Source organism: Jaculus jaculus, chromosome 5, assembly GCF_020740685.1.
Source record: "Jaculus jaculus isolate mJacJac1 chromosome 5, mJacJac1.mat.Y.cur, whole genome shotgun sequence".
NCBI classification, from domain to species: domain Eukaryota; kingdom Metazoa; phylum Chordata; class Mammalia; order Rodentia; family Dipodidae; genus Jaculus; species Jaculus jaculus.
This window is the reverse complement of record NC_059106.1, coordinates 167,011,210-167,081,482: the sequence shown is the minus strand read 5'-3', so window position 1 is coordinate 167,081,482 and position 70,273 is coordinate 167,011,210. Positions and strand designations below refer to the sequence as shown.

At 50.5% G+C, this 70,273-nt stretch overlaps 3 protein-coding genes and 1 pseudogene across 3 annotated transcripts in view; 2 read left to right on the top strand and 2 right to left on the bottom strand.

Annotated features, from left to right (window-relative positions):
- LOC123460760 (cystatin-B-like) overlaps positions 1 to 352 on the top strand; it is a 2,977-nt gene extending 2,625 nt beyond the window's left edge. The window contains exon 3 of the mRNA XM_045149817.1: positions 1 to 352. This exon is cut by the window's left edge and continues 171 nt beyond it. The gene's annotated coding sequence lies outside the window, so the exon portion shown is untranslated.
- A 6,257-nt stretch (positions 353 to 6,609) lies between these two features.
- On the top strand, positions 6,610 to 7,863 carry LOC101617596 (cystatin-B). The gene is made up of 3 exons (XM_045149212.1): positions 6,610 to 6,690; positions 7,273 to 7,374; positions 7,717 to 7,863. The coding sequence occupies exons 1-3, from the start codon at positions 6,610 to 6,612 to the stop codon at positions 7,843 to 7,845; spliced, it is 312 nt and encodes a 103-aa protein (XP_045005147.1). The 3' UTR covers positions 7,846 to 7,863.
- An 8,577-nt stretch (positions 7,864 to 16,440) lies between these two features.
- Pdxk (pyridoxal kinase) lies at positions 16,441 to 58,369 on the bottom strand. The gene is made up of 11 exons (XM_004654511.2): positions 58,218 to 58,369; positions 40,805 to 40,859; positions 37,151 to 37,255; positions 35,996 to 36,079; positions 34,148 to 34,194; positions 32,600 to 32,685; positions 31,751 to 31,796; positions 30,129 to 30,240; positions 29,751 to 29,887; positions 26,373 to 26,439; positions 16,441 to 21,789 (listed from the first exon to the last, which is right to left on the bottom strand). The coding sequence occupies exons 1-11, from the start codon at positions 58,302 to 58,304 to the stop codon at positions 21,677 to 21,679; spliced, it is 939 nt and encodes a 312-aa protein (XP_004654568.1). The 5' UTR covers positions 58,305 to 58,369; the 3' UTR covers positions 16,441 to 21,676.
- A 10,665-nt stretch (positions 58,370 to 69,034) lies between these two features.
- Positions 69,035 to 69,133, bottom strand: LOC123461218 (annotated as a pseudogene).
- Between the last annotated feature and the right edge of the window lie 1,140 nt (positions 69,134 to 70,273).

The window sequence follows — 70,273 nt, the reverse complement described above, 5'->3', positions numbered from 1 at the left end:
CTCTGTGTTGGGGACCAAGAAATAAATGCCACCCCTCCTCTGTGGCTCTGGCATGGAGAAGACTGGGGTTAAGTTTTATCTTGGGATTCTCAAACTCTCTTTTGTTTTGTTCCTTCTGATGATTATCGAACTTAATTTTACTTTCTTTTTCTTTTTTGAGGTAGGGTCTCACTCTGGTTCAGGCTGACCTGGAATTCGCTATGTAATCTCAGGGTGGCCTCGAACTCTCAGCAATCCTCCAACCTCTGCCTTCTGAGTGCTGGGATTAAAGGCGGGTGCCTCCACGCCCAACTCATAATTTTACTTTCAAACGGTGCTATACTTAACTCTCCAAATATAAATTTTGAAGTCATGAAATGTCTCCTTGTTTTGAATTTTTATTGTAGTATGTGTCCAAATGAGTGTGCCCTCCTGTGTGTGTAGAGGCCAGAGGAAAATATGATGCCTGGTTTCCCTTCTCTGTAGCTGATCTGCATGTTACCTACAGAGAGTCTCCCTCAACACTCAATCTGAAGTTGTCACTTTTGTTCAGCAAGTCCCAGACATTCTCTAGTCTCCATGTCCTACAAGGCTGGGGTGACACATGTGTGGCCATGCTCAGTTTTGTACATGGGTGCCGGGACTTGAACTAGGGCTGACTCAGGCCCTCATTGTCATAGCCACGTACTCCTAACCGCTGAGCCATCAGTCTGGCATCTTGTCTTCACTGGAAATCATACAATATAGATGTGCCAAGAAGGGGGCAAGGAGTGCATTCATAGAGTTCTTTGAAGAGCTGGGACGTGACCTGGCGGTGGAAAGCCTGCCCAGCTGGTGCCAGGCCCTGATTCACTCAGGGCCAGTGTAACAGTCCACAGTGGATGTCCTTTCAAAACCAACATGAGCAAGCTGGTAAATCCCCTAATTTGATAAGGTGGCAGCCTGAGCTAGCAAGACAGGGTTGTTGCAGAGCACTGAGGTCACTGGGTCACCTAACATCACAGCCAGGGTTCATGGCCAGCTGACCTATCTGAATTCCTATTCCTGGCATGTCAGAGACCATCCCATGAGCTTTACGCTCTCAAAGGTGTTGGGTAAGATCAGTTGTGGAGAGTCAGCACCAGATCAGCTCACAGACGTCCACACCCTGCCAGAGACGTGGGGGTGGGGTGGGGAATCCCTCCTGAAGGAAGGCTTCTTGGGAAGAGCTGGTCTGGTCTGCAGAGACCACGTCCCATTGGGGAGGCCACTGCTTGGGCCCTTGTAGTTGCGGGTCACCTGTGATGAGGTTGAGGACAGGTGATGTTTTCCAGAATCAGTGTCAGGCCATGGACATTCCTCAGCCGCAGTGGCCTCCTTGGAGTGCAGTGGTGTTTGGGGAGTCCACTGCCAGATGAGGTGTCTGGAATCTGAGGTGATGAAGCCCAGTGAGGGATTAGATGTGTCCATGGAGCTGGGGACAAGGTCACTGAAGACTCTTAAAATGACTGGACATCCCGTTGTTACAGTACGTCAGTAGCAAACTGTAGCTCTGAAGTGGAGTACGTGCCCAGCTCTCTGGGTTTGAGCCTTGGCCCCTCCAAAAACAATAACATACTGAAGGGTAGAACAGGTAGGAGGATTGCAATGAGTTTGAGGCCAACCTGTGAAGAGGTCAGCCTGAGCAAGTGTCTCCTTACAAATATCAGAGAAAGAAAATAGAAACAAAAACCCAAAAATTTTCTTCACAATAATGCAAAGCAGAATACAATTTTTTGTGTGGAAGACTTACTAGGTCCCTCTTGGCTTGTCCAGTAGAGGGCAAGAGACTAAATACCATTCAATGTCTGAGATCTGGTAAGTTCCCTCCTGGCATGCCCTGAAGAAGGCACGTGGGGCAGATGCCATTCAGGGTCTAAGAAGAGGAAACTTAGTTTCCATGCACAGGATGAAGGGAAGGAGCCTTTTACAAATGCTCCTCAGCCCAGCAAGGCACCTGTTTCCACTGGTCCTGGAAGATGGGATGCACTGAGGAGGTGACACCCTAAGAGCCCCAGGACCTCACTCAGACTCTAAGGACATCACAGACCTCAACCCTGTGCCAGACACTGTCCCTGGCTCTCAGACAAGTTCCTCAGGGAGCCTCAATTGTCCGAGAGCTTGAGACCTTTGTGCTGCCCTCTCCTCTGGCTGAGCATGGGGGCCATGACTGGGTTAAAGGCTGGCTCCAAGTAGAGTTATTTTTTCTATTTTTATTTCTATTATATTCTTTCTCATTTTTTATTAACATCCTCCATGATTATGAAAAATACCCCATGGTAACCCTCCATCCCCCACAATTTCCCCCTTGAAATTCCATTCTCCATCATATCCCCTTCCCATCTCAATCAGTCTCTCTTTTTTTTTAATATATATATATATATATATATATATATATATATATATATATATATATATATATATATTATTTATTTGAGAGCAACAGACACAGAGAGAAAGACAGATAGAGGGAGAGAGAGAATGGGTGCGCCAGGGCTTCCAGCCTCTGCAAACGAACTCCAGACGCACGCGCCCCCTTGTGCATCTGGCTAACGTGGGACCTGGGGAACCGAGCCTCGAACCAGGGTCCTTAGGCTTCACAGGCAAGCACTTAACCACTAAGCCATCTCTCCAGCCCTCAATCAGTCTCTTTTATTTTGATACTATGATCTTTTCCTCCTCTTATGATGGTCTTGTGTAGGTAGTGTCAGGCATGGTGACATCATGGATATCCAGACTATTTTGTGTCTGGAGTGAGCACGTTGTAAGGAGTCCTACCCTTCCTTTAGCCTCCTCCATGTAGACCAGAGGAGGCTCTTACATTCTTTCTGTCACTTCTTCCACATTAGACCCTGAACCTTAGAAGGTGTGATCGAGATGTTACGCCATACAACAGTCATTACTTTCCAGCACCATGACACCTTCTGCATTGTCCCAAGGTCACTGCCATCTGAAAAGAGAAGATCCTCTACCAAGTGTGAGAGTAGCATTAATGTAAGAGTATGAATACTAGGAGAAGTGTTTACTGGGCAGTTTTATAAGCGTAGTATATACATTTATCCAGACATCAGCAGATGTTAAACCACTAGGGCTCATGACTAGCCCTGGATTTTTGTTTTGTTATGTTTTTTAAATTTCTTTATTTTTTAATGTTTATTAACAATTTCCATGATTATAAAATATATCCCATGGTAATTCCCTCCCTCCCCACCCCCACACTTTCCCATTTGAAATTCCATTCTCCATTATATTACCTCCCCATTACAATCATTGTAATTACATATATACAATATCAACCTATTAAGTATCCTCCCCCCCTTCCTTTCTCTTCCCTTTATGTCTCCTTTTTAACTTACTGGCCTCTGCTACTAAGTATTTTCATTCTTACGCAGAAGCCCAGTCATCTGTAGCTAGGATCCACATGTGAGAGAGAACATGTGGCGCTTGGCTTTCTGTAGCCCTGTTTTAGGTTGTCAGTATCAAGGATGTGTTCCATCCCATGGAGTGGGCCTCCAGTCCAATTAGAGGGCAGTTGGTTTCCATAAGACAGACGTGCCATTATTGCACACATTGACTCATTTGGCCTGGCTGGCCATATATAAGGCTTGCAGTGTCCACTGTTGAGTATCATATCTTTTTCTCCCATAGAACTGCATGCAGAATGGCTTCTTCCAGCTTTCTGTCGGCTGGTTTATCAGCTCAGTTCCAGCAGGATTTCTCAGCAGCATTGCAGCCCAAGTATGTGGACTCTTCAGCAATAGGGTCTTACCATCTATTACTGGTGGAAAACCAAGGGTCTCCGCAATGGCCGATAATGCTTTGGGGACATCAGGGACCTCCCTGGCCAACAAATCACTGGAAGGTATCCCATCCCTGGCGTTTAAAATTTTCTAGCAACAATCTATGGCTCCTGAGTGTTGGCTCTTACATTCTTTCAGCCACCTCTTCTGCGATGGACCCTGAGCCTTGGAGGGTGTGCTAGAGATGTTTCAGTGCTGGACACTCCTCCATCCCTTCTTCTCAGCACTTTGGGTCATCCCAGAGGTCATCGCCATCTGAAAGAGAAGCTTCTCTAACTAGAAGTGGAGTAACATTAATATATGAGTGTGAACATTAAGTGTTGGGCTTTCAAGCAATTTGGTGAGAGTAATATACGCATTTATGCAGACAAGAGCAGGCTTTATACACCTAAAGCTCATGACCTATCCTCCATAGGCTTTTTTTTTATGTTTTTATTAGCATTTTCCATGATTATTAAAAAAATCCCATAGTAATTCCCTCCCTCCCTACCCCCCACGCTTTCCGCTTTGAAATTCCATTCTCCATCATATTACCTCCCCATCACAATCATTGTACTTACATATATACAATATCAACCTATTAAGTACCCTCCTCCCTTCCTTTCTCTTCCCTTTATGTCTCCTTTTTAACTTACTGGCCTCTGCTACTAAGTATTTTCATTCTCACGCAGAAGCCCAGTCATCTGTAGCTAGGATCCACATATGAGAGAGAACATGTGGCGCTCTCCATAGGCTTTTGATTAGGTTTTCAGTACTAGGCACATATTCCCTCCCATAGAGTGGGCCTTCAGTCCAATGAGAAAGCAGTTGTTTCCCCCCTCCTTCTCTTTCTCTTTGACCTAGAATGGAATTCACTGTGTAGTCTCAGGCTGCTCCAAACGCATGGTGATCTTCCTACCTCTGCTTCCCAAGTGCTGAGGTCAAGCGTGTGCCAGCACTGAATGTGCCCGGGTGACATTAACTCTCTCTGCTGAGGGATGTGCAGCGTTGGCACAGCCAGCTCCTACCATGCCTGCTCGGACAAAGGACAGAACACCCAGAGTCTGCTCCCCTTTCCTTGGCCGAATGTCATGCTTTGAGCAGCCATACTGAAGACGGGCTTTCTATGGGTTTTCATCCCAGGGGACCATGACTGGGCCACAGACACTCTTACAGGGCTTTCATGCCAGGGACCACAGCCGCACCCTCCCCTAACCAGACCCATGATGTGTATCTCCCATACATGAGAAACTGCATGATTGGACTCACATTGTTTTATATTTTATTTATTTACTTGAGAGCGACAGACAGAGAAAGAAAGCAGCAGATAGGGAGAGACAGAATGGGTGTTCCCAGGCCTCTAGCAACTGCAAATGAACTCCAGATACATGCCCCACGTTGTGCATCTGGCTTACATGGGTCCTGGAGAATCGAGCTTTTACTTGGGGTCCTTAGGATTCACAGGCTAGCACTTAAATCTAAACCATCTCTCCAGCCCTGGACTCAGATTTTAGAAGATACATCCTGGCTCCCTGATAGCACGGAAGGTCAGACCAAGGAGTCCTACAAGTGGTGGCAGGAATGCCAGGACGGGGTGAGGCGGTGTGGCAGGGTGGCAATCACAAAGGTTGAAGCGAGCCTCACAGAGAAGGTTGCCGTGATCCCCAGGCTGCCTTGCAAGGACTGGCAGCAGACACTGAGGGCCAGCTGGGAGGTGACAGGCAAGACCCCTGCTGTCTACCCTAGGGGCTGGATGGGGCGCAGCAGTTATGTCAGCCTGTGAGAAGAAGGGAACCAGATGCCCCCATCCTTCCTGCCCCACCCTTCCCCCTGGGGTGCTCACCTAGCTCCTTGGAGATTAAGCAACAAATAAATTCCTGAGGCTGCTGGGCCCCTGGCCTGCACAGAACCTGGGGTGTTTTCAGAGACCTGAGAACTGAGGCAAGAAAGACTACAGCACAAGAAGTGCCACGCCTTGCCAGGAAATGTGCCAACCTCTGGGCATGCATAACAGGAATTGAGCTGTCTGCATGGGGGGCAGCTGAGTACTTGCAGAATGGCTTCTGATAAATTGGCCAGGTGCCCCACTCCTTGCCCGTGGCTTGGGATGCCTCTGAGTAGCAGGAGGACCTCTCCCAAAGCTGGGTGTCCACAGGGCCATGGGAGCTCAGGGCCTCGTGGCCTGCCCCCTGCTTTGCCAGCGTTCTCAGTCTGGGGTGGGTTGTGTCCTGTCCTGCATGTCAGCCATGCGTAGAGCTCTAAGCCTGGTTCTGTCAGCCTTGGGCTCAGCCTGTCCTGTATGAGATCTCGCAAAAAAAAAAAAAAAGATAATATTTGTACCTGGGTGGAGAAATTGCTCGGTGGCTAAAAGTCCTGACTTGCAAAGCCTTATGGCCTGAATTTGACTCCCTAGTACCCATGTAAAGCCAAATGTACAAAGTGGCGCATAAATTTGGAATTACTTTGTAGTGTCAAGTGACCCTGGCCAACCCATTCTCTCCCTCTCTCTCTCTGTCCATTCAAATAAATAAATATAAACACTTGTTTAAAAAAAAAAAGAGAGAGAGCCGGGCGTGGTGGCGCACGCCTTTAATCCCAGCACTCGGGAGGCAGAGGTAGGAGGATCGCCGTGAGTTCGAGGCCACCCTGAGACTACATAGTGAATTCCAGGTCAGCCTGAGCCAGAGTGAGACCCTGCCTTGAAAAACCAAAAAAAAAAAAAAAAGAAAAAAGAAAACCAGGGCTGAAGAGATGGCTCAGCAGTTAAGGCATTTGGCTGTGAATCCTAACAACCCAGGTTCAATTCCCAGTACTACACAGAGCCAACAACACAATGGCATGCATCTCGAGTTCCCAGTGCCTGGAGATCTTCATGGTGGCGCCCGCCTTTAATCCCAGCTCTCTTGAGGCAAGGGTAAGGTGGATGGATTGTCATGAGTTCGAGGCCCCCCTGAAGCTACATAGTGAATTCCAGGTCAGCCTGGACTACAGAGAGATCCTACCTCAAAAACCAAGCAACAGCAACAAATATGTTTTAGGGCATAGATGTAGTGCAGTGGTAGAAAGTATACGTGGGGGAATAAGTAAATTAAAAAACAGAAAGAGTACTTAGCTTGTGCAAGGCCCTGTGAATTAATACCCAACTCCATCAGGTAATCAATAATTTAGTTAAAATAAGTTAAAAATAAAACACAGCCTTTAAAATGAACTGTCTGCATGATAAGTGGAAAAAAGAAGCCAGGATACAAAGTGGTAAGAAAATGGCAAAGATATCAAAGTGTCTCCTGCCCAAGCGAGTGTGAGTGAATGTCACTGAGTTTGAGCAGAAGGAAGAAGGACACTTTCCATGTCCCCTGGAGGCCCACAGCCTGCTGCGTCCACAGCTGGGCAGAGCCCTGGGGAGAAGGGTTGGTGGGCACAAGCTGGGGGACGGGCACCTGGCAGATTGGACGCCACCTGCTGCTGAGACTCAGTCCTGCAGTTCTGCCCCTTCTAGGTGAAGTCCCAGCTTGAGGAGAAGGAAAATCGGAAGTTCTCCGTCTTTAAAGCTGTGTCTTACAGGAGCCAGGTCGTGGCCGGCAGCATCTACTACATCAAGGTGGGTGCTGGGTGCTGGGGAGGAAGTGTCTCAGGTAGGCCTGGGGTCATGGCCTCAGCCACCGGGCAGAGTGCTCCAAGGATCCCCTCTGAGGTCACCCCCTTAGAGGAGCAGCGATGCAGCGGGGAGCGTGTCTGTGTGTGTGTATGTGTCTCTGTGTGTATGTGTCTCAGGAGGAGGAGCGAATATGGGTGTCAGGGACTTGTGTTGGAAGAGGATAGGAATTGTCACTGGCTCAGTAGCTGTGACCTGTGCTCGCTTACCTGCTCCGAGGCTCACTCCAGCCCAGAGCCTGGGGCCCAAACGTCACCTCCCTCACTGGTCCCCCTTCTCTCTCTGCAGGTTGACGTTGGTGATGGTGAGTTCATTCACATGACGGTGTTGGAAAGACTCCCTCATGAGAACAAGCCGCTGTCCTTGCAGGACTACCAGACCAGGAAGACCCAGGATGATGCACTGGAAGACTGCTAAGTCCTCAGTCCCTGTGCGCATGCCAAATCATTTTAAGGTGTCCTCTGTGTTGGGGACCAAGAAATAAATGCCACCCCTCCTCTGTGGCTCTGGCATGGAGAAGACTGGGGTTAAGTTTTATCTTGGGATTCTCAAACTCTCTTTTGTTTTGTTCCTTCTGATGATTATCGAACTTAATTTTACTTTCTTTTTCTTTTTTGAAGTAGGGTATCACTCCAGTTCAGGCTGACCTGGAATTCACTACGTAATCTCAGGGTGGCCTTGAACTCTCAGCAATCCTCCAACCTCTGCCTTCCGAGTGCTGGGATTAAAGGCAGGTGCCACCAAATCATAATTTTACTTTCAAATGGTGCTATACTTAACTCTCCAAATATATATTTTTGACGTCATGAAATGTCTCCTTGTTTTGAATTTTGTTTTTAGTGTGTGTGTGTGTAGATGTGTGTGCTCTCCTGTGTGTATAGAAGCCAGAGGAAAATATGGTATCTGGTTTCCCTTCTCTTCACTTGATCTGCATGTTGCCTACAGAGAGTCTCCCTCAACACTCAATCTGAAGTGGTCACTTTTGGTCAGCAAGTCCCAGACATTCTCTAGTCTCCATGTCCTATAAGGCTGGGTGACACATGTGTGGCCATGCTCAGTTTTGTACATGGGGGCCGGGACTTGAACTAGGGCTGACTCAGGCCCTCATTGTCATAGCCATGTACTCCTAACCGCTGAGCCATCACTCTGGCATCTTTGTCTTCACTGGAAATCATACAATACAGATGTGCCAAGAAGGGGGCAAGGAGTGCATTCATAAAGTTCTTCAAAGAGCTGGGGTGTGACCTGGCGGTGGAAAGCCTGCCCAGCTGGTGCCAGGCCCTGATTCACTCCGGGCCACTGTGACAGCCCACAGAGGAAGTCCTTTCACAACCAACCTGAGCAAGCTGGTAAAACCCCTCATGATAAGGTGGCAGCCTGAGCTAGCAAAATGGGCCTGTTGCAGGGCACTGAGGCCACTGGGTCACCTAACATCACCACCAGGGTTCATGGCCAGCCATCCAATCTGAACTCCTATTCCTGGCATGCAGAGATGGTCCCCGAGCTCCACGCTCTCAAAGGTGTTGGGTAAGAGCAGCTGTGGAGTGTCAGCACCAGGTCAGCTCACAGACGTCCACACCCTGCCAGAGACGTGGGGGTGGGGTGGAATCCCTCCTGAAGGGAGGCTTCTTGGGAAGAGCTGGTCTGTTCTGCAGAGACCACGTCCCATTGGATAGACCACTGCTTGGGCTCTTGTAGTTCTGGGTCACCTGTGATGAGGTTGAAGACAGGTGATGTTTTCTGGAATCCGGCTCATGCCATGAACATTCCTCAGCCGCAGTGGCCTCCTTGGAGTGCAGTGGGGTTTGGGGAGTCCACTGCCAGATGAGGTGTCTGCATTCTGTGGTGATGAAGCCCAGTGAGGGATTAGATGTGTCCATGGAGCTGGGGATGAGGTCACTAGAGACTCTGAAAATGACTGGACATCCCGTTCTTACAGTACGTCAGGAGCAATCTGTATCTCTGATGTGGTGTGTGTGCCCAGCACATGGGGCATTCTGGGTTTGAACCTCGGCCCCCGCAAAACAACACACATTAATATTATGCAAAGGGGACTGAAGAGATGGCTAGCATGTAAGGCGCTTGCCTGTGAAGCATAAGGACCCAGGTTTTTCTCTCCATAAGCCACATAAACCAGAAGCGCAATGTGGCACATGCATCTGGAGTTCATTTTCAGTGGTTGGAAGCCCTGGCAGGCCTATTCTCTGTCTCTCTGTCTCTTTCCCTCCCTCAAATAAATAAATAAATAAAATATCATGCAAAGGAAAATACACTTTGCAGTGAGAGACCTTCTACTTTCCCCCTTGCATGCCCAGTAGAAGGCAATTGGAGCAGATGCCGCTCAGGCTCTAAGAAGAGGAAACTCAGTTTCCTTACACGGAAGTGAAGGAAAGGAGCTCTTTACAAATGGGCCTCCAACCAGCCAGCATGGCAACTGTTTCGACTGGACCTGGAAGTTGGGATGCACTGAGGGGCTTAGGGGACATGACATGCTAGGAGCCCCAGGATCTCACTCAGACTCTAATGACAGCACAGACCTCAACCCAGTGGCAGACACTGTCCCTGGCTGTCAGGCAAGTTCCTCAGGGAGCCTCACTTGTCCCAGTGCTTGAGACCTTGGTACTGCCTTCTGGGTGAGCAGGGTGGCCTTGACTGGGTCAGTTGAGGTCTGTACCACAGTCCTGATGGAGTTCCCAAGAAAGCTAACAATGTCTTCATGAGCTGCAAGAGGAGCCAGAGCAGCTCCCACTCCATCTGCCTCGTGGGAAAGAGGGGCTGTTGCAGAGCGGCTGACTGGGCGAGAGGAGATGCTCACTACGTGGGAGATCGCACTGCACAGATCTGCATTCACATCAGCAGAGACAAACTGAGGACCTGGGGGATCCAGTCGTTGTGCTCCAAGGACAACTAGAAAGCTTGACCGGCCGGGAGCAGTGTGAACTCCCTCTCTCTCCTCTTCCATCTCTTCCTCCGGCCCTCCCCCTTCTCCTCCTCCTCCTTGACCGAGAGTGGAATTCACTGTGTAGTCTCAGGCTGCCCCGAACGCACAGTGATCTTCCTACCTCTGCCTCCCAAGTGCTGAGGTCAAGGGTGTGCCAGCACTGACTGTGCCTGGCTGACATTAACTCTCTCTCTCTGCTGAGGGATGTGCAGCGTTGGCACAACCAGCTCCTACCGTGCCCGCTCAGACAAGGGACAGGTCACCCTCAGTCTGCTCCCCTTTCCTTGGCTGAATGTCATGTTGTGAGCTAGCTGGACTGGACTGAAGATGGGCTTTCTAAGGGACTTTCTTTTTTCTTCTTTTTTTGGTATTTTGAGGTAGCGTTTCACTCTAGCTCAGGCTGTCCTGGAATTCACTATACGCTCAGGGTGGCCCTGAACTCACGGTGATCCTCCTACGTCTGCCTCCCAAGTGCTGAGGTTAAAGGCATGTGCCACAACACCCTGTGGGTTTTCCTTTTCAAAAAAAAATTTTTATTTTTTAAATTTATTTTATTTGAGAGAGAGAGGGAGAGAGAAAGAGGCAGATAGAGCATGGGCACATCTGGACCTCCAGCCACTGGCAACGAACTTCCAGATGCACGGAGGCATGCGCCACGTTGTGCATCTCTCTTACATGAGTCCTGGGGAATTGAACCTGAGTCCTTAGGCTTTGCAGGCAAGTGCCTTACCTGCTAAGCCATTTCTCCAGCACTTTCTAAGGAGTTTTCATCCCAGGGGACCATGACTGGGCCACAGAAAATATGGGGGTGCTTTTGTGCTAGGGACCACAGCCTCACCCTTCCCTAATCAGACCTATGCTCTGTATCTACCATACATTAGAAAATAAGATTTTTAAAAGATATGTCCTGGCTTCCCTGATAGCATGGAAAGTCAGACCAAGGAGTACTACAAGTGGTGGCAGGAATGCCAGGACGGGGTGAGGCGGTGTGGCAGGGTGGCAATCACAAAGGTTGAAGCGAGCCTCACAGAGAAGGTTGCAGTGATCGCCAGGCTGCCTTGCAAGGACTGTTAGGAGATCCTGAGGGCCTGCTGGGAGGTGACAGGCAAGACCCTTGCTGTCTACTCTGGGGTCATTGTGGTGGTTTGATTCAGGTGTCTCCCATAAACTTAGGTGCTCCGAATGCTAAGTTCCCAGCTGATGGATATTTGGGGATTATTGTCTCCTGGAGAGAGTGTAGTGTTGGGGGCATGCTTATGGGTGTTATAGCTAGTTTCCCCATGCCAGTGTGTAGTACAGTCTCCTGTTGCTATTGTCCACCTTATGTTGGCCAGAGGGTGATGTCCACCCTCTGCTCAGGCCATCCTTTTCCTGCCATCGTGGAGTTTCCCCTCGAAGTGAGCCAAAATCAATCCTCTTTTTCCCAAGAGCTGCTCTTGGTTGGGTGATTTCTACCAGCAATGCAAACCTGAATGCCACAGGGCCGGATGGGGCACAGCAGTTATGTCAGCCTGTGAGAAGGGAACCAGGTGCCCCATCCTCCCCTCTCCACCCTTCCCCCTGGGGTGCTCTCCTAGGTCCCAGAGATTAAGCAATCAAAGAAAATGCTGAGGCTGCTGAGCCCCTGGCCTGCCCAGAACCTGGGGTGTTTGCAGAGACCCAAGAACTGAGGCAAGAAGGATTACAGCACAAGAAGTGCCACGCCTTGCCAGGAAATGTGCCATCCTCTGAGCATGCATGCCAGGACCTGGGCTGTCTGCATGGGCGGCAGCTGAGTACCTGAGGATGGCTTTTCTGAGAAACTGGCCCGGCGCCCCCTTCTTTTGATGCCTCTGAGTAACATAACAGGAGGACTTCTCTACAAAGCTTGGCATCTGTTGCAGTCAGGCTTGAGTTACTGGCAGAAAATACCCAAGCAAGAGCAGCTTGTGGGGAAAAGCGGGTTTATTCTGGTTTACACACTCAAGGGAAGCTCTATGATGGCAGGGGAAAATGATGACATGAGCAGAGGGTGGACATCACCTCCTGGCCAACATCATATGGACAACAGCAGCAGGGGAGTGTGCCAAACACTGGCAAGGAGAAGCTGGCTGTAACACCCACAAGCCCGCCCCCAACAATACACTGCCTCCAGGAGTGTTAATTCTCAAATTGCCATCATCTGGGGACCTAGAATTCAGAATGCCTGAGTTTATGGGAACACCTGAATCAAACCACCAGCGTCCATAGGGCCCATGTTAGCTCAGGCCTATGTGGTCTGCCATCTCCCTTTGCCAGCATGGGTTAGATGTCAGCCTTAGACTATATAGGAAATTCCAGGTCAGCCTGAGGTAGACCCTACCTTAAAAAAATAAAATAGGACTGGAGAGATGGCTTAGCGGTAAAGTGCTTGCCTGTGAAGCCTAAGGACGCTGGTTCGAGGCTGGATTCTCCAGGACCCACGTTAGCCAGATGCACAAGGGGGCGCACATGTCTGGAGTTCGTTTGCAGTGGCTGGAGGCCCTGGTGCTCCCATTCTCTCTCTCTCTATCTGCCTTCTTTCTGTCACTTTCAAATAAATAAATAAATAAAATTAAAAAAAAAAAAAAAGAAAAGAAACAGAGAATCTGCAGGGTTGACTGGTGATTCCTGCAGCTAGAAACCCTGTGGTTGGCTGAAGTCAGGAATGACCTTACGTTAGCTGGACAAGTCCAGTGCTAAACTTTCAATTAGACAATCAGTTTAGGAAACCTCAAATTGCAGGTAGAAACAGCCCCAACACACTTAACTCATCACAACCCCGAATTCAGCTTTCAGATGAGTGTCTCTCTTTCAGGGGTGCCCACCCATGTTAACGGAGGCTTACCTGCTTGTAATTAAGCCCGCTTGCTTGTTTCTGCCTTTGTTTTTCAGGGTCCTGGTAGAGAGATCCCTCATACCAACTTAGTGGATCGTGTTGTGGCTCAGGGATGGTAATTCTTTGCTGCTCCCTGGACCACAATCTGTCCAGCTGAGCTCACCCAGAGCAGAGCTGCTCTCCACCATTCCCCCTGCCCACAATTTGCGATGGGGGAGGGGGTCTAGTTCAATCCAAACCACCAGGTCACCATCACGGTGCATGTTCAGATCCAGGGCATGTCTTTTTCTACCTGATGGAACACATTCATCCTGTGTTTTGTGGGGTGTACAGGGCCTCCTCTCCGGCTCACGCCTCATGGAAGCCTGAGCCCTGGTGGTTCTGTTGCTCCAGGAGCTTCTGGAAGATTTGGAGGGAGCATGCATAGTTCTGCCTCATACAGCAGAGATTGGGTGAGGCTACTGGCCCCCATCAAGGATCATGGGAGCCGGGCGTGGTGGCGCACACCTTTAATCCCAGCATTCGGGAGGCAGAGGTAGGAGGATTGCCGTGAGTTCAAGGCTACCCTGAGACTCCATAGTGAATTCCAGGTCAGCCTGGGCTAGAGTGAGACCCTACCTCGAAAAAAAAAAAAAAAAAAGAAAGAAAAAAAGGATCATGGGGAGGGCACTCAGGAGGCTGGGAGGCAGAACCTTCAGGCCAGAACCTCCAAGTGTCCCCACAGACCTTTGCCTGGAATGGACTGGTTGCCCTTGCGCCCCAGGGGTGAGGAGGGGTGCTCTGTGGCTCTGGGCTACAGTACCACTATAACCACAGGCCACCTATTGGGCCAGCAGACATCCCAATCCAGCAAGGCCTCATCTTGACATTCCATTGAGGTCCAGGGACATCACTGGAGTTGAAGGGACAACTGTTCAGGCTTTTTAAAAATATATATATATATATATTTATTTATTTGAGAGAGAAAGAAAGAGAGAGACAATGGGCACACCAGGGCCTCCAGTCACTGCAAATGACTCCAGATATGCATCTGGTTTACAAGGGTCCTGGAGAATCGAGCCAGGATCCTTTGGCTTTGCAGGCAAACGCCTTAACCACTAAGCCATCTCTCCAGCCCCCTATTCAGGCTTTATTTTGCTGCTTCACCACAGTCCCACCAGTGCTGCCTGATGCTGACTCGACACACTTCAAACGGATGAACCAGTGTGACATATGAGCTATATTGCAAAAACTGAGACAAAGGTAGGGCCAGTCACCCCTCTGTCATTTCTCTGCCTGCCTGGGTGGAGTATGGATGTGATGGGAATCGTCCCACCCCACGTGGGCATGAGGGTCACGTCATAGGGAAGGCAGGGCGGCCTGAAAGGCTTGGTCTGCCTAGGGAAGGGAGTGCTGTCACTGGTGGCTGAGCATCATGATCCTGGACCCTCAGGGCAGCTTAGGTGGAATTACGGGCAGGGTGAGGCCCTAGAGACTTGATACTGGAAAGTCAGGCTTAACAAATGCTGCCCCAGCCCTGAAGCTCCCTGCCCTCACACACAGAGCTGAATGAGGGTCCTAAGGGAGTGGGCACATAAGAATCAGTATTGGTAAGCTGGGCATGGTGGCGGATGCCTCTAATCCTAGCCCTTGGGAGGCAGACAGAGGTAGAAGGATCACCATGAGTTTGAGGCCACCTTGAGACTATATTGTGAATTCCAGAATTTCAGGTCAGCCTGAGCTAGAGTGAGACTCTACTGCAGGAAAAATGAATCAGGACTGGGCTCAGAAAGTACTGGTGCAGGTGCTCATGGGTGCCAAAGGGCACAGAAGGGCTTGACACCCGGGGCCAGACCCTGTGGTGACATCACCATAGATGGTCCTCTGAGGTCCGACAGCCCACCACACTCAGGGAGGAAAGGGAGCTGGAATCCCTTCCTTCCCTTTCCAACCTTGCTCTGGCAGTGTGGGATGGACCCTGGCTTCCCCGGCCACTGGCTGGACACTTTGGTTTTCGGTCCCAGGTACCAGGACTCAGCAATCCTGGGTCATGTGGGCTCAAGGCCAGCCCTCCCTTCCCCACCAGGGAAGTCCTCCAGATGGTTGAAGCTTGAGTGTGGTCTTCCTTCCTTCCTTTCCTTTTGGTTTCGAGGTATATATAGCTATAGCTCAGGCTGACCAGGAATTCACTATGGAATTCACTCAAGGTGGCCTCGAACTCACAGTGATTCTCCTACCTTGGCCACCCGAGTGCTGGGATTAAAGGCGTGCACCACCACACCGGCTCACTGTATCCTTCCCTCAGTATATGTCTTACTGAGTAACAGCCCAAAGATGTCCACATCCTCAACCCAGAACCCGTGAAGATGGCATCTTACATGGCACAGGGGCTTTGCTGATGGGACTGAATGAAAGGTCTTGAGATGAGGGGATCCCGGGTCACTTGGGAGGCACAGTATCACAAGGGCAGGAAGGCTGGGTCAAGTGAGATGGCAAATGTCCTTAAAGATGAAGAAGTGGGGGCTGGAGAGATGGCTTAGCGGTTAAGGAGCTTGCCTGCAAAGCCAAAGGACCTCGGTTCGATTCCCCAGAACCCACGTAAGCCAGATGCACAAGGGGGCGCATGCACCTGGAGTTCGTTTACAGGGCTGGAGGCCCTGCCGTGCCCATTCTCTCTCTCTACCTGCCTATTTTTGTATCTCTCTCTCTCAAATAAATATATTTTTTTAAAAAGATGAAGAGCCATGAGCCAAGGATGCCATGGTCTGGAGATGTGGAAAAAGCAGGAATTGATTCCTGGTGATGGGTAGCCAGAGGAGCACAGGAGGGGTCTCCTCTCCCAGCCCCTGGCCTTTTAGGCCCGTTGAAAGAGCTGCTTTGGCATTCACACATGGAGGCACGGGTGGGCGAGTCAGGGGATCTCGACACTGCCAAGCCGCTGGCACTTAATGTCACAATCAGGTATGGATGCACCAGCTGGCAGCAGAACTCACTAGCAGCAGTGGGCCAGTGGCTGGTCCTTGGGATTTGGCAGGGAGGGACTTCAAACCTCCACCCTAGTGAATCTAGCAAGAACCCCCCCCTCCCCCAGGCACTAGGCAGTCCCCTAAGGACAAACAGCACAGGAGGAGGGGGCCAGGCTACTGGAGGTGGGAGGACACACACCCTTTCCTTGGAGGGCCGCTCTGAAGGACTCGGCCGTCATCATGCTGGCGAACGAAGAGCTTCGGTGGGGAAGAAGTCACTTCAACACAACTGCCATGAAAATATTTATTTGTGGATAATCATAGAAGTCGACAGGACCGGCACAAAATAGACACGGCTGACACAGTGCTCACATCTACAAATGGCATGGACACGGGACAGTACGCGGGCCTGGGAGACTCAGGGCCAGAGACTACCTGAACCCCAGAGCACATCCCTCCTGCGCAGCAGGGCTGGGGGGGGGGAACCCCTGTGCTTTGCTCCGAAGGCCAGGAGCCTCCGAAAGGCTGTACCTGTCTCTGGGAAGGACGGGCAGGGTTGCGGGGGATGGGGCCCACAGTAGCCCCGTCTTCCCATCAGTCCAGATTTTGCAACAAATAGGTAAAATTCCAACTAGCATTCTACTTAGGAATTAGGTAGCTATAAAGCTAAAAGCATTCACAGTGTTAGCCACATCTCATCCTTCAAGAGCTATGTAAATGACATCACCCCCATTTCCCCAAGACATTGACGACTGCATCCCCTATCACCTAGAAGCCAGTTTCAGGTCCTTTGTGGGAATCTAGGAGGCCCGAGCCTTGAGGGGATTTTTGCTTCCACTGACCCACTCTTGGGACACACTTGTTAAGGTCTGTCAACCCTCTGAGTGCTCTTTTGTGTCCTAGCACCCTCAGCACATGAGCACCTTGTGCCCTGAGACCACAGCTCCAGAGGCTTCAAAAGCCACCAAGCCAGGTCAAAATAAAAATGAAGTCACCAGGGTTTGCCTTCCTGAAGACTGCTGGCTCTGCAAGTACCGCCCTGCTTTCCGGGGAGCTGTCAAACACAGGGAGTCTGAGAAAGCCCGGCCAGTTGCTTCAGAGCTCATGTGGGCCGAGGGGAGAGCCCATGGCCCCAGGGAGGCCTTTCCTAGGCAGGAGAGATGAGAAGCCAGCTGCACCACGGTGACAGAGGGGGAGGAAATGGGCGAGGCCAGGTTTCGGGAGCACTGTTCACCATCCCCTCTGAAATGGAGGCCCCTAGAGCCCATCTCAGGAAGGGTGGCTTTCTGCTTTGAGAACAGGCTCCTTCCTGCTTGGCTCAGACAGTGGGGGCACCATTAAAACACTTGTTTATTCTGTCAGAAAATTAAAACACATTGGGCTGTGGTGAAGGCAGAATACAGAGCATAAGGTGTTATTTTTTTAATCAATCTTTACACATTTAAAACAGAAAATATGTGCACTGACAATGAACCAGAATCAACAGGGAGACACACGAAGTACACAAAGTCCCCCTCCCCAGATTTAGAAACTGTGAACGTGGCCAGTTATGTGGCCCAAGCAGTGGCTTCCAGGGCTGTCATGCTTCTGAACACACACTAAGCCTCCCGCTCGCTGGAAGGCACTGCCCAGTACAGGCCAAAGTCCGGTTCCAATCTAAATGAGAAAGAATCACACGCTAATCAACCCCTCACCCCCAGTAGGGTGGTGGACCACAGACTGCGGCTACCTGCCTGAGCTGCTGGGGCCATTCTTTGACCTCTGCCGACGGAGGCCTGGAAGTGTATGACGGGGTGGGAGGGAAGGAAATGACAACGCTCATAGGATCCCATACTTCTGGGACATCCTGCGGATGTCCTACCAAGCCAGCACCTGCCACAGACATGGCCAAGTTGCACATGCATGCTGTGCTGTGGCCCCAGGGCCGTCTTCCATCGTTCAGGGACCTGGGGAGTGGTATTCACCCTGACTCACAGTGCCTAAGTTCAGGCCTTCCCTAGTTCAAGGTAAAGGACTTGGCTTATCCAGGAAGCTCTGGGAAACCCCTCTTGGGGTCAGGAAGGAAAACTCCCTGGCCTGCTCACTTTGGAGGGCACAGCAGAGTCTGGGAATCACACCAGCGTTTGTTCAGGGAAGCCTCCAAAAAGCCCCACATTCCTGCCAGCTCATTCAGACTCCTGCCCCCTCGCTGGGTAGACGCCCAGCCCAAGGGAAGGTGGATGGAGGGGGCCGGTGTGGGTGACTGAGCAGCGAGGAGGTGGGGAAGGGGATCCAGGTTTGGGCAGAAGAGACCTGACTGACCTGTGGTCACCGACCGCCCGTGAGCAGCATAAATATGGACGCCCCCGAACAGGTGACCCCTCAGAGAGCAGGACTTTTCAACTGAAGAGGGACTATGAGGTCTGGAGCCATGCAAGACAGACATCACACTGAGGAGCTGTCCGCTGGCCCAGACCCACCTGCCTGCTTCCTAAGACCACGGGAGTCTGGGCTTCCTCCAGGACTTTCTCAAGGGTGGCTAGAGAGGGCCTGCCCTCTAGCACGTTCTCTGCTCCCAGACACTGATACCACAGCAGGAACTCATCATGGCATCCCAAGGAGGGGCCGGCAGGCGGCACCCCTGCCCCTCGCTGAGAGCTGTCAAGACAAGCTCGCTCCCTCCATGGTAAAATCAAACATTTAAAAAATTGGCTCTCACAAGATTAAGACCAAGATATGAATCAAAAATTAATTACACAATGAGTGAGTGGCACGATATTGCAAAAGACAAGAGGCACGTGATCATCTTGGCAGGATCAGGCAACGATTTCAAAGAATCATGTCTCATAATTCGGTTTTAGTCTCCAGGAACTTTAAGGAGCTGGATGAAGACAGTATTAAAATGCCGTCCCCTAAGAGTTTGCATCTCCCTCAGCCTAAATCTTGGTGCCTTCAAGAAGCTCTTGGAAATACTTTGCTTGCTTTTCTGACTCCTATGTATGTGAGGTACTGACTATTCAGTTCATTAAAAATGTTATACACTGAAAAAAAAAAATGCCGTCCCCTGATAATAATAAGTAGGCAACACTGGGCTAATACAACCTTTATCTCAAAATGAATTATTTTGTGTGTTATATTAAACTATGGAATGTTAAAGCAAAAGGCTGATCCTAATTTGGTGCCAATCTACACCAGCAACCACTACCAATGCCCAGATCACCAGCTTGGATGGGAAAGTGTACATCTTAAGACTCTCAAGGCCAGAGATGCCTGTTTACGTCAGAGCCACTAAGCAAGGCTGGACACAGCAATGCTGACCTGAGCACCGTGCTGGCTTACAGACGGGGCTGCTGTCCCAGAAACCTAGTGTCCTTCCTTTTCTGTGTGCTGGGCATGGATCCGGATGGTGCACACACCGGGCAAGCACCCTCCCCCCGGCCAAACCCAGGATCCTGTGTCCAATCCGCACAGTTGTCACACTCAGAAAAGGCATCTGACTTTGTTTCCCTTGCTCCAATCTCTCATTATCCCCTGCGCTCTTCCAGCCAAGGAAGGGAGGAGGGAATGCCTCACACTGGCTGAATTCAAGATTACTCAGGACACGTTCACAATGGAGAAAGCATGCCTGCTCTGCAGTAACTTGGCAAGCAAAGGACTCTGGGCTCTGGTGAAGACCCAGGCATCTCCCAGGGCACAAGCAGGGCGCACCCCAAAAGCCCAGTCCTCACACAGAACCACCTCACCCGGAGCTATTGTGCCACGGGGACATTTCACGAGTTCATCCGGGACACACGCAGGCAGGCGCCTCCCCCAGCCCTGGGCTTGCTCTCAACACTTGAAGAGAGAAAAGAAAGCTTCCTTCAGGCTGCAACATGGCCGCCCCAGTCTCTATGTGGCAGTGTTGAGGTTTTTAACCCGGGAAAGACCCTACGAAGGCCCAGGCCCTGGGTCAGTTGTGGCCGGTCCTCTCTACCAGGCTAGTGGACTTCCTACTCCAGGTCCCAGAGCTCACTGGCCCACATCAGGACCAAGAAATACACGTCCAGCTTGCTGGCCACAGGGGAGCTGGTCAGTCCTGGTCAGAGTACTGGCCCATGAGTTAAGATGCTCAGAGCGTGAGTCAGGTGAGGGAAAGGGAGGTGGGCCAGTGCCCAGCCCACGTGGACCAGCATCTCCTTGCTCTGGGTTATTTTAACAGGGTAAAGAATACCTTCTGGGTGGAGAGTCTTCCCAGAAGACATCAGAACTGCATTTACAGGGTGTGGCTCTGAGACCTTCTTGTGCAGCTTGAAGCCGGGTACCCCTGGACAGTCCGCTCTCCTAGAGGTCACAGTGTGCTCCCCTACCACCTCTGGCCTCTCCATTCTCTCCCAAGAACCCAATGAGGCACAGGGAAGTGGGTGGGGGGGGGGGGTTTACCGAGATCAAGGCAAACTAATGATTGGCAGCCCCACTTACAGCTGTGACTGAGCGACCCCAGACTCTAGGGGCCAGGGAAATCACCCATGAGTGGTGGACAACTGGACTTGTCCTGTCCACTGGAGAGGTCTGGGGACTGTACCTGTCCCTCTACTACCCCTGTAGAACTCCCAAGGGGCGGGCAGCTAGCGGCTCTATGATGAGCTTCTTGTCCCCAGCACAGAAGGGAGAGGGGCACAGGATGGAGCATGCCACCAAGGGGCAGGCGCCACCTTTGCCTCTCTGTTCCTATCAACATGGAAACACCCGTGCATCAATGCACTGTCACCAGTGGTACATGGCAAACGCGGCGCCAAGCAACTGGTACCGCAGGACTAGGTGACTTCCCACGAGCCAACTTTCCCCGAACTTCACCAGCGGCCCTGGTACTGGTCAGATTCCCAGAAGCTGTTCCCAAGTTACTGTAGCTCTTGCTGACACAAATCCCCCCACCCCCACCCCCGGGGAGGAGCTTGCAGATCTCCAGAACTTGCTGGGCCCTGGAGAGATGCCCACAGTGTTGAGCACACACACTTGTGTACACATGGGGACAGGATGCCTTTCCACATAGTTCAGTAGGATCCTCTCCATCCCGAGACACTCAGAGCAGTAACTTAACGCACAGAAATTCTAGTGCAGGAAGAGAGACCAGAAGGGCAATGAAGTTATTTGGCATAATTCTTCCAGGTGCCAATCAACTCAATCTCAAGGAGACCACTTTGGGCCCAGCCCATGAGGAAGTGGGGTCCTGGGGGCAGTGGCAGCAGGCTCCCCTCCCCCACCTACCTAACACAAACCACATATAGGACCACCCCTGAGTGGGTTAATATGGAGCAGTCAGGAGGCCTAGGGAAGGGGGCTGGATTTCCAAAGAACAAATTTCTGTGAGTACTTGGTTATTTTGTTTTTTTTTTTTTGTAAAAAGCACAATGGCACATTTTCACGATTTTAGACCAGTTGATCCCCAACACTCACAAAGGAACAAAATGTCATGTTTCGGTCATGGCTCTAAGGCAGACGTTACAGTTTTTTCACAGGACGAAAACAGACACCGGCGCGCTGCGCGTCCGAGGCGGGCCCGCACGGCCCTCACAGCACCGTGGCCTGCACGACGATCTCCGGGTCTTCGATGTCCCTTTTGCTCTGGACCATCCTCAGCTCCAGCTGGGCTGGGCTGGGCTTCTGTCCCTCCCCGGCTTGGGCTGCGGAACACAAGCAAGCGTTGGGGGAGCAGGTGAGCAGATGGGGTGTAATTTGGGGAAACTTTCCTCCTTCCTGGCTCCCCCCTCCACCTGCCAAGATAGGGTCCCACTCTAGCCCAGGCTGACCTGACATTCACTATGGGGTCTCAGGTTGGCCTCGAACTCATGGCGATCCTCCTACCTCTGTCTCCCGAGTGCTGGAATTAAAGGCGTGCACCACCACGCCCGGCTTTGCCTCGCTTTTGTCCAAGGCCCTTACCTGCTCCATGACTTCCTGAATTCCTGTTTCAGAAAGGGCCCCACATGCTAACCCCTGTCCCCAGGCTGGTAGGCAGCAGCAGACAGAACCCGGAAGGCAGTGCCTGGCTCCATAACCCACTTGGAGTTGCAGGGTTTGATACTTGCCCTGCGTGGCTTTTTCTAATTTATTATTTTATTAACAACTTCCATGATTGTAAACAATATCCCATGGTAATCCCCCCCCCAGCTTTCTCCTTTGAAACTGTATCCTCCGTCATATCCCCTCCCCCTCTCAGTCAGCCCCCTGCGTGTTTTCGATCTTACATTGGTACAGTCATGTTCCTTGTCATGCTTTCCGCAATGGGAATGTTTACTGAGACATTACACATATGTAACTTGTGTCTTGATTTTACAGGCTCACAGTTGAGCAACTAAGCAATTGTCTCATATGAGACTTTGGACTTTCTCTAGTCCAGGCTGACCTGGAATTCACTTTGTAGTCTCAGGTTGGCCTCAAACTCATAACAATCTTCCTACCTCTGTCTCCCCAGTGCTGGGATTAAAGCCCGGCTGAGACTTTGGGCTTTTAAACAGTGCTGAGATTGGTAAAGAATATGGCTTTATTTATTTATTTATTTACTTATTTATTTATTTTTGAGGCAGGGTCTCACACTAGGCTAGGCTGACTTGGAATTCACTCTAGTACCATGTTGGACTTGAACTCATAGCAATCCTTCTACCTCACCCTCCCAAGTGCTGGGACCAAAGGTGTGCACCACCATACTGACAAGAATATGGAGAGTTAGGGCTGGAGAGATAGTTTAGCAGTTAAGTGCTTGGCTGTGAATCCTAAGGACCCAGGTTTGAGGCTCAATTCCCCAGGACCCACGTAAGCCAGATGCACAGGGGCGCACGCATCTGGAGTTAGTTTGCAGTGGCTGGAGGCCCTGGCATGCCCATTCTCTATCTATCTGCCTCTTTCTCTGTCTGTCTGTCACTCTCAAAAGTAAACAAAAATACCCAGCACTCGGGGGGCAGAGGTAGGAGGATTGCCGTGAGTTCGAGGCCACCCTAAGACTCCATAGTGTCATCCTGGGCTAGAGTGAGACCCTACCTCAAAAAACCAAAAAATACATAAAAACAAACAAACAAACAAACAAACAAAAAAGAACCCAGGTTTTATTCCTTAGTACCCACATAAACCAGATGGACTAGGTGACTCATACATCTGGAGTTCATTTGCAGTGGCTGGAGACCCTGGTGTGCCATTTCTTTCTCTTCTCTCTTTCTCTCTCTCAAATAAATTAAAAATAATGAATCTTTAAAAAAAATTATTTAACCAAACAAAAAAAAAAGCCAGGTTTCATGGTGTATACAACAGAAATGAGCCGGGCGTGGTGGCACACACCTTTAATCCCAGCACTTGGGAGGTAGAGGTAGGTGGATCACCATGAGTTCGAATCCACCCTGAGACTACAGAGCAAATTCCAGGTCAGCCTAAACTAGAGTGAGACTCTACCTCGAAAAACCAAAAAGAAAAATAAAAGGGGTGGGGGCTGAAGACATGGCTTAGCAGTTAAGGCATTTGCCTTTGAAGCCTAACAACCCAGGTTCAATTCCCAGTATTACATAGAGCCAACTACACAGTGGCATGCATCTGGAGTTTGTTTGCTAGAGACCTTGGTGCACTCTATCCTTCCCTCTGTCCGCAAATAAATAAATAAAAACATTAAGAAAAAAAAAGGCATGACCCAGCTATAGCACTCCTAGGCATATATCCGAAGGACTCATCTCATTTCCTTAGAAGTACGTGCTCAACCATGTTTATTGATGCTCAATTTATAATAGCTGGGAAATGGAACCAGCCTAGATGTCCCTCAACTGATGAGTGGATAATGAAGATGTGGCACATTTATACAATGGATTTCTACTCAGCGGTAAAGAAAAATGAAGTTATGAAATTTGTAGAAAAATGGATGGATCTGGAAAGGATGATACTAAGTGAGGTAACCCAGGCCCAGAAAGCCAAGCGCCACATGTTCTCCCTCATATGTGGATCCTAGCTGCAGATGATTGGGCTTCTGCGTGAGAAGGAAAAAACTCAGTAGCAGAGGCCAGTAAGTTAAAAAGGAGATATAAAGGGAAGAGAAAGGAAGGGAAGAGGGTACTTAATAGGTTGGTATTGTTTATATGTAAGTAGAATGAGATGGGGAGGAGATATGATGGAGAATGGAATTTCAAAGGGGAAAGTATGGGGGGGGTGTTACCATGGGATATTTTTTTATAATCATGGAAAATGTTAATAAAAATAAAAAAGATTAAACGGCTGGAGAGATGGCTTAGTGGTTAAGCGCTTGCCTGTGAAGCCTAAGGACCCCGGTTCAAGGCTCGGTTCCCCAGGTCCCACGTTAGCCAGATGCACAAGGGGGCGCACGCGTCTGGAGTTCATTTGCAGAGGCTGGAAGCCCTGGCTCGCCCATTCTCTCTCTTCCTCTATCTGTCTTTCTCTCTGTGTCTGTCGCTCTCAAATAAATAAATAAATTAAAAAAAAAAAGATTAAAAAGGCAGGTGTGGTAGTACACACCTTTAATTCCAGCATTTGAGTTTGAGGCCACCCTGAGACTACACAGTGAATTCCAGGTCAGCCTAGGCTAGAATGAGACCCCACCTCGAAAAACAAAATAGAAATTTATTTAGCTGGGCATGGTGGCACACGCCTTTAATCCCAACACCTCAGAGGCAGAGACAGGAGAATTTCCAGCAGTTTGAGGCCAATATGAGACTGCATAGTGAATGCCAGGTCAGCCTGGGCTCAATTGAGACCCTACCTTGACACGCCCCCCAAATTTTATTTATATATATATATATATATATATATATATATATATATATATATATGAGAGACAGAGATAGAAACAAAGAAGCGGGGGTGTGTGTGTGTGTGTGAATGAGCATGCCAGGGCTTCCTGCCACCACAAACAAACTCCAGATGCATCTGGCTTCATGTGGGTACAGGGGAAGTGAACCCATGCCATAAACCTTTGCAAGCAAGTGCCTTTAACTACTGAGCAACTTTTCCAGCCCCAGAATACAGAGGCTTTTAAAGCTGGACTGAGCGCTGGAGAGGTGGCTTCAGCGGTTAAGGCACTTGTCTGCAAAGCTTAACAAACCTGGTTCAGTACCCATGGAAGCCAAACACAAAGGTAGCACATGTGTCTGGAGTTTGTCTGCAGTGGCAGGAGGCCCTCAAGCACCCAATCTCTCTCTTGTTCTCTCTCTCTTTTTTTTTTTTTTTTTAAATTTTTTATTTATTTATTTGAGAGCGACAGACACAGAGAGAAGGACAGATAGAGGGAGAGAGAGAGGATGGGCGCGCCAGGGCTTCCAGCCTCTGCAAACGAACTCCAGACGCGTGTGCCCCCTTGTGCATCTGGCTAACGTGGGACCTGGGGAACCGAGCCTTGAACCGGGGTCCTTAGGCTTCACAGGCAAGCGCTTAACTGCTAAGCCATCTCTCCAGCCCTTGTTCTCTCTCTTGTTTTCTCTCTCTATCTGCCTCTTTCAAATAAATAAATAAAATATTTTAAAGTTGGACTGAGTGCATTTTACATCATGAAATCATCATGAGTCTATGGGGGCTGAGGGAAGAATGTGGCTTTTTGTTTGTTTGTTTGTTTTTTGAGGTAGGGTCTTGCTCTAGCCCAGGCTGGCCTGGAATGTACTATGTAGTCTCAAACTCACGGTGATCCTCCTACCTCTGCCTACCGAGTGCTGGGATTAAAGGTGTGCACCATCACGCTTGGCTGAGAATGTGTTTTAAATGAGATGTTCCCCATAACCTCATGTGTATTTTTTAAAAGATTTTATTTTATTTATTTATTAGATACAGAGAGAGAGAGAAAGAGACAGAGAGAGGGAGAATGAGCACACCAGGGCCTCCAGCCACTTCAAACAAACTCCAGATGCATGTGCCACCATGTGCATCTGGCTTATGTGGGCCCTGGAGAATTGAACCTGGGTCCTTAGGCTTCACAGGCATGCGCCTTAACCGCTAAGCCATCTCTCCTGCCCACCTCGTGTTTAGTTTAAAATTTAATTTAATTTAATGCTTGGACCCCAGGCAGTGGCAGTTGGGGAGGTGAAGCCTTGCTGGAGGGGGTGTGTGGCTGGCATAGGTTTAGCTGACCCCTGCCTAGGCTCACCTCAGAGCTTGGCCTCTGTTCTCCTTCCTTTCCCTGCCATCATGCAATGTCCCCTCGAGACTGCAAGCCAAAATAACCCATCTCCGCCCGCCTGCCCTGCCCCCAGGCTGGGCCCATTCTGCAGGGTGGAAGGGCAGGTACCTTTTGCAAACTGGATGGTCCTCTGTAACACATGGTGCATGGCTGACACAGTCTTCTCACAGGCCACCTGCAGGGAGGACAGCGACACTGTACCCCAGCTTACCCAGACTGAGCATCACTGCCTTGAGACGGTTCTGGCAGCACTGGCTGCCCACATCGCCAGGAAGCCGACTCCACCATCACCCACACTCCCACTGGGATATGACTGGGCCCCCATGGGACTGACAGCAAGACAGCCTACCACAAAGATTCCTGCTTTAGCATGGGACTTCAGTGTCCCCCCAAGGCCCATGTTAGAGGCCCCAAGTGTGGGTTGCTACTGAGAGGTGGAGAGACCTTCAGTAGGTGGGGTCAGGTACAAGGTCCTTAGGTCACTGAGGACAAGTCCTCAAAGGCAGCAGAGGGATACTGCCGTCTTCCTAGCCTCCCTCTCTGTTTACTGGTCACCAAGAGGGGCTTTCCAGGTTGTCCAAAGCAACGATGTCAACCCACCATGGACTGAAACAGAGAGCGAAGAGGAGCCTTTCCTCCTCATGAATTCATCATCTTTGGTGTTTTGTTATAGCGATGGAGGGAGAACCACGCTGCATATTAAATTAGCCACTTCTAAAGCCAGGCATGGTGACACATGTCTTTAATCCCAGCACTCAGAAGGTAGAGGTAGGAGGAACGCCATGAGTTCAAGGCCACCTGGAGACTACAGAGTGAATTCCAGGTCAGCCTGAGCTACAGTGAAACCTTGAAAAACAAAACAAAACAAACAAACAACAAAAAAACCACTTCCACCCAGCATGGTGGTACATGCACTCAGGGGCAGAGGTAGAAGGATTGCTGAGAGTTCAAGGCCAGCCTGGAAGTACATAGTGAGGTCCAGGTTAGCCTGGACTAGAATGAGACCCTACCTCAAAAAAACAAAAAATAAAAATGGGCTGGAGGGATGGCTTAATGGTTAAGGCATTTGCCTGCAAAGCCAAAGGACCCATGTTAGCCAGATGCACAAGGGGGCACATACATCTGGAGTTCGTTTGCAGCGGCTAGAGGCCCTGGCCTGCCCATTCTCTCACTCCCTCTTTCTCTGTCAAATAAATAAATATTTTTTTAATTAATAACTTCGAAGAGCAGGACTCCATACAATGTGCTCCCTCCAGACAGAAAATGGCCTGGATATCCATGACCTCACAGTGCCTGACACTACCTATACAAGACCATCATAAGAGGAGGAAAAGATCATGACATCAAAAGTAAAAGAGAGACTGATTGAGATGGGGAGGGGGTATGATGGAGAATGGAGTTTCAAAGGGGAAAGTGCGGGGAGGGAGGGTATTACCATGGGGTATTTTTTATAATCATGGAAGCTGTTAATAAAAAAATAAAAATAAAATAAAAATTATTAACTTCCCTTTGGAGCAGAGATACCTAAGGGAAGACTTGGTGTTTCAGGACTTCTGTCAATATTGCACACACCTGGCACACAGCAGGTGCTTAATAACATTTCCTGGGATTAATTAGCTATACACTCGATAGGGGGAAAAGTCCCTGCCCAAACCTCAGCCAACATTGTTACTTACTGACACTCAAGGTCAAAGGCGAAGGGGGGGAGGAGGAAGAGAGACGTCAGCAGGTGCTGAGGCAGGGAGCGGAACTCACTTCCTGACGCTATGACTGTGAGCTGGGTGAGCCAGGATTTGTAGGCTTGGATACCAGCTGGTGCGTTTCTGCTGCTCTGCTCTGCAAGAAGACCCTGCTGAGGTCAGTTACAAAGGACAGGTCGAGCTCGGTCCTCTGCCAGAGGGAAGCAAGGGGCGAGGTGGTGAAGGACTACCCCCTCCAGGCTAAGGACAGCCCCAGAGATGCCAGAGAACACTCTTCTAGTCGTGCTGGGGTTTGAGTCCGCCTGTCTGTCCACCCACCCGAGTCCCACAGGGCGCACAGGCAAGGGACTCCAAGGTCATAGGAGGCTGAGCCTAGAGGTGACAGAGTCTGCAGAGAGGCTCCGATTCCACTTTCTGTTTTGTTTTTGTGTTTTGCACTGTTGGGCACTGGGCATGTTAGCCAAGTGCTCTGCCAATGAGCCACACCTCTAAGCCCTTCCAAGTCTCCTTTCAGCAGACACAAGAGACATGCTGGCTGTCAGCTGACAGACATCAGACAGAAGCCATCATCTGATAACCGATCACAATGCAACGCTTTTGTTTGTTTGGTTTAGTTTTTTTTTTTTTAATTTTTATTAATGTTTTCCATGATTATAAAAAAAAATCCCATGGTAATTCCCTCCCTCCCCCCTGACACTTTCCCCTTTGTGGTTTAGTTTTTTGAGGTAGGGTCCCACTCTAGCCCAGGCTGACCTGGAATTCACTATGTAGTCTCAGGCTGGCCTGGAACTCACGGCGATCCTCCTACCTCTGCCTCCCGAGTGCTGGGATTAAAGGTGTGTGCCACCACACCTGGCTACAGTGCAACTTTTTTTGCACTCAGGGCAGAAGAAAAATGTGGGCCACCCTGAGATTACATAGTGGATTCCAGGTCAGCCTGGGCTAGAGTGAAACCTTACCCCCCCCCCCACACACACACACAGAGATGCAGCTGGAGAGATGGCTTAGCAGTTAAAGTGTTTGCCTGAAAAGCCAAAGGACCTTGGTTTGATTCCCCAGGACCCACATGAGCTGGATGCATAAGGTGGCGCATGCATCTGCAGTTTGTCTGCACTGGCCGGAGGCCCTGAAATTCCTACTCTCTCTCTGTCTCTCAAATAAATAAATAATTTTTTTTTAATTAAAGAACAAAAACAAATGATGGAGCTGTATGAAAATTCCACTCCCATTGAGATATATGGTTAACTTCCCAGCCTGGTCCACTATGCTGAGGAGCACTTGAGCAAAAGGAATGGTGCTTTATTTCTACCCAAGTGCGGGAAGCAGGTGAGACAGACCATAGGGGCAACCCCTATAGAAAGACTCCTTCAGTGCCCAGGGGGCCTCGTGGTCACAAAGAAGGCACCTGGAGGGTGAGTGCCAACCAGCCTATGTATCCACTAACCTTTCCTATTTTTGCCAGTGCTGTGGATCAGGCCCAGGGCCTCATGCGGTAAGGCAAGTGTCGTACCACTGAGCTATATCAAAGCCTTGTGGACTTTATCCGCTCTCATCCCAGCCGCTGCAGGCTTCTGGTGTCCCTGTTTCCCCAAGGAGGGGACAGACAGCAGCCAGACCGGCAGGGCGGGGTTGCTGAGCTCACGGCCGGCTGAGCCTCCTGCGCTCGCCCCCTGGCAGCGCACAGACGCAGCCTCCGCCGCAAGCCCGCGAGCCTCCTCCTTGCTACTGGGACCAAGGTCACCAGCTTGCCACCAAGTACAGAAGGGGAGCGGCGTGCACAGCTGACCTTGAGGTTGTCCGGGTGCTTGTGTGTCCACGCCAGGAGCATGGCGGCGAAGAGGTCCCCGGTGCCCACGAAGACAGCGTCCACCTTGCGCATCTCCATCCGGATGCGTTCAGTCACCGTGGAACCATCAGGCCTCCCTTGAGGGGGCAGAGAAGCTGTGTCACGAGCTGGCTTTAAGGGGCACCCCTGCAGCAGGAACTGGCCAGCCCAACTTGCCTCCTCGCAGGTATAAAAGGGTCAGAGATGCCTATCCTTGGAGTGTGCATGCAGAGCACAGTGTGACCTTTAATCCAAAATTTCTCCAGTGACTAAAGGTCACGAGCTGTATAGAAAAATGGGCCCCGAGACCATGTGCGGGCAGGTGGGGTGGGCACTCACTCATTCTCTGGCTGCCCAGCGCAATCAGGTAATCACTGCCCCGTGGGGAGGGCAGGTCAGAGCTGGTGATGACCACCGTGTCAGGACCCATGCTGTGCAGTATGTCCATTACCTGCGGGCAACACAGAGAGCACATTAGCCCGATGGCCATGCTGTTATCACAGAGTGTCCTGATGGTCGGGCTCTGTGGTGCTTTGATTCAGGTGTCCCCCATAAACACAGGTGTTCTGAATGCTAGGTTCCTCAGCCGATGGCAACTGGCAATTAACGCCTCCTAGAGGCCGCGTGTTGTTGGAGGCGGGGTTATGGGTGTTATAGCCAGCTTCCTCTTGCCAGTGTTGGGCACACTCTCCTGTTCCTGAGGTCCACCTGATGTTGGCCAGGAGGTGACATCCACCCTGTGCTCATGCCATCGTTTTCCCCTGCCATCATGGAGCTCAAGTCTTTAAGCCAAAATAAACCTTTTCCCCCACAGACTGCTCTTAAGTTGGGTGATTTTTTTGCCAGCAATACAAACCTAGCCAGGCACAACCAATATGCTAGACAGAGTCCCCAAGAGACCAGGGTGAGAGGCTGAGGACCTGGAACACTTCGTGCCCACTCAGGACACTTGCATGATAAGCACGCCTTTTGCTGGGGTCTCTGAGTCTGGAAGAGTGAGGAAGCTGGGGCTCTGTGCTGCCCTGCACCGCACGTAACGTATGTTCTGCTATCCTGGGGCCAGAGCAAGGCATTCCCTACCCCTGGGGCTTAACAGGCTAGTTGGCCAAGTTCATAGAAATTTGAAGCAGACATCCCTCAGGGGCACTCCTGTCTGTACTACAGCCCCTCAGGTCAGCAAGTCTGGGGACATCTGTGTGGCCACCGATTGAGCATAGCTAGAGATCCGCACCCCCGACCCCCAACTCCTCAGAATGTGATCTGGATCAGAAAGAAGCTGAGGCCACAGTGGTGTGGGCGGTGTCCCCAGTGTTATACAAGGACATGACTGCTGTCCTTGTACAAATTCACCTGTGGAGAGGCCAGGTGATGAGAGCAGAGGTGAGGACAGTGGGAAGACCCTCCCTAGGGCCTCAGAAGGAACCTCTATCTCCTGTATACTCCTGGACTTAGGCCTTTTTAAAAATTTTCTATTTATGTATTAATGTATTTATTTAAAACAGAGAGAAAGAGAGAAAATGGGCGCGCCAGGGCCTCTAGCCAACCACTGCAAATGAACTCCAGACACATGCGCCACCTTGTGCAGCTGGCCTACATGGGTCCTGGGGAATCGAACCTGGGTCCTTAGGCTTTGCAGGCAAATGCCTTAACCGCTAAGCCGTCTCTCCAGCTCAGGACTTGGGCCTTTTAGAACCAAGAACCGTGAGAACAAATACTTGCGACACTGGCATAGCAATGCCAGGCCATACATGGTGACTGGCTGCTATGAGCCGTGTAGATCAGCGCCAGCCTAGATGCTGCCACATGGCCAACTGAGTAACATGACAAAGGTGGCGGCCGGCGGGACGCTCGCCACACCTGAGGTCAGACAGAGCCCAGTTCCTCTGAGGAGCTCATCTCCCACGACCGAGGATGACTGTCCCCCCCCCCATGGGCAGCGTGGCCCTTGAAGGTCTCCTTACTGCAAGAGCTTCTTCCTGGCTGTGGATCTTTCTGCCACTCAGCAACCTGGAAGGTGAGGAGGAGGGCACAGGGCACACAGTCCATCAATCACAGCGATCCTGGTACCCGCCCCACATTCCCACCCCGGCGCTCGCTGGCCCTAAGGCCCAGGGACCCCTGAAACATGGTGAGGTTCTAAACTGGTGAGTGTTTGCATCTGACAGCAGTGAGGGCCAGTTGCCCACGACCTAGTGATTCACACAGAGGACACAGGAGAATCAATGTCCACTTAATTCTGAGGGCTGCAGAGAACAAGTCGTCACCGGGCCGTGGCTTGCCAGTGGCTCGGGGCCAAGGACCGGTGCATCCAAGATGCCGTGGGCAGTGCGATCTGAAGCTGAGTAACTGACAGGATCCTTGGCACCTGGTTCTTTAGTCAAAAGTCCAAACACCACAGCCGAGGCCACATGCACGGAAGAAACCCCAGGGAGATCTTTGGCCTGCCTGCATTGTCACTGAAACTCCAGCTGGGGGTGCTGCCTGACGCGTGAGCCCTCAGAAGGCCAGCACACACCCTCCAGTTCTAATGGAAATACCACAGGGCCTGCGGGCTCAAGAAAGGGAACTGGAAGCAAATAGCACCTGCTGCTGCTGCCCTCTAGAGGCAGGACTGGGAACTGACTCAGCCATGCGGGTGGAAAACCCTGACTTAGGGATAAGGGGAGTCTGAGGTCCAGAGCGGTGCAGGTCCGGATTTCTGAGAGCCACTTGGGGAGATAGGGGTTGGGGATGTCTGAGGACACGTCAGGTTCTTTGGGGGTGCTCCCTGGGCACAGGCATCTGGCCCCTCTGGCTGTCTCGTTACTTACTCGGCCTCAAACTGGTTGGGAGTGATGATGTCTGCCACAGGCACCACTTTCTCCTTGTACACGGGAAGGAGGTCCTCGGGAACGTACTGGGGAGCAGGAGACGGGGAAGGAGGCTCATCGGATGAAGGTGGGCACGCCCCCAAAGCCCAAGCCCTGCTGGCAAGCTGCCGCTGTGGGGAGCAGTAGCTGAGGCCCCCCAAAGGGCCGGTGGGGAGGGAGGGAGGACGACAGGGACAGAGAAGGGCCTCCCGGAGCCGCCCCAGCCGCTTGATGGAGCCACACGGCTGGGGGGAGAGAGGGGACGAGGGAGGGGACGAGGGAGGGGACGAGGGCAGGAAGGGAGGGTAGCAAGAGAGGGAGGTAGACACAAGCAGGAAGCCCACTGGATGAGTCCGGGGAACCTGTCGCCCTGAGGATACACAGAACTGGCCTGAGGCCCACCTGACTGCAGGATCCTGGTCGTCTTGTCTCTGCATGAGGCGTGGCTGTGAGCCAAACGCACTGGCGGCTGGCTTGCCAACGAGCAAGTCAACAGAACAGCTGATTACCTCGCTCTGTAGGCCAAGTTGGCCCAGAACTTGCAGCCTCCCAAGTGCAAGGATTTACAGGACTGAGCCACCAGGCCTGGCTCAGAATAGCTGGTTTTGGTGTTTTTTGTTCTTGTTTTTTGTTTTGGCAGTACCAAGACTAGAACCCAGGACCTTATGCACGTATGCTCTGTCACTGAGCTACGCCCCATTGTCCTTTTTTATTTTATTTTGACCCAGGGGTCTCACTAAATTACCCAAGCTGGCCTCAAACTTTCAATTCTCCTGTCTCAGCTGCCCAAGTAGATGGATACTGGTGTGTACTATCACACCTGGCTCAGATTTTGTTAAAAACAAAACAAAACAAAAACCCCAATGCCCAAGTCCACGGTGAGGATCTAATTTTGCTTGCTTCAGCATTAGTGAGTGGCCCAAGGTTCCCACCCTCCTCTTTCAGTTGTTCAGGGGCCCCCTTAGAGGAGGGGTGACAGATACAGCCATATATTTGGTGTGCAGAGCTCCTGCAATCCTGTGCTCCTGTCCCCAAGCTGGGGAGGATCTAAGGATAGAGCCACTGGCTCAGTCCACTCCCTGAACTACAAAGTCTGACCACACCAAAGTTTGAGGGCTGGGGCCTATCTTTGTGGCACAGTTTGACTGGCATGTGAGGGACCCTGGACTTGATCCCTTAGCACTCAAAGCAGAAAACTGATTTGGGACCCACACTCCTTTTTAACCTACAAAGAAACCCGAAGTACGTATTTTCTACTGGTCTGGACCAAACTCATGATCTCGGGCATAAAGGAAAAAGCTACCTGATCAAAACGAAGACAGTAAGCCGGGCGTGGCGGCGCATGCCTTTAATCCCAGCACTCCGGAGGCAGAGACCGTGTTGATACATGGTCACCTACCAGACCAACCCAGTGCTGCTTCCAAGAAAGCGGGGGTCTTGGCCTCTCGCTTGGTGCCACGGAAGCAGCCCCACGTAGCACACGTTTAACCGTAGCATGAGAGCACTCACCATGGAGCCTTCGCCATTCCACTTGTCCCCCATCACGGGATCACACACTGTGGGGACACACAGCACCTAGTCAGCTACAGCTGTGGATGACTGAGTGACACACCCCTCATGCTGTGTTTGGTTGTTTTAATGAGACAGGGTCTCACTGTGTAGTCCAGCCTGGCTTAGAGCTCAGTCCTGTGTCAGCCTCCCCCACACAGGCATGCGCCACTGTGCCCTTTAACTGTTGAGCCATCTCTCCAGCCCCCAGCTTTGCTTTGTGAAAGCCACAACTATTGCTGGGCATGGAGGTGCACGCCTTTAATCCCCGCACTTGGGAGACAGAGGTAGGAGGATTGCTGTGAGTTCGAGGTCACCCTGAGACCACATAGTGAATTCTAGGTCAGCCTGAGCCAGATCAAGACCCTACCTCGGAACACCTACGGGGGAAAAAAAAATCACAACTATCACTGGGTTTGGTGGCATACACATTTAATCAGAGGCAGGAGGATTGCTGTGAGTTTGAGGACAGCCTGGAACTACATAATGGGCTAGAACAAGACCCTACCTTGAACCAACCCCCCCCCAAATAGTAAAATTGCCGCTACTTAGGTGGCATGAAACAGTATCTCGAGATTTTATTTTATTTGAGAGAGCACGAGAGAGAATGAGCACACAAGGGCCTCTAGCCACCACAAACAAACTCCAGATGCATATGCAACATTGTGCATCTGGCTTATGTGGGTAATGGGGAATCAAACCTGGGTCTTTAGGCTTTGCAAGCAAGCACCTTAACTGCTAAGCCATCTCTGGCAGGGTCTCACTCTACCTCAGGTTGACCTGGAATTCATTACGTAGTCTGAGGATGGCCCTTAGCTCTCGGCAATCCACCTACCACCTCTGCCTCCCGAGTGCTGGGATTAAAGGCGTGTGCCACCACACCCAGCTTTTTTTTTCTTTTTTTTAATATCATGTATACATTAAGGAACAACAATGGGTGAAGACAGTCATGGCCTCCCATGTTCCTCTATCTTGTTTCTGGCACCTTCCATTTCTTTGTGCAAGACTGGTTAATTCCTATGCAATTTGTGACCAGTCATACTTGTGTCTCAAGAATCCAACACTGGGGCTGGAGAGGTGGCTTAGCAGTTAAGGCATCTGCCTGTTAAGCCTAAGGACCCATGTTCGATTCCCCAGTACCCATGTAAGCCAGATGCACAGGGTGGCACATGCATCTGGAGTTCGTTTAAAGTAGATGGAGGCCCGGGCACAACCATTCTCTCCCTCTTTTTCTCTGCCTGTCTCTGTATCTCTCTCAAATAAAAAAGAACCCAACACTATCTCAGGTCACCGAGGTTGGCATAGCAGCCCCTACCCTGGCTGGGCTGAGAGGCCTCACAGTGTCTGCCCAGGTTAACTTTAAGATTATTCCCTTTGGACAACAGTTAGAGATAAAAGCAAGGTGCCAACAGCCAGCGCACAACTGCGAAGCCAGCACTGACGAACGTCTATGGTAGCGCTGCTCCCAGGGGCACATGAAGCAACGGTGCCAGGCTGCGCTAGCCAGACAGGCAGAGACATGATCCTCCCTCCCGCCCATCACCCGCTCGCTGTCTATGGCCCTGCCCGGGCTGTCGACTCCAGTCCAATCTGTCTGGTCAATGTGGGGCATGCCTGCGGTTCCTTTCACACCCCCATGTGAAACCCAGGGTTCACCCCGCAACTTCTAAGCCTTCTGCAGCATTTGGAAAGGTGACTGGTCAGGAGAGGCCACGATGGACGTAGGTGGCCACAGACAGGGGCCGGCATGGGTCGTCCTCAGCGTGTGACAGGCGGGGGGTGCGGAGCCCAGCACAGCCCGTCACTCACCGTACACGAGCCTCGAGTTCTGCTGCTTCAGGTCCCGTACGAGGTCCACCACCATGCCCAGGAAAGACTTGTCCCTTGTGTAACCTTTGGGATGGAAAAAAAATCAACATTAGCCTCTCGAAACAGGGCATGTCAGGGCTGACGTCATGTGTCACGTGGTAAAACACTTGCATTACAAGCACAAAGTCCTGAGTTTGAATCCCAATATCCGCATTTTATTTTATCTATTTATTTATTTATTATTATTTTTTGGCTTTTCAAGGTAGGGCCTCGCTCTAGCTCAGGCTGACCTAGAATGTACTATGTAGTCTCAGGGTGGCCTCGAACTCATGGTGATCCTCCTACCTCTGCCTCCTGAGTGCTGGGATTAAAGGCGTGTGCCACCACGCCTGGCCAATATCCGCATTTTAAATGTTATATTTATTACTTGAGAGAAATAGAGTGAGTGAACATAGGCGTGCCAGGGCCTCTCGCTGCTGCAAGTTAACTCCAAACACACGTACCTCTTTATGCTTTTGGCTTTTACATGGGTCCTGGCATGAGGGGCGGGGATCAGACCAGGGCTATCAGTATATTCCAGCAAGTGCCTTTCACTGCTGAGCCATTCTCCAGGCCTTGTCTCAGAAAGTGGATGGTGGGGCTGGAGAGATGGCTTACCGGTTAAGCACTTGCCTGTGAAGCCTAAGAACCCTGGTTTGAGGCTCAATTCTCCAGGACCCATGTTAGCCAGATGCATAAGGGGGTGGATGCATCTGGAGTTCATTTGCAGTGGCTGGAGGCCCTGGAGCGCCCATTCTCTCTCTCTGCCTCTTTCTCTCTCTGTCTGTTGCTCTCAAATAAATAAATAAAATAGGGCTGGAGAGTTGGCTTAGCGCTTAAGCGCTTGCCTGTGAAGCCTAAGGACCCCGGTTCGAGGCTCAATTCCCCAGGGCCCACGTTAGCCCGATGCACAAGGGGGCGCACGCGTCTGGAGTTCGTTTGCAGTGGCTGGAAGCCCTAGTGCGCCCATTCTCTCTGTTGCTGTCTGCCTCTTTCTCTCTATCTCTCTCTGTTGCTCTCAAATAAATAAATAAAAATAAACAAAAAAAATTTTTAAATAAATAAAATTTAAAAAAAAAGAAAGTGGACGGTGTCGCTCGATCCTCCATGGCTTACCTGTGAGCACGTAGTCATACTTATTCACGCTGTTCAGCTTCAGACCCTCGTACAGTTCATGGAGCTCCTGCGAGTTCAGCACTTGGCCTTTCCAGTGGGCATAGCCTGCGGAGGGAGATTGTGCCAGGCCCTGACACAAGGGGCCGCGGGTGCGGAGACCACACACTTCCCTGGTGTTCCTTAACATCCACCTATCTTCCCTCAGGAGGCCCAGCGCGTCGCTCTTCCAAGAGCTGTCCCGAGATCTAGACAAGATGGTGGAGTGCGGTGCCTCACTGGTGCCCCAACACCTGTCCAAGACTGTCAAAGCCTCCCATGGAAGCACCCGCGCTCTGACCCTGTGCGGGACTCATCAGTGATCTCCACCCTCCTATGGCTAATTCCTGGGGAACGACTGTCCAATGCCTCTGGGAATGAATGACGTGGTGTCCTCTTTTTATTATTTATTTATTTGAGAGAGCGAGCGAGAGAGGAGAGAGAGAATGGGCACACCAGGGCCTCTAGCCACTGCAAATGAACTCCAGCCGCATGCACCACCTTGTGCATCTGGCATACGTGGGTCCTGGGGAATCAAACCAAGGTCCTTTGGCTTCCCAGGCAAATGCCTTAACCGCTAAGCCATTGCTCCAGCCCTGTCCTCTTGCACTCAGCACAAAGCTGGGCCTGCTTGTGCTCTATCCCGTGGGAGGGGGCGGTGTTCATGAGGCAGCACACAAGGCGGTGTACTAGAGACCTCGCAGTTGGTGACTGTGGGCGGCGGAGGTTGGGGGGGGCGTTATTTCCTTCAGTGACACAGCTCCTCAACTTTCCCAGGCTCTACTAAGTAACTGTAATAAACTCATTGGTTCTCCAAGCTGAACTTGGTCAGATCATTGTTTCCTTTGGTCTGTTGTTGGTACTCTGTTTGAGGCGACCAGATGTTTGTTCAACTCCCCAAGAAAAATTCACAGCTCCTCAAGGTGAAGCCTGCCTGCTTTCCTGAGTTCTCACTCAAAAAGAATAATTTTTCCCCCTTTTTTTTTTCTTTGGATGCTGTCCCAAAATCCTAAAGCACGTGTGCCCTGACACTTTGACGCTTTTTCACCCTCCTCAATAAATCTCCTTTGCCTCACAAGGGGGGAGAGAGAGAGTGAGAGAGAGAGAAATTTTCACCCAACAGGAATCAATCCAGCACATCAGGTACTCAGTACCCCGCACACTCCCGCAGGATCTGTGTCCTGCATAGACGGGATGTGGGCAGGGACAAGTGACAAGTGCTCATAGCCTCTGACTTCTCTTTAATTCAGCAGGAGTAGCTCAGGGTACCCCTGAATCCCAGTCTGGTTTCCCAGTCACTTTTCCACATTTTCAGTCACCTAAGCCAAGCTGATAGGTCACTGTCACCTGGGCACCTCGGACAGGCGGCGGGGGTGGGGAGGGGGAGGTGGTTATTCAGTCCCTGCCTGCTCCCAAAACATGTCATAGGCCAAAATCCCAGAAAGAGAAAATCATGAATGGCCAACAGGCCTGGCCCAGGCCTACGCTGGCTTTTAGCTTGAAGTGTTTAGGACTGTAGGCCTCTGTACGCTCTCGAGATGCAGGAGCTCTGAACAGTTTCTCACCTAAGCTTCACTGGGGAGAAGCTCATCCATGCCAACTACCAGCCCACAGAATCTCACCAATGACAGCTTCCTGTCACCTGGGGATCCCAGGACACCCTGACTCACACAATCCCTCTAAGCTATGCCCACGCTTTCAGTAAGCATACCACACCCTCCACTACCGATTCCTAGAACCACAGTCTACAGGTACCAAATAATGGGGAGCCCACAGCAGTTCTTAGAGCTAAATTCAACCCCACGTCTAACACTCGCGCCACTTGGACCCACTTAAACATGAGAGAGAAAGAGAACAGTCAAAACCAGAGCCAGGGACTTCGTGTAGTTTACTGGCACACTGCAGCCACCATGGACACCCAGAGGACAGTGGTGACTCCTATCTGAGGCGGCCAGCTACACTTCCCTACCAATCCATAATCTATCACACCCCTTCCCAAAAAGCTCACCCAAGAATCACGGAAAACCCATCTGAGCCTTTAATCCCACACTCAAGGCAGAAGGATCGCTGAGAGTTTGAGGCTAGTCTGAGACTATATAATGAATTCCATATCAACCTGGGCTAGAGGGAGACCCTACCTCAAAAAAAATATTATTAAAAAAAAAACAGGGCTAGAGAGATGGCTTAGCGGTTAAGCACTTGCCTGTGAAGCCTAAGGACCCCGGTTCGAGGCTTGATTCCCCAGGACCCATGTTAGCCAGATGCACAAAGGAGCACATGCGTCTGGAGTTCATTTGCAGTGGCTGGAGGCCCTGGCATGCCCATTCTCTCTCTATCTGCCTCTTTCTCTGTCTGTTGTTCTCAAATAAATAAATAAATAAAATCTTAAAGAAAAAAAAAAAAAACAGGGTTGGAGAGATGGCTTAGCGGTTAAGCGCTTGCCTGTGAAGCCTAAGGATCCCGGTTTGAGGCTCAATTCTCCAGGACCCATGTTAGCCAGATGCATAAGGGGGCGCACGTGTCTGGGGTTTGTTTGCAATGGCTGGACGCCCTGGCGCTCTCTCTCTCTCTCTCTCTGCCAGTCTCAAATAAATAAATAAAAATGAACAACAACAAAAAAAACCCAGCCAGGCGTGGTGGTGCACATCTTTAATCCCAGCACTTAGGAGGCAGAGGTAAGAGAATTGCCATGAGTTTGAGGCCACCCTGAGACTACATAGTGAATTCCAGGTCAGCCTGGACTAAAGTGAGACCCTACCTTGAAAAACTAAAATAAGCCAGGCATGGTGGCGCACGCCTTTAATCCCAGCACTTGGGAGGCAGAGGCAGGAGGATCACCATGAGTTCGAGGCCACCCTGAGACTTCATAGTGAATTTCAGGTCAGCCTGGGCTAGAGTGAAACCCTACCTCGAAAAAACAAAAAACAAAAAACAAAAAGAAAAGAAAAGAAAAGAAAACCCTAAAATAAATAAATAACGGCATCAGGAAAGGCGCTATGAGGCACTTCAGAGAAATGAGTGGCTTTGTCCTCCCGCTGCCACAAAGAACAGAGAAGGGTCCTTAGGCCACAGATCAGGACTGTGGTGAAAACACTTGCCTAAGACAATGCCCTCAGCACTAAGCGATGTTCGCTAGGTCCCCAAGGCTGAGACAGGAGCATGTGTACCCTGTCCCCTGACACAGCTATTAAGTCTGGACCACCTACACATGACCACACTCAGGTCTCCTCACGCCCCCCACGGCACAGACCTGGTAGGTGGGGATGTGCACGTCTGGGCTGACGGCAAGAGGACTTGGCTGTGTCCTGAGCCAGCACCTGATCTGATGCACCTGCTTAGTTCTCACACCCCAAAGCAGCTACGAGGGTCACCCAGGACTCAGAGAATGAAACTGAGGGGCAGCGGGGGGCTCCCACCTGTTCTTGGTCACGAAACTCCAAGGCCAACGGCGTGGGAATGAGGTGAGCTCCCACCTCTGCACGGGGTGTGGCACGGGTCCTGCAGAGTGTCATTTCCAGGCTTCATCCCCTGGCCACAGGGGGTGGCACCCCACTCCCACAGGGCCACATCACACACACTGTGCCCAGTTCCACCCTGAACGCTGCCCCGAGGTCTTACCTGTGTGGTTTGAAAACTGGACAGAGTTCACCGCGTCGATCTCGAATCCCAAAACCTGCAAGACAAAGAAAGTGTGAGAACATTCTGGGAAGCAGGGCAGCCCACAGCAAGAGTCCCAATGATAGCCCGAGCCCCAACTCAAGGAGAGAACAAGAAAATGGGCCGAGTGGTGCAGACACGTAGGCACTGGCTGAGGGGACAGGAGGTCCTGCCTAATCCAACAAAAGTTACTGATCTATTAATGCTACTCTCCCTTTTGGTTAGAAGAGCTTCTCTTCAGAGGGCAGTGACCTTGGGATGACTCAGAAGGCACCATGGTGCTGGGAAGAAGTGACAGGAGTGCTCAGGACTGCAATATCTCTATCACACCTTCCAAGGCTCAGGGTCCATTACAGAAGAGGTGGCGGAAAGAATGTAAGAGCCAAAGGAAGGGTAGGACTCCTTACAATGTGCTCCCCCCAGACACAAAATGGCCTGGATATCCATGACCTCACAGTGCCTGACACTACCTACACAAAACCATCATAATAGGAGGAAAAGATGATGACATCAAAATAAAAGAGAGACTGATTGAGAGGAGGAGATATGATGGAAAGCAGAGTTTCAAAGGAACAAGTGGGGGAAGGAAGGGAATTACCATGGGTTATTTTCTGTAATTATGTAAGTTGTCAATAAAAAATAAATTTAGGACTAGAGAGATGGCTTAGTGGTTAAGGCGCTTGCCTGCAAAGCCAAAGGATCTCAGTTCAATTCTCCAGGACCCACATAAGCCAGATGCACAAGTGGGCGCAGGCATCTGGAGTTTGTTTGCAGCGGCTGAAGGCCCGGGAGGCACTTATTCTCTCTTTCTCTCTCTCTCAAATCAATAAATAATAAAAATAAATAAATAAATTTAAAGCCGGCCATGGTGGCACATGCATCTAATCCCAGCACTCAGGAGGCAGAGGTAGAAGGATCATTGTGACTTCGAGGCCACCCTGAGACTACATAGTGAGATTCTACCTCGAACAACCAAAAAAATTTAAAAAAATTTTTTAAAGTGGAACATGAATATGTGGTTGGCATTGGTTTGCAGCAGTGCTGAGGTTAATGGCATGCACCACCACACCCGGCCCATGTTTTTTTTTTTTTTAAAGGCAGAGTCTTACTCTAGCCCAGGTTGACCTGGAACTCTGTAACCCAGGCTGGACTTGAACACATTGATCCTCCCACCTCAGCCTCCCAAGTTCTGGGATTAAAGGTGTGAGTTTTAATTCTGGCTTTAAAAGCTAAGTTTTTAAAAAGGAGGCTGGGAAGCCAGCTCAGTCAGTCAAGTGCTTCTTGCACAAGCATGAGGATCTGAGCTCGAGATCCCCAGCACCCGTGTGAAAAGCCAGGCGAGGTAGTGTCCACCACTATCACCCCAATGTAGGAGGCCCAAGAGGAAGCTAGCTTCTTTTAGGCAGTTTTACTCAGGGACAGAAGACCAAAGAGGAAACTGATGGCACTCTGCCTTGGCAAGAATGGAAGTCCTGTCTGATCAAGATTCACCCACAGGGCTGAACAGTTAAGATGGCTTAATGGTTAAGGCGCTTGCCTGCGAAGCCTAGGGACCCATGTTCTGCTCTCCAGATCCCACGTTAGCCAGACACATAAAGGTGAGGCAAACACGAGGTCGCACATGGCCACGAGGTGGCGCAAGCACCTGGAGCTTGATTGCTGTGGCTGAGGCCCTGGAGTGCTAACTCTGTCTCTCTCTCACTCTGTCAGTGTAGCCAACTACCTAGACTAGCCTTCACTATGCAGGTGAGCTGGCCCTGGAGTCTGCCCTTTAAAATCTGCAAACCAATGAGGTCTTCCCTTTACATAAAAATACATTTTCAAGCCGGGTATGGTGGCACAGGCCTTTAATTCCAGCATTTGGGAGGCAGAGGTAGGAGGGATCACCATGAGTTCGAGGCTACCCTCAGACTACATAGTGAATTCCAGGTCAGCCTGTACTAGAATGAAACCCTACCTCAAAAAAACAACAACAACAAAAGTTTTTTTTTCAATCATCTATAAAGGCTTGGCCCTGTTATTTCCAGTCCTCTCTGCCTCTCCTCACTCTGCCCCTCCCCAACATAGCTGGAGGCAGGAGGGGGGGAAGGTAGGAGAGAGCCATGCACTGTTTCTTGGTCTGGATTTTCCTCTCGTCTGGGAATCTACCATGTGTTTATTTCCCCTATATCTACCACATGGATGCTTTTTCTAAACTCTGTGTCTGCTACCTGTGTAATTTCTCTAAACTTGGGGTAACCATGGATATAACGCTCTTTGCTACTCATTTCTCATCTGATCTTTTTGGTCTCTGCTTTGATATTTTCTTTTCTTTTAATTTAATGTATTTTTATTGACAATTTACATAATTGTAGATGATAACTCATGGTAATTCCCTCCCTCCCCCCACTTTCTCCTTTGAAACTCCATTCTCCATCATCTCCTCCCTCCCCTCCCTCAATCAGTCTCTCTTTTATTTTGATGTCATCATCTTTTTCCTCCTATTATGATGGTCTTGTGTAGGTAGTGTCAGGCACTGCGGGGTCATGGATATCTGGGCCATTTTGTGTCTGGAGGAGGACATTGTAAGGAGTCCTACCCTTCCTTTGGCTCTTAGATTGATTCTTCCACCTCTCCCACAATGGACCCTGAACCTTGGAAGGTGTGATAGATATATTTCAGTGCTGAGCACTCCTCTGTCACTCCTCAGCATTGTGGTGCCTTCTGAGTCACCCCAAGGTCAACACCATGCTTTGATATCTTCCCTCTGCTGTTCTTCATTACGCCACAACCATTTGCCCCTTAACTTTCTTCCCTGGGAGGCTCAGGGTGGATGCTGTGTGCGTCTCTTCTGAATCTCCTTATGTGAGCTCCTCGGTTCTATGTTCCACATGCTCGTGGCTCCGCTCTAGTCTTTCCGAGAAGCCTCAGTTTTCCTGGAATGGGCCTTATCAACTGTGCCGTGCCTTCCTCATGAGCGCATGGTGCCTGTTTCCACCAGCTTATGACTCTGCTCTAGCTTTCTTCCTAGACCTCAAAAAAATTGGACAGGAGCTAGGCGTGGTCGCCATGAGTTCAAGGCCGCCCTGGGACTACACAGTGAATTCCAGGTTAGCCTGAGCAGGAGTGAGACCCTACCTTGAAAAACCAAACAAAGACAAGACAGACCCCAAATTGATTTTATAAACTTAGGGGACCCCTCCTGAACTCCAAACTCCTGTATCACCGGCACCAGAGAGGTGGAAACTGGAGGTTCCCTACGGCTTGGGGGCTAGCTAGGAAGAGATGCTATCGCGAAAATTGAGGTAGAGGGTTGGGGAAATGGCTCAGTGGTTAAAGGCACTTGGCTTACAAAGTCTGATGGCCCGGGGTTCAATTCCCCAGTACCCACGTAAATTAGACAGATACACAAAGTGGCACATACATCTGGAATTTGTTAGTAGTGACAGGAGGTCCCTGGCATGACAATACCCATTCTCCATTTTCTCTGTCTCCCGCTGGTCATCCCCAGGGCCCATGACAGATACACACACTTCATGACACCAAATCCCAGTGGTCTCTGCTGTTGCTTATCCCACTTTCTTGTCATTGTTCCCTAACAGCTCTGACTCACTTGAGCAATTCTAAAGTGACTCACTCAGGATGAGCCACACTCTTCAGGGTCCTAAGTCCCTTGGCTACGGGAGTTCCTGAACACTAGATCCAAAGAAGAGGACTCTCTTCAACCATGTATGTAGCTTTTGTCTGACTTCATCTAGATCCCTGCCTGGCTTTGCTGACCTTACCCACTGGTGAGCTCTCTCCTGGCATCATCCCAGTAGACACAGGACAGCAGCCTACCCCGCAGCCCCCAGGAGGTGCCTGGCCTGTTGATGTAGCAGTGCCCTCACCCAGGCCTTCCACGACAGCAGAGGGTCAAGGAGCATCTGAGAGTGCTGAGCTCTTGCTGCTTGCCCCCACTCGGGGAGGGCCAGTGGCCTGCTCAGATGCTGTGGCTTGGCTGCAATGCCCGATTTGGCCACATGCTGATCCCCATCTAGGACCTCGGCCCTGTTGAGTCCTGCTGCTTCTCCTTGATGCCACCCTCACCTCTGAGCAGATCACAAGCCCCCTATGCCTGGGCTACAGCCGTCTCCATGGTGACCGCCCCTGCCTAATATGGGCTACCCACGATTTCCCACCATCTTGCACAAAGCTGATGTCTTCACACACATCTCCACCCTGACCCCAGCTCTGCCTGGAGAGGCCCGTCTGCTGGAAGGGCCCTCGCTTGTTCCCCCTTACTCTCCAGCTACAATGCCTGTTCTGCCAAGGGCCACAGCTGTGCCCAGACTCCCCCACAGGCAGAGTCTCCCCTTCAGTCCCAGCCCCTGCTTCCGGCCAGGTCTTGCCTGGTGACCACTCCCACAGCCAAGGCCACCCAGAGGCTGCAGCGGAAGACCCCAAGTAACTGTGTCCCACGGCTCTGAAGCTGCACCCAGCAGCCACGCCTATTCATTGCTGATGTAGAGAAGAAGCAAGCCATCGGAGTCAGGCAGGGACAAAGGTCAGGAATGTGAAAGGTTCACAGTACCAATGGCAGAACACCCTTGTAAACAGGCTGAACTGAGGACTCCCCCCCCACACACCACCACCAGGACCTCAGGGCCCAGAACAAAGGAGGTCTGTGAGTCCGATCCACATGGACAAAGGAAGGAGGCAGTGGAGGGAAGAGATGGCAAGGACCTCCAGACCTCTAGAGAGCCACAAAACAGACCCTCCATGGTACACACAGGTCCTTAAACCCCCGGACTTTGCGATGGGGCAGATGGGAAGTGAGCCACCTCATTTGTAGGATGGGGAAGTGAACAGGAGTCAGAGACACAGAATGTGACAGAGTGAGAGACAGAAAGAGAGCAGCAGATGCCGAGAGGCAAATCTTGGGGTGGCACCATGGCAGCAGCTGCCCTGGGGGAGGAGGACTCCCAAGTGCTGGCGTCATTCCACACGCCACTCCTCCTCCTCCTTCCTGTGAGTGGTGTTTACTTTGTGCTAAGCCACTGAGCTATAAACTTACGATTTGTATTCAAAGCTTGCATTGAAACATTCTAAGCCAGTCTTAAAGGCTAAAGTAACATAACAAAAATTAGCCATCTGATTAAACCGTGAAGGTCAACATCACAGTGATGATGTAGTTGCCTCGGTCCACCGACTCCTCTGCACCTACGGAGCCGGGAGTGTTTCGAATCCCTTGAAATTCTCGTCAACTGTGATGATCCAGGTCCAAAGCAACGAGGGCTCACATCCTGGAAACGCCGCCAAGCTATCCTGCCCCACTGCTCCTGCCTGCGTGGATAATTAATCCCTTGGTGCTGGCGCACTATCTGAGAAGGAAGTTGCTATTTTCCGCTTTTAAGTGATGGCACTAAGCCACGGAGCTGGCACCTCCATCTCAAACATCACCACCCCAAATTGGCCCACTAATCCGTGTCACATGCTAGTTTCAACAGAGTCCACCGGTCTATCTGCATGCGCAAACAAATCTCAGAGGAGGACCAGGGGAGGGCAAGCTCTGATGGGGGGACACTGGGGCCCCAGAAGAGGAAGGCTGCCCTCACTAGACCCCTTCCTTTCAGCGCAACCCCACCCTTCCGCACTTGGCTGTGACTCGGGAAATGCCACCACCAGGTGGAACTCCTCTGTCGCAGTGCTCCTCTTTCCCTGGGAGGTCCTCCCCTGCCCCTAGAGACAGCTGGATCTGTTGTTTTTTCCATCCCTTGAACTCAGCAGGCATCTGCAGTCAGCTTGTAGGCTGTGTTTGTTGAGACGGGATGGTTGTTGTGTAACCTAGGATGATGATGGCCTATGTGGCCCATGCTGGCCTTGAACTTGTACCAATTCCCCTGCCTCAGCTCCAAACTCTTGAGATTACAGGCGTCTGCTTTTTCTCCCAGCCTCTTTTCTTCCACCCCAGCGTCAGCTACTGAAGCCAGGCAAGCCTGCCTGTTCCTTCTGCCCTCTTGATAACTGTCCCTATTAACTGTTGACAGAACTCCTCGGGTCTCAGTTTCTGGCCCAGCCCTAAATGAAACACACAGGGGCGTCTAGAACAGCCATGCTTGGTTCAGGCAGGGGTCACAAACAGTCCGAGCAGCTAGTTCCTCTTCAACATGAACTCCAGCCAGCAGCCAGGGCAGATCCCTCCCCGTTCCTTGATAGACACGTGCATCACTCTGAAGGGAACAGACCTGTGGCCCCACCCCGTGTGGACTCCTGACCCACAGGACCTCCTCAGGCCATGGTTAAGATGGCATGACAGGCTTATGTCTCTTAGGAATCACCTTACTTCACAGAAAACCTCATATCTAAAATGTCTCAGGACCCTGTGTTGGGCAACAGTGACCCTTGCTCTCTTGCTGACTCTTGTGTGATCCATTTGAGCTTTAGCAGTTAACACTTGTGAAATGAGTTTTCCTCCATGGCCATGTTATTCTCCAGGTGAGCCACAGTTAGTTCCAGAAGTCCTCTGAGAACAGAGTCTCAGGCTTCAGGGAAGAAGGGAAAATCGGAGATGACAAGGGTCAGGTTCACACGGGGTTACTATACAGGGATGGAGACCACGTGGCTCTTCTCAGCTTTGGCAGGAAGTATCACATCAGCCCCAGTAGAAGAGTTTACACCAGGAAAACTGGTATGCACAGCCAAGCAGCCCCTGCTACCCTACGCCAGCACACAGTAAAAGATACGCAGGCTGGGCGTGGTGGTGCACGCCTTTAACCCTAGCGCTGGGGAGGCAGAGGTAGGAGGATCGAGGATCGCCGTGCGTCCGAGGCCACCCTGAGACTACACAGTGAATTCCAGGTCAGCCTGGGCTAGAGTGAGACCCTACCTTGAAAAAAACAACTCCTGAATAAAAAGATACACATCATGGAGCCAGGTATGGTGGCACAAGGCATGGATCGCCATGAGTTCAAGACCACCCTGAGACTGAGAACACACAGTGAGTTCCAGGTCAGCCTTGGCCGACTAGAGTGAGAGTACTTTGAGGGGGAAAAAAATTACAACCTATGTTGGGAGGTAGCTCAGTAGGAGGTAGGCATGCTGGTACATGCCTTTAATCCCAGCACTCAGGGACAGAAGCAGAACTGCCTTGAGTTTGAGGCCACCCTGAGACTACATAATGAATTCCAGGTCTCAGGCTGACCTGGAATTCACTTTATTTAATTCACAAATTAAACTTCATAGCCAGGTGGTGGTGCATGCTTTTAATCACAGCACTTGGGAGGCAGAGGTAGGAGGATCCCTGTGAGCTTGAGGTCACCCTAAGGCTACATAGTGAATTCCAGGTCAGCCTGGGCTAGAGAGAGACCCTACATTGAAAAAAACAAAAACAAAAAAGCTTGGTATGGTGGTGCATGCTTTTAATATTTTATTTTTATTTGATAGAAAAAGAGGGAGAGTGAGAGAATGGACATGCCAGGGCCTCTAGCCACCGCAAACAAGCTCCAGACACGTGTGCCACCTTGTATATCTGGCTAATGTGGGTCCTGGGGAATTGAACCTGGTTCCTTTGGCCTTGCAGGCAAACGCCTTAACTGCTAAGCCATCCCTCCAGCCCATGGCGCATGCTTTTAATCCCAGCACTCAGGAAGCAGAGGTAGGAGGATTGCCATGAGTTCAAGGCCACTCTGAGACTATACAGTTAACTCTAGGTCAGCCTGGGCTAGAGGATGAGGTTCTACTTTGAAAAACCAAAAGTAAATAAATAAATAGATAAGCCACTTGCTTTTGGGTCTCTGCTGCAGCACTCAACACTCTATGTGGGATTCTTAGGGTCACTGCTCTCCACGGACTCTGAGTCAATGTGGAGCTGACCAAAGCCTGTGCCTCAGACGCCCCTGGCAAACCCATACCCTCTACAGATGAGATGAGATGGGTATCTCAGCCAACAAGCGCGCTGACCAAAGCTGCAGCCCTCCCAGTGCGTGGCAACCACACTCTAGTGACTTCAAAACAAGTCTTGTGGGCAGAACTCATGCTGGGCACACAGGTACTCACAGCCAGGCATGCTGAGATTCACAGCCAGCTTTGGTGGGGGCGCTGTCTGAGTTTGCCTCTCAACACAGAGGATGCCAGCACCCAGCAGGGCTCCTGGACCTGCTGATGAAATGACGCGTGGACTATGCAAGCTGGAGACCCCAGCTCTCCTATGGAGAAACCTCAGGCTGTCTCCCCGGTGGGTCAAAGCAACCCACAAACCGCAGGGGATGGGGGGTGAGGGGTGCGGTTTGGGCCCGGCAGCACTGTGGGGTTGTCATATACACGGCATCTCCGGAGCGTGCACGCAGTAAAAATGGGGATGTGGGACGTTTCCCATCCTTTCTCCCTGCCGCCAATGCTGCCAGACAGAGGCTCCTGTTTCTGTCCCCACCCCCAACAGCCCTCAGTCCTCCCTCAGCCACACAAGCACCCTTCCCCTCAAACTGGGATGGGTTCTGTACTGGGGGCGGGTGGCTGCCTGCCTGTCTTAGGCAAGTGGCGCTCCTCCCAGGGGCCCATCGCCATACCATCAGGCCTCCAGCAGCGGGGCAGATGCACAGGCAGCCAGAGGCAATGAGTCTAGGCAGCTGCTCAGCTTAATCCTCTCTCTCCCTTCCCCGGGGGAGGCAGAGTGACACAGAACCGCAGGAGTAAGGAAAACTCCGGACTATTCCAGTGTGACTCCTCCACTCAGCCAGACTACCCTTGCTCAAGTCACCGAAGGACAGAGAGGAGGGCTGGGCTTAGTCTTGTTAGTGCCCCCAGCCCTGCAGACCCGGCCCCCACCTCCATCAGGCTCACAATTCAGCCAAACCACACCCTCTAACCTCAAGAAACGTCTACTAGAAACAGCCAGTCCTGTATTCCCTGAGTTGCCAACCGGGGCTGGAGAGATGGCTTAGAGGTTAAGGCGCTTGCCTGCGAAGCCTAAGGACCCACGTTTGACTCCCCAGATCCCACGTTAGCCAGACACACAAAGGTGAGGCAAGCTCAAGGTCGCATGTTCCCACTAGGTGGCACAAGTGTCTGGAGTTTGATTGCAGTGGCTGAGGCCCTGGTGTAGCAATTCTCTCTCTCTCCCCCACTCTCTTTTTCTCTCTAAAACAAATTTAAAAAAGAGAGAGTTGCCAACTGCTATGTCCACGGCAACCTCGCCTGTGTAGCAAGCAGAGATGCTTCTGCACTGGAAGAGAGCTGAGGACAGAGGGCCAGCACTCCTCGGAGGGATGCCCCTGGTGACCCCTTGGCAGTCAGTTACTGTAATGGTTCCTGCTGCCCATGAAGTCACGACGACCTAATTGCCGGTGCCAATGAGCTGTGTTCTGCGCTCTGTTTCTTTCCTGCTCCCTTCTAGTTGTTTGTCAAAGAACAGCTAGTTTCTACGCTACGCTTACTGGTAACCATGCACACAATCAAAGTACAAAAAACAATTTGAGTATTGAATGTGCCCCTCCTATGATTAGGGCAATGGAGGAAATGTATAACTCTACTAGGAATAAAAAATTAACTCTAGAACAGTTTTTAGATGGTGTAGAGTAGAAACAGCTTATGATGTTTTAGAATAATACTGATCCTGAGAAAGTGAAAGTAGAAATGTTAATCGGTAATGTTCATTAGAAGCATGAGAGTTCTACAAAAAAGGAGTTACAAAAGTTGGGCATTCCCACCAGAACGCTTCCTGGGGGGTATGTTCAGTACTTGATCAAGGGCTGATAGTGGACTCCCAGAGCTGGGAACTACTTAGATCCACTCCCCTATGAGGGAGGATATGATAAATTCGGTAATAGATGAATGAATTATGAAGAAAAAAGGAGGCTATGGCATTCTCTTCCATTTATGAAACGCTTAGCAAGGACACGTAAGCCTTGGTGCTTATACTCTAGACAAGAAAAAAAAGAATTCCTGGAAAACATTAAACCAGCCTTAAAATATTGGTGGTCTTTTGGATAGAAACACTTTTATAATAAATATGAGGATTATATAAATAATCTAATAATTGGAAAGAAATGGCTCTCTGCTTGGTTTATAAGAAATAAATAACCTATTGTTCACCTTACATCCCTTACCCCAAGCTTCTATTCATGTAAAGCTGTGGTCAATGGTGCAAGACGTCCTTCTTAAAAAATGGGTACATTCCTGCCTGATAAATATTACATGTATGCTTACAATAGAACAATACTTAAGATTGTTTAGATTAATGATTTCTGAGATCACTTGTTGGCTTGCTAAGTTTCCCTGTTCAATCTGTATGAAACCTTCAGTAAATCGCAGCAGCATATTCAACCTAGAGTGTGTCTGTCTGTCATTTCCTCGCCGAATCCCGAGTTCTCCTTGAGCCTTCGCCCTTGTTCTCCCTCGGTCCTGATCTCCCCGAGAGTCAGTCTGCGGCAGCCAACTTTCCTGGCTCATGCCAGGAAGCCAGGCATGTGCCGTGACCACATTCCCCTATGTGTGTACCCTTGCATCCGCTGTCACAGCCTTGGTCATCACTCTGCTCTCAGCACTGCCCCAGCCCCTCACTTCTGGGCTCCCCATACTCACTGCCAGGATTACAATGCCCAGACGCATGTGCCAAGGAACCATGCCTAGCTGCTGGGGTCTTCCTCTGCTAGGCTGCGTGGCAGAGCCCTGAAGGAAGAAGGGTCTAGACTAAGCTCCCACCAGCCCATTGGGCTCACCATGATCTGTGTGTGCTCTGTCGGGTCACTCTGAGCTTCTGTCACCCAGACACAGGCTTACCTAGGCTACAGAGGGTCAGTGAGGACTGAGATGCCTGCCAACACCTTGTTTCACCATCTACCGCCACCATCCGCACACACACGGTTGGCTTAGAAGGGTTCCTTGGATGCTGACAGCTGGAGGCCATCATGCTACACAGAGATTGCCAAAACAAACATTCCTGATCCCATACAGACTGCCCAGTATGGCCTTAAACCTGTTTAACCCCAGAGAGCTCAGCGTGTATACCAACACTGTTCAAGCTTCATGGTCTCTACCACGGGGCCTCCCTCAGTCTCCGTACTCAGGAGGGACAGCTGGCTATATACCAAGAGCTCCCCGCCCTGGGACCTCCCCTCCCACCAACGGCAGCTGGCCCCTGGAGGGCAATCCGTGCCTACCTCAGCAATGTCTACAGGACAGCCATCCCAGCGGGCTGCTTTTCCAGCCATTTGGTGACCATCAGAGGTAAGCAAGCAAGTTTGGATGGCAAGAACAGCAGGCTGCTGCTGACGGGCTGGGGGGGGGGGGGCAGAGGCCAGCACACTGGTGTCAGCCCAGGAGCCCTAACGTCATGCAGCGTCTGGGGTGGGGTACCATAAGGAGGGAGGGCACCAACACTTCTCAGCACCTTGCTCGGCACACCCTCTTCCTTTTGTTCTTCCTCAGGATCCTTCTTCCAGATCCCTCTGAGGGGGACTGGCTGTGACTCCACGTCAAAGGCTCTGGGTGGGTATGTTGGGGGAGGGGGAGACGGTGACATCAGAGCCAAGGACACACACACACATACACAGTCAGCCTTGTGTTACTGAAGCTTTGGGTTCCGTAGGCGCGTCTCCCTTTCCAGATATACCTGGGTTACCTCAAGCCAGGGTCCTGCAGAGGGCAGAGCAAAATACACACACACATGCACACGCACGCACGCACACACACGACCTCACACTCATATGCATAACCCTAGTCATACACATGCATGCACTGGAGTGGTTCAGGACTGAGGTAGGGCGGGGGCGGGGGGGATCAGAGAATGAGGCCAGCAGGTTCCTGTGTTGCTCCAAAAGATAACAGAACCCACCCAAAACACACAGTTGGAAGCACAGGCTGCACCAACACTGTTCCTTCTCGATGGATAAATTCTAAAAGCAATGCCTGGGCTTCCCACTCCTGGCTGCTTTCCACATATTGCAAACACAGCCGCCCGTCCACCTTACGATTTCAGGGGCTGTCCGGCAGCCTTGCTTTCCTGTTTCGGGACATGCAGCTCAATGGGCTTTAAGTTAAGGCCTCAGAGCAGACTCTCAAAGCTGCTGGACTCAGGCCATGCACGCCCAGTGCTCACCACCACTCCTAGAGCTCTGAGGCTACGCCATCGCTCAGATCCTCTGGCACAGGGAACACAAGAGTCTGGAGGGCGTGTGCCCGCTCTGACTGCTCGGCAGGCTTTACTGGTACAGATCACCAGGCCTGCTACCTCTCCACCTGCACGCCGTCAGTTACGACTGGCTTCTCTACCACAGTGGAGTGGCTGTCACCCGTGGGCGACCCAACATAAAGGGAGGACAGGAGCCATGCACTATGGGCAGCTTGGGGACATGCACCTCTTCTGCTCCCTTCCCTTCGAAAAGGGACATCATGACACCACCAACTTTCGAGCTTTCAGATTTCCCTGCCAGCTCCTGAGTTCAGCAGACTGAATGGTAACCTCCCAAGACCATGTGTGCCAAGAGCCTGTGGATTTGACCACACTGAGGATGTCATTAAGTTAAAAAAGTTAAGCCAGGCACGGTGACGCACGCCTTTAATCCCAGCACTTGGGAGGCAGAGGTAGGAGCGTCGCCATAAATTAGAGGCCACCCTGAGACTACATAGTGAATTCCTGGTCAGCCTGGGCTAGAGTGAGACGCTACCTAAAAAAAAAAAGCAAAAAAATTAAAAATAAAAATAAAGCCGGCATGGTGTTGCATGCCTTTAATCTCAGCACTCAGGAGGCAGAGGCAGGAGAATTCCTGTGAGTTCAAGGCCATCGTGGGACTACATAGTGAATTCCAGGTCAGCCTGGGCTACAGTGAGACCCTATTTCAAAGGCTTACTGGTTAAAGCACTTGCCTGCGAAGCTTAAGGACCCAGAAGCGACGTAACCATACAATGTGACACCTGCACACAAGGTCACACATGTGCACAAGGGGGCGCACGCACCTGGAGTTGCAATAACTAGAGGCTCTGGTGCATCAATTCTGTCTGTCTTACACTCATAAAAAAAAAAAAAAAAATAGGGCTGGAGAGACGGCTTAGCAGTTAAGCGCTTGCCTGTGAAGCCTAAGGACCCCGGTTCAAGGCTCCATTCCCCAGGACCCACGCCAGATGCACAACGGGGTGCACGTGTCTGGAGTTCGCTTGCAGTGGCTGGAAGCCCTGGTGCACCCATTCTCTCTGTCTCTCTCCCTCTTTCTCTCAAATAAGTAAATAAAATAAAGAGTTACAGGTCAACCCAAGCAAGAGTGAGACCCTGTCTCCAAAAAAATTAAAAAAATAAAAAATAAACAACTTCGCCACCTGAGGCTACATAGTGAATTCCAGGTCAGCCTGGGCTAGAGTGAGACCCTGACTTGAAACAACAACAACAAAAAAAACAAGGAGCGTCGGGGTGCAGTTCTGAGGCAAAGCACATGTCATGCATGCATGAGGCCCTGTGTTAAAGCCCTCAGTGGCACCCAAAAACGGGGTTAGGGAGCGTGGTCAATCCTGGAAAGGCCTGGGAGAGGGAACAGACAACAGGACACACTCAACTTCAGCCTTGCCCTGTCTCTCAGCCTACAGTTCGGGGCCAGAACAGTGGGAAGACCCCTGCTTTGTCGGACAGGAGAGGAGGGGACAGAATCGGGCAGAAAGAGAACACAGCTTTTCCCGCCCTCCTTACTCTCCTGCTCTGCAGACGTCAGATCATGGCATCTGGCACCCTATCTCCTACCACCTCTGGTCACAGGGCAAGTTCCCCTGGGCCAATAAATGCATGGGGGGGGGGTGGAGGGGCTGGAGAGATGGTTCAGGGCCTCAGGAACCAGGTTTGATTCCCCCGGACCCACGTAAGCCAGATGCACAAGGTGGCGCATGTGTCTGGAGTTTGTTTGCAGTGGCAGGAGGCCCTGGAGAGCCTGTTCTCTATCTATCTGCCTCTTTTTCTTTCTCAAAAATACATAAATAAATATAAAAAAAAAGCATCTTAGGCCAGGCATGGTGATGCATTACCTTTAATCCCAGCACTTAGGAGGCAGAGGTAGGAGGATGGCTGTGAGTTTGAGGCCACCCTGAGGCTACTTAGTGAATTCCAGATCAGCCTGGGCTAGAGCAAGACCCTACCTGGAAAAAAAAAAAAAAAGAGAGAGAGAGAAAACTTAAAAAATACATCTTGGCTGTAGCTCAGAAACAAAATCCCCAAACAAGGTCAAGGTTCTGCTTTTCCTGTCTTGTATACTTTTTTTGGACCAGTCAACTTCCATGGCTCATGTCATGAGACCAGGAAAGGGTGCCCTTGGTCCTGTAGGGTAAACTGGGGGACAGTTCAAGTATGGGAGTCTGCGCTACACCTCATGTCAGCAGGAGTTCCCCAACCACAGGTGCCAGTCAGCACGAGGCCACCAACAGCATGGTGCCCGCAGGGCAGGCTCCGAAAGCTCCCAGCCATAATTCTAACACGAGCGGGCGACATGCTGTGGTACAACTCTGGGACCTTCGGGGCCAGTCCCCACAAGAGGCTTCCCCAGCCCCGGCCCTTCTTTGAGGCATTCCTGAGCAGCATGTAGGCAAATCTTTGGGACTCAGCTCAAGTCAACACCCTCTCCCTTTTGTAACTCTACTTTCCCCAGTTCCAGGCATGTGGACAAGACTCCCAAACTTCAAGGTGGTGACTCAGATTAATATATACGCCCTAATCAGGTGAGGCAGATCATGCCTTAAATTAATCCTAGCATTTGGGAGGCTGAAGTTGGAGGACTGCTATGAGTTCCAGGTCAGCCAGGACTAGAATGAGGCCCTGCCTAAAAATAAATAAATAAATAAATATTACTGCTGGCCCATGCCTTTAATCCCAGCACTTGGGAGGCAGAGGTAGGAGGATCACTGTGAATCTGAGGCCAACTAGGGACTGCAGAGTGAATTCCAAGTCAGCCTGGGCTAGAGTGAGACCCTACATGAAAAAAAATTATTATGGCCAGGTGTGGTGGTGCATACCTTTAATCCCAGCACTCGGGAGGCAGAAGTAGGAGGATTGCTGTGAGTTCGAGGCCACCCTGAGACTACATAATGAATTCCAGGTCAGCCTGGGCTAGAATGAGACCCCCTACCTCAAAAAAAATTATTATGATCATGGTATATTGCGGTGGCTAGATGCCTTGGAGACATATATATACACACACATACATATATACACACTAACAAAAAATATGCACTCTTGCTAGGCGTAGTAGTATAAATAAGCTCAGCATTTAGGAGGCAGAGAGGCAGGAACATCAGGAGTTCTAGGCCCATCTCAACTACACAGCAAATTCAGGGCCAACATAGACTATATAAAACCCTGTGTAGAAAGACAAAATAAGTTAGCTCAGTAGGCAGAACACTTTCCCAGCAAGCACAAGGCCTGGAGTTTGATTCCCCAGCACCACATAAACCAGGTATGAGGCACAGGTGAGGGCAGGAGAATTAGGAGTTCAAGATCATCCTTAACCATATATGGAGTTGGAAGCCAGCTCAGAACTTACATGAGACCTTGTCTCAAAAACTCAATTGAGGGACGGACCCCAGTGTGAGGCTGGATTCCCCAGGACTCATGTAAGCCAGATGCAGAAGGGGGTGCATACGTCTGGAGTTCGTTTGCAGTGGCTGGAGGCCCTGGTGTGCCCATTCTCTCTCTCTCTCTCTCTGCCTCTTTCTCTGTCACTCTCAAATAAGTAAAAAAACAATAAATAAACTGAAGCCATGTGTGGTGGCACATTCCTTTAATCCTAGCACTGGGGAAGCAGAGGTAGGAGGATCACTGTGAGTTGGAGGTCCTGAGACTACATAGTGAATTACTAGGCTAGAGTGAGACCCTATCTCAAAAAAAAAAAAAAAAAAGGGCTGAGTGTGGTGACCTTTAATCTCAGCACTCGGGAGGCAGGGGTACGAGGATTGCTGTGGTTCAAGGTCAGCCTAAGACTACTTAGTGAATTCCAGGTCAACCTGGGCTAGAGCGAGACCCTACCTGGAAAAACCTATATATGGCAATTAAGGTGCTAGTGTGAAAGGCTGAAGGGCCTGAGTTCGATTCCCCAGTAGTCACTTAAAGCTGGTGCAGCGTGCATCTGGGGTAGCACCCTGGGTGGAAAAGGAGGATTGCACCACACAGGATAAGTAAAGCATTGTGCACTTGCCAACATGGGCTCGGTGTTTAGCAAGGTGCTATGTCTTTGGATTTGAATCCCTGAACTTCTTGCCCACTTCTCTTTGCTCCACTTTGCCAAACTCACCAGCCTCGGGACAGTCCTGGTTCTACTGAGACACAGTTCTGGTCCTCCATACCTCCTTCCAAGCCAGCTCACACTGCAAGCCTATCATAACCAGGTGGCTCTCCATGATGTCTCTCGGGGCTTAGCAAAGGGACTGGGGTGTGCAGTGTAGAGGTAGGAGGACCCGCCACATCGGCCCCTTGCTCAGGGAGCCAGCCAGAGACAGTGAAGGAGGTCATCACCTGGCTGGCCACACTAGCCAAACCTTCCTGCTGGACCAGCCAGGCAAGGAAATGCTAGTCACCCTGGCATTGCCTCTGACCCATCTTAATAGCCACTGCACCCCTCCCCAGCCCTCTTCTGCCCCTCTAAGGGCCACCCGTCAACAACCAGGAGGGAGCTGGCACGCCGCCTGCCAGCAATAGTGGGAGACACATCTTCATCGCATAGACTTCAGGAGAGGCTCCAGGAGCTGGCAGGGCCTTTCTGTAAAACAGGTTGCTTTCAGAGGCAAACCAGTCTTGGGACTTCTTCACAGCCCACAGGAGTAGGCTTGTGGAAAATGCAAGTCTGCCCCTTCCCATCCTGTTCCTGCAGATCACCAACAGGAACGAGAGGTGGGGCCTGGCCTCCTGGGCACCAGTCTGTGCCCCTTCCTCTACCCAGGCCCACATGGTGGGCAGGGACAGAACCTAAAGGTGCAAACATTTGCCAGTCTCTCAGGTCGCCCTAGAGGTTGCCGGTGTTCTCCGCGGGGTAGGATCCTCCCCCCAATTCCGGGGACCAGCCGCATTTTGTCGCCTCTAGGGAACCTCCACCCACGGGCCCAGATGCAACGGGGACTGACAAGGACCAGCGAGTGCGCCACTGCCTGCCGGTGCGTGGGGGTGGGGGGAAGGACTCCGTGACACCGTCCCACCTGAGCTCCCCATTTGCAGGGGTCCACCAGGATGCTGGCTCCATGCTCCCCACACCCCCGACACCCGCCCGACCGGCCACGGGCAGCGCGCCCAGCTCCAGAGCCGGGGGACCGAGCCTGGTGGCCGGGGCGGAGGGTGGGAGGAGCGGATCAAGGTCACAGGTTCCCCCCGCCCCGCGCGCCTCCGGGGGCGGTCCACGCGGCGGACCCGCACTCACGGCGCCCGAGCTGGGTTACGTAAGCCAGGCGGAGCACGTACCTGCAGCGGGAACGTGGCCGCCCGGTTGCCCACGTAGCCGCGGACGACGTGGCTCTGGATCGAGAGCACCCGGCACTCCTCCTCCATGCCGGGCTGGCCGCGGTGGCGCGGGACCCGAGCCGTGTCACGGAGCCGCTCGCTCGCTCGCTCGCCCTCTCGGATCCCGGGCCCGGTCTCCGGCGCGCGCGGCCCGGCTCGCGCAGGCGCTCGGCTCGGACGCGCTGCCCGCCTCCTCTGACCTCAGCCCGCGGCTGCGAACCCGCGAGTCCCGCGCGGCACTGGGCGGGCCGGGGGCGGGCCCGGGCGCAGGGGGCGGGGCCTCGCGCGGAGCCACGCCCCCTCGGGAGCGGAACCGCCAAACCCCGACCCCGGCGGGCTCGGCCAGCTGGCTGCCACCCTCCGCTGCCTGCTCGTGGGCGGGGAGCCAGCCTGCCAACGCCGGTGGGCACGCGCGCCAGTGCACCCAGCGCGCCGGTCGTGCATGCACGCTCATTCATCCTTTTTTCTGTTTTTTTTTTTTTTTGGAGGTAGGGTCGCACTCTAGCCCAGGCTGACCTGGAATTCACTCAGTTGTATCAAGGTGGCCTTGAATTCACGGCGATCCTCCTACTTCTGCCTCCCGAGTGCTGGGATTGAAGGCGTGCGCCACCACACCCGGCTTCATCCTTTTTTGTGTGTGTTGTTTTGTTTTTTATTTATTTTTTTTTTTTTTGAGGTTGAGTCTCACTCTGGCCCAGACTGACCTAGAATTCACTCTGTATTCTCAAGGTGGCCTTGAACTCATGGCCATCCTCCTACCTCTGCTGCCCAAATGCTGGGATTAAAGGCATGTGCCACCACACCCTACTTCATCCTTTTTTAAAAAAAAATTATTTATTTGGGAGAGAAGGAGGAAGAAAAAGAAAGAATGGGCACACCAGGGCCTCTAGCCACTGCAAATATGCATCTGGCTTTACAGTGGGATGTGCAGGATCGAACCTGGGTTCTTAGGTTTCACAGGTATGTGCCTTAATTGCTAAGCCATCTCTCCAGCCCCCCCACTTTATTTTTTTATTTTTATTAATATTATATTTTGTTTTGTTTTTCATGGTAGAGTCTCACTCTAGCCCAGGCAGACCACTATGTAGCCTCAGGGTGGCCTTGAACTCATGGTGATTCTGCTGGGGTTGAAGGTGTGCGCCATCGCACCCAGCCTCATTCTTTCATTCATTTATTCATTCATTCCCTCCACACGGGTCTGAGGCCCTGGCACCGCGCTCCTGGGAGCAGCTGGACAATGAGCCCCGGCCTGTGGAGATCAGGGAGGGTGTGCGAGGCCCTGGGGGGGCATTGAGACGCAGAAGGAGGGCTTGTGGGGGGAGAGGCGCCAAGGTCCGAGAAGCTGCGCATAGCATGGGCTTGGGACTGGATATTATTGCTCCATTGTCTCAAGACCCCTGGGTGTCTCCCTCAAACAACTTGGCCAGTGTGGCTTGTCCTGTGACCTTTGGCTGCCCCTAAATTAGAATACATGTCAAATCCCACTCCTGCCCTACCTCCAGGTTCAAGCCCCATCTCCCAGGGCTTCCCTTCAAAACAGATCCCTGCTGCACTTGGGATCTTTACTCTTCACCTCCTATTCAGACTTGGCAGTTTTGGGGTACCTGCGGTCATTAACCAACCTTGTCTTTCTTTTTGGTTTTTTTTCAAGGTAGCCTGGAATTTACTATGCAGTCTCCACCCGACTTCAAACTCACAGCGATCCTCCAATTCTAAGATCTTCCTACATAGGCCTTCCCAGGGCTGAGCTGAGATTAAATGCGTTCACCACTCTGGGCCAGGCTCAAGTCTTAATGACTGTTAAGCTTGTTAACATGGAGATAGCTCTCTAAGGGACCAGGTCTGCCCCAGGATGTGAAGGAGGGCCTCACCTTTGAAAACCAGAGGAAGTGAGGCAGGACAGAAAGAGAAACTGATCGCTTCTCAGCCTTTTGCTAAAATCAAGTGTAGAAAGAGAAATTGGCCGGGCGTGGTGGCGCACGCCTTTAATCCCAACACTCGGGAGGCAGAGGTAGGAGGATCAGCGTGAGTTTGTGGCTACCCTGAGACTACAGAGTGAATTCCAGGTCAGCCTGAGCTAGAATGAAACCCTACCACAGGAAAAAACAGAGAGAGAAACTGTAAGGCTTGCTGACAGTTAATATTCCTTTCCATAGATATTTTATGATAAAGTAGCCATGACCCAGGCTTTAAAGCCTGTGTGTATATCACCTTGGCTAGGGCCTCATTCCATTCCCCAGAAGAAGTCTAAGAATCTCAGATATTTACTTTATTTACAGTACAGATATCCTGCCATCCTGGGGCCCACTGTCTTATCAACTGTAATCATGTCATGTGCTCTTCAAGAACATTCCTGTGAAATCTTTGAGGTGATTTTTAGGAAAGAACAGGGCCCAGCCTCCAGGCATATGGGCTCCAGGATCCTCCTTGACACAGGACTCAGGTTCCCAGATGTGAAAACCCTAGAAATGACATTTAATCCCAGCACTCTGGAGGCAGGAGGATCGTTGTGGGTTCCAGGTCAGCCTGGGATAGAGTGAACCCCTACTTTGGAACCTTATGTGTGTGTGTGTGTATTTCAGAGAGATGGAAAGATTAGGTGTGGGCTGGAGAAGTGGTTCAGTGGTTAAGGCACTCATGACTTGAGTTTGATACCCCAGTACCCACATAAGACAGATGTCTGAGAGAGAGAATGTGAATGAGCATCTACCATTACAAATGAACTCCATTATACTAAGTGAGGTAACCCAGGCCCAGAAAGCCAAGCGCCACATGTTCTCTCTCATATGTGGATCCTAGCTACAGATGATTGGGCTTCTGCGTGAGAATGAAAATACTTAGTAGCAGAGGCCAGTAAGTTAAAAAGGAGATATAAAGGGAAGAGAAAGGAAGGGAGAAGGATACTTAATAGGTTGATATTTTATATATGTAATTACAATGATTGTAATGGGGAGGTAATATGATGGAGAATGGAATTTCAAATGGGAAAGTGTGGGGGTGGGGAGGGAGGGAATTACCATGGGATATATTTTATAATCATGGAAAATGTTAATAAAAATTAAAATAAATAAATAAATAAAAAGGGAAAAAAATTTAAAACATATATTTAAAAAAAACACAAATGAACTCCATACCCATGGGCCACTTTGTATATCTAGCTTTACATGGGTACTGAGAAATAAAACCCAGAACAATCAGTCTTTGCAAGCCAGTGCCTTTAATCATTGAGCCACCTCTCCAGCCCTCTCTTCCTCTTCTTCTTTATTTATTTATTTATTGGTTTTTCGAGGTAGGGTCTCATTCTAGCCCAGGCTGATCTGGAATTCACTCTAGTCTCAGGGTGGCCTCGAACTCACGGCAAATCCTCCTACCTCTGCCTCCTGAGTGCTGGGATTAAAGGTGTGCGCCACTATGTCTGGTTTAACATGGCCTTTTAACTACATATAAGGACATAGCAAAAGGCACCATCTATGAACAAAAAGCAGGTACCTGGGGCTGGAGAGATGGCTCAGCCATTAAGGCAAAGCCTAAGGACCTGGGTTTGATTCCCTAATACCCATGTAAAGCCAGATGTACAGGGTGGCACATATGCCTGGAGTTCAATTGTAGTGGGTAGAGACCCTGGTGCACTCATTCTTTCTCTCTCAAATAATAAATAAATAAATAAATAAATAAATAAATAAATAAAACAGGTCGCTGATCTTGGACCTTCAGCCTTCAGAACAACGAGGAATAAATGTTCACACACCATCCAGTTCACAGTATTTTGTTACAGTAGCCCAGGCATACAGACAGCTCCCAACAAACCATCTCCACCCAGCAGCATACTGGGGACTAGAGTTTGATCTTGGAGCGAGGCAGACACTGCGGTCTGTAGCAGCCACCTGTGGAGATGGCTCTCCGGATGAGAGCCGGGCAGGGAGCGGGATGCAGCGTGTTGGCTGGTGTGGGTGTTTGGGAAGCCGAGGGAGAGATGATACTTTGAACAGGGTGTGGGAGGGCGTGAGGCTGGGAGGCCAGGACCGCAGGCTTGGCCCCGCATGTTGGGAGAAAGCAAGGCTTCTAAAACCACACCGAGCCCTCCCTCTCCCAGGCTCCAGTCTTCATGGCATTCTTGGCGGATTTTAACACACAATCATCTAATTTTTAAAAAATTTTATTTATTGGTTTGAGAGTGACAGAGAAAGAGGCAGAGAGAGAATGGGCACGCCAGGGCTTCCAGCCACTGTAAACGAACTCCAGACGCGTGCGCCCCCTTGTGCATCTGGCTAACGTGGGACCTGGGGAACCGAGCCTCGAACCGGGGTCCTTAGGCTTCGCAGGCAAGCGCTTAACCGCTAAGCCATCTCTCCAGCCCAACAAAAATCATTTAAAATAAAGTTTCCTCTCTCAGCTGCCTTAGGTATAAATTGCATTCCAGCAATTGCTTGTGGGGGAGGGAAACTGTCTTTCACTGTCACGCCCCCTCTAAGGCCCCTGTGGATTGTCTGCTTGACCTTCAAGCCGTGGTCCCATCAATGCTGCTTGTCAATCGGACTCAAATCCAGTGGCTGTGGTTTGAGTACACCGTCAACTTTTCATCTTACAAACCCGGGTTGAGAAATAATCACAAGATTTGAAAAGATTGATGGACTGAAGCATTAGTCACCAGGCAATGAGTAACACCAGGGAGAACTGAACCATTTTTAGCCTGGGTTCAGAAAGGCAGCGGGTCCTAAGAACAAAAGGCGTGTTCTAAGCCTACAGAGGAATGCCTGTGCTGTGTCCATCAAAACACAGGTGGCCCAGGGCCTGCTACATTCCCTTCCTGCAGAACTCAAGGACCCAGTGTGCTCTGCTTCCTGAGGGAAAAACTTAGTGCCAACTGGGGAGAAGTGGACATGGCTGCTTGACCAGGCTGTTCTGGAATGAGCCAGGCTCAGTTCCTGGTGACTCTCAGGAGTTACCAGATTGAGACCCAAGCCAGCCTTCCTGCCTCAGCCTGGCCAGGGGACCCTGGCTTCCCTTCCTACAGCTGTCCTTCTCCCATGAGCCAGTAGCTTCTGTGTGGCACAGGGTGACAGTGTCTCACTGGTGGATGTTCCTTGAGGGACTGACTCTAGACACAGCCCTCTTCTCTGTTAGACCGAGCCCCGAGACAGAGAACCAGGTACCACATGCACATACCACATACCATACTTGGGATGCCCAGGAAGGCCAGTCTGCTTAGTAGGAAGAGGTGAGGACAAAGGCTGGCTGCGTGTCATTGATCCTCCAGCTCTTTTCCTTTAATTAATTAACTTTAATTCATCGAGGTGGGGTTTCTGGCCCAGGCTGACCTGGCATACACTACGTAGTCTCAGGCTGGCCTCAAACTAACGATTCTCCCATCCCTGCCTCCCAACTGCTGGGATGAAGGCATGCACCACCACACCCGGCTTGTTTTGGCTTTTTTGAGGTAGGGTCTCCCTCTAGCCCAGGCTGACCTGGAATTCACTATGTAGTCTCAGGGTGGCCTCGAACTCACAGGGATCCTCCTGCCTCTGCCTCCCCCAGTGTGCCATCACACCTGGTTCTCTTAACTTTTTCTTTTGGTTTGAATCTCTTGTTGTCCAGATTGTTCTCAAACTTGCTTTGTAGTCGAGGGTGATCTTGAATTTTCAATCCTCCCTCCACCTCTCTAGAGCTGGTGTTAGTGATCCACTATGCCTGGCTTACATGGTGCTGGGAATTGAACCCAGGGCTCCATGCTAGACAAGCACTCTGCTAACCGAGCCACTGCCCTAGAGGTCTCTCGCTCTTCATTCTTCTTCCCCCCCCCCTTTTTTTTTTAATTAATTCTTATTTATTTGAGAGAGAGAGACAGAGAGGAGAGACAGTTAAGAGAATGGATACTCAGGGCCTCCAGCCACTGCTAACGAACTCCAGACAGACACACGCGCCCCCTTCCTTGTGCATCTGGCTTACGTGGGTCCTGGGGAGGAACCTGGGCCCTTTGGCTTTGCAGGCAAATCTCTTAAAGGCTAAGCCATCACTCCAGCCCTCTTCTCTTTTGTTTGTTTGGGGGGTAGGGTTTCACTCCCTGAGGGCTGTGATTAAAGGTGTGAGTCACCACGCCCAGCTTTTTTTCTTTTTTCAGCAAGGTCTCACTGCAGCCCAGGCTGGTCTAGAACTCACAATGATCCTTTTACCTCAGCCTCCTGAATCATCATTCAGTGCATCATCATTCACCACACCTGGCTTCTCTTTCTCTTTTAATTCATTTTATTTATGAGAGAGGGAGGGAGAGAGAGAGAGAGAGAGAATGGGCATGCATATCAGGGCCTCCAGCCACTGAAAATGAATTCCAGATGCATGCACCCTCTTGTGCATCTGGCTTATGTGGATCCTGGAGAATCAAACTTGGGTCCTTTGGCTTTTGCAGGCAAGTGCCTTAATCAGTAAGCCATTTCTCCAGTCCCCCCCTTTTTTTTTGAGGTAGGGTCTCATTCTAGGCCTGGAATTCACTTTGTAGTCCTAGGTTGGACTCATAGCAACCCTCCTGTATCACTGCCTCTTGAGTACTGGGATTAAAGGCATGTGCTCCCATGCCTGGCCTTCCTCATTTTTTCTTTTTTTAAATTATTTGTTGGGCTGGAGAGGTGGCTTCATGAAGGTGCTTGTCTGTGAAGCCTAAGGACTCAGGTTCAATTTCCCAGTACCTATGTAAGCCATCAGATGCACAAGGGGCCGCATGCGTCTGGAGTTCATTTGTAGTGGCTGGTTGCCCTGGCATGTCCATTCTATCTGCCTCTTTCTGTGAAATAATAAACAAAATATTCTAAAATTTGGGTCTGCAGAGGTGGCTTCACAGTTAAGGTACTTGCCTGCAAAGCCTAATGACCCTGGTTTCAATCCTCCCACTGCCCACATAAAGCCAGTGCACAGAGATGCATGCACCTGGTGTTGGTTTACTGTGGCTAGAGGCCCTGGTGCACCCATTCTCTCTGTATCTGTCTGCTTGCAAATAGATCCCATGTAAGCCAGATGCACACGATGGTGTATGTATCTGGAGTTCGTTTGCAGTGGCTGGGGGCCCTGGCATGCTCATTCTCTCTCCTTATAAATAAAATTAAAAAACAATTTATTTGGGACAGTGCTCTTTATTTTTTTTAAGAGATGTGTATATACACACACATACATATGCATATAATGTAATCTTCAATTTTTTGAGGTAGGGTCTTGCTCTATCTATGTAGTCTTAGGGAGGTCTTGAACTCATGGCGATCCTCCTACCTCTGCCTCCTGAGTGCTGGGATTAAAGCTGTTAGCCACCATACTGGCTTCTAAATGTCTTTTTTGTTTTTAAGACCAGATCCATCAAGGTAGAATTTGGCTATTTCTTTTTAATTTTTATTTGTTTATTTGAGGACAGACAGAAAGAGGCAGAGAGAGAATGGGTGCGCCAGGGCTTCCAGCCTCTGCAAACAAACTCCAGATGCATGCGCCCCCTTGTGCATCTGGCTAACGAGGGTCCTGGGGAATCGAGCCTCGAACCGGGGTCCTTAGGCTTCTCAGACAAGCGCTTAACCGCTAAGCCATCTCTCCAGCCCCTAAATGTCTTTTAAGCAGAGAGGAGAGTGTATGCAGCAGGTGCGTTGCAGCTGTCACATATGACCTTGCCTGCGGGCCTCACACTTGGTGGCACCTTGATGTCCTCTTGACTTAGACGTAGGTATCTTGCCAGCACCACGGTGGATGTGTCAGGCCACAGCACTGTCCTGGTTCCTCTAGGCTTTGCAGGCTCAGAAAGTCCACACCCGATCACTTTTCTGCGTTCAGTGTTGTGGGTTTCTTTTTTTTTTCTTTCATTATTTTATTTTTGGAAAAAAAATAACCTATGTAGCTCAATTTACAACCCTCCAGTCTCAACTTCCCTGGTGTTGGGAATTATTGCATGTGTCGCCACACCCAACTGTGCTGTGCTGAGAAGAAACTTTGGCTTGGCTCATGTTTCATTTATTGAAGTGATAGTTGGGGAGTTGGTAAAATAATTTTTTTTTGTTGTTGTTTTTTTGAGGTAGGGTCTCACTCTGGCCCAGGCTGATCTGGAATTCACTATGTAGTCTCAGGGTGGCCTTGAACTCATGGTGATCCTCTTACCTCCCAAGTGCTGGGATTAAAGGCATGCGCCACCATGCCTGGCTCAAAATAACTTTTTCATACATTAAAAAAATTTGTTTATTTTTATTTATTTGAGAGCAACAGAGAAAGAGGCAGAGGGAGAGAGAGAGAGAGCCAGCCACTGCAAATGAACTCCAGATGCATGCATCTGGCTAACATGGGTCCTGGGGAATCGAGCCTTGAACTGGGGTCTTTAGGCTTCACAGGCAAGTGCTTAACCGTTAAGCCATCGCTCCAGCCCTCAAGATAATTTTTTTAAAATTTTTTTTGTTTATTTTTTATTTATTTATTTGAGAGTAACAGACAGTGAGAAAGACAGATGGAGGGAGAGAGAGAGAATGGGCGCGCCAGGGCTTCCAGCCACTGCAAACGAACTCCAGATGCGTGCGCCCCCTTGTGCATCTGGCTAACGTGGGACCTGGGGAACCGAGCCTCGAACCGGGGTCCTTAGGCTTCACAGGCAAGCGCTTAACCGCTAAGCCATCTCTCCAGCCCTCAAAATAATTTTTTATCAAGACTATCCATTTGCTGTACTACAGCCTGTGGGTTCATCCTCAATTTAGACAGATTTAGTCAGATGACACCGCAGGGCCCCTAGGCAAGGATAGGCTGCCTGAGGTGTGTGCCTTTATGCCTTTCAAGCACTGGGAATGTTTTTGTTTTTTTGAGGTAGGATCTCTCACTCTAGCCCAGGATGACTTGGAATTCACTATGGAGTCTCAGGGTGTCCTTGAACTCAGATCCACTTCCCTTTGCCTCTCAAGTGCTGGGATTAAAGGCGTGTGCCACCACACCCTGCTCATGAACAAGTGGCAAAACATTTGTATTGGCTCATTAGAGATGGTGGACGGGTCCTCAAGTGCCTTACTCTTCAGTGTGCTCAGATACGAAGGTTCCAAGAACAGCTAAGGGTGGGTCTGGCTAAGGAATTTCTTCAGCCTCCCACCTCCTGGGTCACAGCCACAGAACTCTTTAGTATCCTTCCTCCAAGAGATTCTAGTTTAGGCTGGCCTGGAACTCACTCTACAGCCCCAGACTAGCTTTGAACTCACAGCTATCTTACCTCTGCTGGGATTAAAGGCATGAACCTTCACACCAACTGTATGTATGTATATAGATAAATATTTTTAATTTTTTAAAACTTTTATTTGAGAGAGAGAGGGAGAGAATGGGTGCATCAGGGCCTCTAGCCACTGCAAATGAACTCTAGATGCATGTGCCACCTTGTGTATGTGGCTTATGTGGGTCCTGGGGAATTGAACCAGGGTCCTTTGGCTTTGCAGGAAAGTGCCTTAAACACTAAGCCATCCCTCCAGCCATATATATATGTATGTATATAGTTATTTCTTTTTTTGTGTGTGTGGATTTTTAATTTTTTTATTAATTAGTTTTGTATTCAGCAAATACAGTCAGTTTGGTACCATTATCAGGCTCATCTGTGACCTACCTCCTCCCCTTGGCCCCTCCTTGTTGAAGTTTTTTCTTTTTTTTAAATTGTGGTAAGGTCTTGCTCTAGCCCAGGCTGACCTGGAATTCAGACTGGCCTTGAACTCACGGTGATCCTACTTCTGCTACTTCCCAGTCCCGGGATTAAAGGGGAGCCATCACACTTGGCCTTTGTCTTACATTCTGACTATTGGGTGTGCATGGTTTCTGCTTGTGGCAGTCACACCCCTGGCATGGAACTGGGGATCTGCACCCAGAACACAGGCACATCTCTGCGGATCCTAAAGCCTCGGCCTGGAGAGTGGACACTGCAGACGCAGCAGTGAGGGTCTGTGAGCTGTGCGAGATGCACTGACCACCCAGAGAAGAAGCACCAAAGCCTGCTGGCTCTGGGGAGCAGACAGGACAAAGAGTACTGTTTTCAATCACTGCTAATGCTTTCTTCCAACACTGTGACATTGCAGCAGTTTCCAGACAGGTCTATTTTTACACACACTAACAGTCAACATCAAATACAAATCTGAGGGCAAAAATAATTGTTTTAGTTGGGTGTGGTGGTACACACCTTTAGTCCTAGTACTTGGGAGGCAGAGGTAGGAGGATTGCTGTGAATTCGAGGCCACCCTGAGGCTCCATAGTGAATTGCAGGCCAGTCTGGGCTAGAGTGAGACCCTACCTCGAAAAAACAACAAAAAAAAGTTGTTTCAATTGGACTTGTCTTTGAAGAGTACTGACAAGCCCTGAAGACACAATACAAGTGGACCGTGAGCAACTGCCACTGCCAGCAGTTGGTGACTCAGAAAGCAGACACAAGTTGACAGATCCACTTCACATGCTTCCAGATTTGCCTTGAACTCTTGGATGAAAGTGTGTGCTTCCACTCAGACTGAAGAGACTGAGGCAGGAAGTTTGAGGGCAGCTTAGGCTAGAGCGAGACCCTAGCTCAGAAAAAAGTTAATATTACTTGATATGAAAATTGTGCAGAATTGAGCAAAGTTATGAAGGAGGTGGGGGAAACCCATCATTTTATATACTATTACTATTATATACTAATACTATTAAAGTCACGAGCATTAATTATAATTGTAATGTGCTTTTCTGGACTTCCAAGTAATGGCAATTTTACCTGGGTAAATGACATGCAACAAATAGAAAACTGACATCCTAACCCCTTTTTTCTTTTCTTTTTCTCAAATATGGAGCATTTCACGAATTTGCGTGTCATCCTTGCGCAGGGGCCACACGAATCTCCGTATTGTTTCAATTGTACACGTGCTGCCAAAGCAAGCTCCTAAACCCATTTTCTTTTCTTTTTTTTTTTTTTAGTCTCAGCCTGTCCTTGAGCTCACAGCCATTCTACCTCAGCCTCCCGTGTTGGGATTAAAGATGTTCAAGTGTTAGGATTAAAGATGTTCGCCATCATGTCCGGTTTCTGAACCCATCTTCCTGAATGGAACAGTCTTGCCTGTAATGCGAATTAAAACAAAACCCCTTTCTGCTAGTGATGGTGGCACACACCTGGAATTTCAACACTTGGGAGGCTAACATCCAAAGACACACATACCTTCCCTCCTCTACAAGACCCCGGGAGCAATTTTAGCAGGTATGCTTCTGGACACTCGTCAATGGTCCCTCAGCTGGCACAGAAATACTGTGATGGCCACTCCTGCTGGATCTCTTGACAGGATAGCTCCCCACTGTTGATCATGTGATTTCACTTGCCTACCACTTGTCTTTAAAGGTGAAGTAAAAACTGTTGGAAAAATAAGCTTTTTTATTTTTGAGGTAGGGTCTCACTCTAGCTCAGGCTGACCTGGAATACACTATGTAGTCTCAGGGTGGCCTCGAACTCATAATCCTCCTACCCCTGCCTCCCGACTGCTGGGATTTTAAAGGTGTGCATCACCACGCCCGCTCTAAAACTTTTATTAACTTTTTTCTTGAGGCAGGGTCTTACTCTAGCCTAGGTTGGCTTTGAACTTAGTGATCTTCCTACCCCACCCTCCCGAGTACTGGGATTACAGGTAGGTATGTGTCGCCATGCCCAGTTATGAGGTACGTTTTAAAATGAGATGACATAGTGGCTAAGGTGCTTTTGCCTGTGAACCCTAAGGACCCAGGTTCAACTCCTCAGTACTCATGCAAAGACAGATGCACAAGGTGGTTCCTATGTCTAGAGTTTGTTTGCCGTGGCTGGAAGCCCTTGCACACCTAGTCTCTCTCAAATAAGTGAATTAAAAAAAATGTTGCTGCCTGAAACCTAATCTCTTCGTATACAGGTTTTCTTTTTGCACATGACTGTCACCTCAGCACACTGCAACCACAAGACTAATGCAGTGTCCATTACTTCCTCTTTCAGGACATGACAACACACTTTATTATTGGCCAGGCAAAGGACAAAGTGACCGCCTGTTTGCTAGCCGGGACTT

Excerpts from the sequence above, each read along its gene's own strand:
- LOC101617596 (XM_045149212.1), top strand. The coding sequence starts at position 6,610 with ATGGCATGCATCTCGAGTTCCCAGTGCCTGGAGATCTTCATGGTGGCG. Across the intron at positions 6,691-7,272 it reads CCAGCTCTCTTGAGGCAAGG|GTGAAGTCCCAGCTTGAGGA; the intron begins GTAAGGTGGATG and ends TGCCCCTTCTAG. Across the intron at positions 7,375-7,716 it reads GCAGCATCTACTACATCAAG|GTTGACGTTGGTGATGGTGA; the intron begins GTGGGTGCTGGG and ends CTCTCTCTGCAG.
- Pdxk (XM_004654511.2), bottom strand. The coding sequence starts at position 58,304 with ATGGAGGAGGAGTGCCGGGTGCTCTCGATCCAGAGCCACGTCGTCCGC. Across the intron at positions 40,860-58,217 it reads CGGCCACGTTCCCGCTGCAG|GTTTTGGGATTCGAGATCGA; the intron begins GTACGTGCTCCG and ends TTTGTCTTGCAG. Across the intron at positions 37,256-40,804 it reads CCAGTTTTCAAACCACACAG|GCTATGCCCACTGGAAAGGC; the intron begins GTAAGACCTCGG and ends CTCCCTCCGCAG.